Below are 72,089 nucleotides of genomic sequence, written 5' to 3'. Positions count from 1 at the left end.
AAGTGAGGTTTATAATCCAGCAGGAGAAATAAGACGAGCATCCAAATACATACCCTCAGTAGATAAAATATGGCATGAGCCCCTGTGAAAGCTCAGCCCTCTGCATTTCATTAAAAAAAAATCATGATTTTTGAGCATTTTTGAACACTGAGCATACCATGGACCTTTCTTATTCCCTGAGCAATGTCCCTGAGGCATAACACAGTGCCCCGCACACAGTAGATACTCAAACAATATTTGTTGAATGATTCGACAAACTAATTTAATAAGAGTATCCACACATGTGGAAACACTTTCAGCCTCTTGGTACGGACAATACTATTTTAGTTTCTTAAGCTTTCAGACACAAATAAAATGATTCTTTACTTATTCATGGAGCCAATTCATTGAATGTTTAACCAGGTCACTGAGATTCTTGGTAACTCATGACAAAGAATCTCTTTAAAACGCTAGAGTAGTTATAAGGACATATCAGCTGCCTTCTGAAAGAGGGTGGCAAGGTTTCTTGTGAAATATATCCTAATTATACCCCATGGTCCCTAGCACTGGTGTCCCCATCTGGTTTGCTTTGTTTGAGGCCAAGATCCATAGAACAAAAGGACAGCAGAGGCCATCAGAGGTCACTCTGGCCAACTCTCACACACAGCATACTTCTATTGTGAGACACATCAATGTGAACGTTAAAAAAAACAAAACTTGTCCTATATAATTTCCCGGCCCTACCCTGGCTAAGGACCATTATTCTTTTTTTTTTTTTTTGAGTTTATTTATTTGTTTTGAGAGAGAGTGTGCATGCGTGAACCGGGCAGGAAAAGAGAAAGACGGAGAGAGAGAATCCTAAGCAGGCTCCACATTGTCAGCACAGAGCCCACTGCAAGCCTTGATTTCACACACCGTGAGATCATGACCTGAGCTGAAATCAGGAGTCTGACACTTAACCCACTGAGCTACCCAGGTGCCCTGTGGACCATTATTGTTAGTCTAGAGACAGAATTGCCATTAGTCTAGATGTGGCTAGTGGCTCCAGGGCACACGATGTCACTAAATCATCCAGTAGACATACTATTCACTTCATTTTTCTTTTGGTCAGGAGGAACTGCTGGGGGCCTAACTATCCAGCAATGAGAGGCAGAATATAGGGGTTTGTGGAACTGAGGGTGAGTATGTCTTAGGTACTCACATCACTGGGAGAAAAGTTCTTCCCAAGCTGGGGGGAAAATGTGGACAGTAGTGAAGGAGGAGACCAACCCAGCAAAGTCAGCATCAGAGTTGCTAGGAAACAAGAATATCTTGACATGGTGGGATCCTGGGAATTAAGGTTAGGTGAAATAGGAGAAAGGCAGGAGAGGAGAGAAAACATTAATGATTTCAGGAAGATACAAGGGAAATGCTTAAATCATTAAGGTACCAAGCTCATTTCTAAAAGCGATACCAAACAATGAAAGGAATGGCACATTTGCAGAGAGATGAGAAACATGAACAACAGAAATGGATGAAAGGTCAAGCTGAGCTAGTGGAAGGGTCTCCCACTGTTCAAAGGTGCCAACAGCTGCCCTCACTGTCCCCTGAGTAGCCTCCCCCCTTCCACTTCTAAGCTAGAGGTCCTGATAATACTGCCATAAAAATCCTTGTGATAAGCTTTCGAGTCTTGTGAATCTCTGAGATTTGTGTTCAGGAAAAAAAAAAAGATACTATAACTTGCTGCAGAAGCTGAGCTCTAGAGCAAAAGACCAGCCTGAACCTGAAATCTTTCCCACAACACTCCCTGAATTTTCTACTCTGTGAAATAGCTGCTTATACTGCCTGAAATTATACTGGTTAAAGGTGCATATGTATCACTGTATACCTTCTTTTCAAAAGACAAAAAAACTTTCAGATGTTATTAGTGGTGCTGGCTAGTCATTTGCACATTAGTATAAATTAGCCTACCCACTTTTCTTTCTAATATCTAGCTGAGATCATTTGCTATAAGGGAAAGGAGGAGTCTCAAAAGTTCATAAATGACTCTTTATATTTATTCATATTTTGTTCTACTTTATGTTACTGCTACTTCTAAAAAGGTTTTGAGACAGAAAACATTTTTAATTTTGTGGAATGATTTTATGGAATAAGATACACTTATTCTGCTCTCCCATACACACATACAATAGTGATGGTGTCTAGCAGAAGGTATGGTTGGAACGTGGTAGGGAAGAGGTTGGAAACATTAAGTTGAAGTGATCCCTGATAACATAGAAAGTCAATGGTTTCCTGCTAGTTAAACTACAAAATCCATACATGTTATATCAGAACAGAGCAAGTGATACTACATCAATTTTAAAGGATCAGAATGGCTCCCATGCCTACAAATGTTGGCTCTAATCTAATTGACAATATCACCATAGTTAGAGCAAGAAGGTGTTGTAGCAAAGAACCAGATGGTCTAGAAAAGGGAGAATGAAAGAAGCAAGCCCTGAGCCTTGATTTTGCATGCTGTAGCTAGAGGAGAGAATAGTGAGGCCTTAAGATGTTTTTGCCCAGTCCTACAGCAGTTGATGCCCGGATCTACATGAAGCTTACCACATAGCTTTCTGATTGCTCTCTTAACTTCCTTTGAAGATTTGCTTCAAAGGAGGAAATGCATTGGTAGCAACATGCTTATGCAGGGGCTTTGATAGCCAGCAATGTTGTTGTATAACCTGACGTTCCTTTAACATGGGTCAGACCCCAAACTTTAACTATTTCTTTTGGTCTAAGACCATGAGAGGCTCTGTACATAGGACCTGATTATTATGAACTGGGCCCTGCCCAGAACTTCATTAACAAAGACAGAGAGGAAAATCTCCCTTCTTCTCCCATTTCTTCTCTTCCTTTCCCTCCTATTTTTGTCTGTACCACATGGATATTCTTTTTGTTTCTAGATCCCTCACTTACATTATAACTCATCTTTTATTATAGATAAAATGGCTTCAGAGGGATATCCTGAACACCCTCCACCACCATTGTTTCTAGGAGAAAAAACATTGTTAATTCCAATAGCTGATTCTGAATTTTGGACCATGACCCAGTGATAACTTGGGGACACTTTGTTCCTGTAAATCGGTCTTTCTAGCCAGTGGAGCTGGCTGGGAAATGCACTTAGTAAATCACTCCCAGTGTTTTGGGAAGGAAAGAGAAGGTTCTAGAAGAGATGAGTCAGGGTAGGGGGTGGGTAGTGGAGGGGAAAGGAACAAAGAGCCTAGGAGTATACTGAAAATGGACTTTATACCCAGCCAGAAATAAGGCTCTGACCAGGCCTAGCTAACGATTGTCTGAAATGACGAAGCAAAAATTAACAGAGAAATTTTTAAAAGCCTCTCTCAGTGAAGACTACATTCTCATCAGTGATAAGCTAGTTGGGTTTATAAATAACACGCTCTGCCAGGCGATCTTGATAAGGCCTGATTCTCCCCTCCAGAGTTGGAAATTGAAGTTTTAAATCTCTGTAAGAATATAGCATCTGATACAGTGTCGCACCTAACTGCTTTGGCCCGGTGGCTTGATATAAACATGATGATAATGACTCTAACCAAACAAAAGGACAAATGTTAGCTTACTTCCAAGTACTTAAATGGAAATAGTGAGCTGGGGTGGGAAGAGCCCTATATTCATCAAGCTACATCTTACCTACTTAGTGTGTGGGCTTCTGTTTGGCATGCATGGGAGGCAGCCCAGAGAAGTCTGGGATGAACTAGAAGCTATCAAAAGAGACAAAAGTCAGTATAATATAGTTGCCACCATCCTTCTGTCCTGAAATTAAGAACATGGCTCCTTTCCAAGGGGATCATAACAGCAGTTCTGTCGGAATACCATAATTCTACATATTGAAAGATTCAAATATTCATTCACTCATTCAACAAGGATTTATTGGCTCTTCACTAAGTTTCAAGCACTGTTTGTCTACTGGAGGCACAAAGTTGCAATCTTGTATGGAGATGGAGTGTGCCCGAGGGGCTCCAGAAGTACAGAAGACCAGCATATCAGGGGAGTGGAAACCAGAGATTACCCCAACCACGTTCAGCCCCAACTGGTTGATCACTTCTAGGAAAAGAAGACCAGTGCCTCCAAAAAGGGATGGGATAGAAGGGCTAAGGATATGATTCTGTCTGGGGCTAAAAAGAAACGAAACATTCAAAAGTGAACCCAAACAGGCCACACCAGATAGACTCACAGGATAACCATCTTGCACTGTGTACATTCTGGGAGACGAGACAGTGTCCCAGAGTGACAGGGAGCTGGAGCTTTCTCGTGGAGAAGAGGGATTTGCCTGACAGGCCAGAATGTACTGCCATTTTGACTGTGCCTGTCAACGTTGATTTACTCAAAGTGTCCCTTCCTCTTGAGAGCACTGATGCAGCTTCCCAAATAATGTGACAACTAGGAAGACACTGGCAGGGCAGTCCCAGAACAGGAGTGACTGGTTTCAGCTTGGGGCTAGGACAAGTGTTCCAGTTCTGGGGTCAGAGTTGGGTTTCTAGCACAGCTCTGCCACTTCTTGGGCCTCCATGACCTCATCTGTAAAACAGGACCTACCTTTCAGAACTTCTTCAGGGCAAGGATTCAATAAAATAATTGCTGTCCTGAGCTTAGCACATAACAAGCAGTCCACATATGTCAGCCATTATGGTTACCAACCATAAAGAAGGGCTTTTTCTGTCTGGGGTCTGGAAATGAAAGAACACTTCAGCTACCTCCATTTTGACCTCAAACTTTGTAATTGAGTAAGTTCTTCTTCCCAGCTTATCTCTTAACTCAGGCAAAGGATCCTGTAGGCAAAGCCTTCCCTAAGGGGAACTGACACTACCCCTTCAAGCAGTAAGGACTGCCCTGAGCCAGCAAGACCCCCCTGAGTGATTGACCCCAAGACCCGTGATCAACCTAACCTTCACTGCCCACCCACATGTACCCACCCACCTTTGTTCCACATATTCCTTATATAAACCTGAAAGTATGCTTGACACTTTGGAGACAGTCTATGAAATGCCAGTCCGCTGTCTTCCCAGTGTTGGCCTCACTGCATTACTTCCTTTCTTGTTTCTCCACCACTGGTCTCTCTCTCTTTGGATTTTGTCAGCAGCAAGTGGCTGAACCTGGTCTGTTTGGGACCCCCAGGGCCAGGTGCTCTTGGACCCCTGTGGCCCAGCTATAGGAAGACAGTGCTGCCCTGGGTGTCAGTGGGAGGCAGAGCTGTAGTCTTTAGACAAGGCAGAAACAAGCCAGGACAGAGGATTGTGTTCCCTCCTCTGGGCCTCTTCACCTGCCCAAGCCCCAAAGTCCACTTCTCCCCAGACCCACATGCACACTTGCAGAAAAGCTTCAAGGATGCTGCAGACAGCAACTAAGGTAAGGGAGGAAGGAAGGAAAAGCATTCAGGAGGCCTTTTTCTGAAGAAAAAAGGGTTCTTGCTAATACGGGGAAAAGAGGTGGGATTTAGCAAGAAAATGCCTTTACAGATCTAACACATCATCACAGAACAAGGGCAAAGAGACTTCCTAAGGTCTCTGAGAGGAGGGGAAACTGAGGCTTAAGAAGGAAAAGGCCTTCAGACATATTAAGGGGTCTGCCAGCTTGTTGGCCGACAGGAGCTGAGGTCCTGTATCCTGGCAAGGACACATCCAGCATTCCCGCAAAGAGCCAACAGCAGCAGGTCAGGAATTATCTGGAATGCAGAATTAGGAACGTCAGAAGTGTCATGCAAAGAAATTCAGAGGACCTGAAAGCATTCAGAGATGTAAGCCCAAAATAAGTAGAAGGGAGAATGGGTAGTAAATGGCAGGACGGGATTATTGCCCTGCACTAGTCGAGGCGGACAGGGACAAGGCAGTGAGAGCATCAACTCAGAGTTAAAGGAACAGTAAAACAATCCACACTAATTAATCTGGGGATATTCTTTAGAATTAACTCATTTGAGTAAGGATCTCCCTGAGAGTCTGGAAATTAATGTCAAACAAAAGATTGCAGTGGAAATGTAAGGACTAACTCAGATGGAGCATCTCAGTCCATTATCTTGCTAACAGCTTCTGGTCCCCACCCCTTTCCAGGGAGCAGACAAGACGTGCCCAGACAGAGCCCTCTTCAGTATTGCCTGGCTGTTCCAACCCCCTGAAGGGAAGGAAGATGGGGTTTATTTGGATTTACAAGGCCTTACCAGGTGTACCTGAAGGTTAGGACTAAGAACTTTTGCCCCCCTTCTTATATCTTCTAGTAATCTAAAGACCCTGTTAGAATCAACCGACCCAAATGATTCTGGCCAAAATGACAAAAAGTTAGATGCCCACAGATGATGGTAGGGTTATAAAATGAAAATAAATAAATGCTATGGGTGGCCCCAATTAAGGTTTTTAATCATCTCTCTCAAATTCCTAGTTTCTACCTTAATTCAAAGGATGTCAGTCAAGGTAACCATCTTGGCATAGAGATTCCTAGAGTCAAAACCTCTATATCAAGATAGAATTGTCAAAGATAAACCAAATATAACCCTCCTTTTCTGCCCCCCACACCCCCACTTCCCTACATCCATCTCAAATCCTAGGTTTAGGCTATTTCTTACAGCCAGGGCTCTGTAGATTTGGGGAAATTTGATGTAAAATATGATAAATGTATTGGATTCTTCTAGAATCTATCCTGAACATCTGACCTTTGCTGGGACCCCATAATCATTTGTCCTGGGGGAAGCAGAGCAAGGATGGGAATCTGGAATGCTTGAGACATTAGTGACAACTAATTTGCACAGGACTTTTATGCCTCTGATTCTCCTTTTATGATAAAGATGAGAAAGAATCCCAGATGAGTCAAATCAAAATTCTCTTCATAGCTGTTCATAAATATTCTCCCCCTTCTCTTTTTGTGTGCAGTTTGGTCTCAGGGGAACTTCTCAGTCCCCTCCCATAATACTGGCATCTGGCTCCAGAGATGTGTGGGGCATGCCACAACAGCTGCTTAACTTTAATCGACACACTAGAGCACATGGCCACATGTGGACCATTGGGCACTCCAAAGCACCAGGAGATGATCCAAGTAGAAGAAGTGGTAAAGACCTTCCCAGCATCATTGTTACCATTACATCAAGATTTTCAGGCATGGTAGACAGTTGATTGTACATTCAAAACTGACATGTTCCTTGGAAACATCTCTTCCATCTCATGCACTGTACAATAAAAGCTACAATCAGCAACCTGAAAGAAGATATTGCTAACAGCAGAATCTTTGTGACAGAGAATTCAAGAAACCGATTATTTTAAATGAATGAGACGTCTCAGGATTTCTTAGGGATATGCACTATCAGAAAATATTCTGGGCCAAGAACACTTTGCAGAATCCCCCAGCAGAAGATGAGGCATGTCAAACACCCACAGACTAAGAGCAATAAAGTGTAAATAATTTAGAACTCCTTGATATTATCCTGCCTACTCATCACATACATCTTCAATAATTAATTCAGCTCAGTCTTTAAAGAAATTCTCTCTACGTAACAAATCATTCTTTCTGTGTTGCCTGTTAACAACAGGAGATCATTTCCTGTTTGGGATTTGTCCTTCCCAAGTAAGGTACATTTATTTGTACTGGAGGCATTTTCTTGCTGTTGCTGGTTTCCATGGACATATTCTGCACATGCTCAGTGAGCAACATGGTTCTGATCAGAATTCTCCTTAAGGTACTCACCATTATCAGGATCTGTTTTAATGCTTTATATATGTTGACCTAAGTCCCAAAGAAATTCTATTACCTATTACTTCTCTATTTTACAGGTGAAGAAAATGTTTAAATGATTGGAATAGAATGCTTCTGTCATACCTGTCTACCCCCAACACTGATAGATCAGTGCCTAGCATATTCACCATGGGAACAAGACTGTATATAACTCATACACAGGGTTAACTGGGTTAATTTGGTACAGAAAAAAAATTGTCTTATTTCACAAGAAGCTGGTCCCTTTAGGTATCTGATTACTGAATCCTGCTAAATCATTCACACACAGAAAGCCTTGGAGGATGGGGAAGGAAAGTGACAGGGTAATTGAAAATAGCTGAGAAACAGTGACATCAAATGCTTCCAATATAAAAGAGGGACATCAGCTGCAGGAGAAGATTTACAGGTGTAGGGAAGGAAACTGGAGCATGTTTATATTTTGTAGGATGCAGTTTGCTCCAGAGATGGAAATTATTCCAGGAAAGAGAGAGAAGGCGCTGCTATAGATGGGAAGGACAGTTGAGCAGAAACCCCAAGACCCAAAGAAGAATCAGATCAGGTAAATTCAGGACACAGTGACTCTAAGTAATGTAGCAATAGCAAAGTGGGATTTACATAGTATTTATGCCTTAAGGATTTGCCTCCTAAAAGAACAGAGAAGGTCAAAGCAGAGGTGTCATATATTAAGGAACGACATGTCTTTTTTTTTGTATGTTTTCATTTTTTGTTTCACTTGCATATGCTATTTATTTGAGGTTTTTAAAATTGAGATATAAAATAGAAGAAAGTGAAATGTGTAAAGTATACGAATCTTATGTGTATTAGCTTCATGAATTTTTACATATAAATATACATTGATGTAATCAAATTCCAGATCTAGATACAACATATTTCTACCACCCCAGAAAGCTCCCAGGCAATACCCACCAACCTCTACCAGAAGTAAAACTATTCTTACTTCAAATGCCGTGAGTTAGTTTTGCCTGTCCTTGGTAAATCATACAGATGAAATCAGACAGTATATGCTCTTTGGGCTCCAGCTCTTTCACTCAACATAATGTCTGTAAGATTCATCCACATTATTGTATATATCATCAGTTTGTTCTTTTATATTATGGTTTTGTATTCCATTGTATGACTACACTCCTAATTTATGTAGCTCTTCTCTTGATGGACGTATATGCTGTTTCCAGCTTGGGACTATTATGAAGAAAGCTGCTATGGATTTTTTATCATTTTTTGTTGTTACTGGACAAATGCACTCATTTCTTTTCCATCTATACCTAAGAGTGGAATGTCTGGGTGATAGGGTAGATATATGTTTAGCTTTAGTTGATGCTTTTGGTGGACATTATAATAATTCCCTCAGATTCCTCCTAGCTGCTGGGACTTCTGCCAGCTGTCAGCCCTCTTTGGGAATTGCTTCAGCTAAAGAGTACTTACTCTTCAGCTCACACCTATGACCACATGGGAGATCCCTTAAGACCAGATGACAGAGGACAAAAAAAGCCTGAGTTCAGTTCATAGATGGGTTGGTTTGTCAAAACCAGATGACAGTTGATACTCATTGATGAACCCAAAGACAATGGTGAGGGGGACCCTCTCAATGAGCAGAGCTTTGGACATTGAATCTGGTCATCCTCTTTGTGCGATGAGAGTAGTAGTCAGGGGGTAAAATATACACAGATTCATGGACAACAGCAAATGACTTAACCAGCTGATAATGGTTTGCAAGGAAACAGGAAGGTCAGAGACAAAGAAATCTGGGGTAGAAAGATGTGGATGGACATACGGGAATGAGCTTGTCATACGGAGATCTTAGTATTTCATGTTAACACTCCACCCTGGGGAAAACCATTAAAAATCCAGACAGACCATCATTAAAACAGTTGACATCAGCCCCTCTCATTGGCCATGCCAGTGCCAGCATAATGGACATATGAATGGAGTAATCGTGGTAGGAATGGAGACTATCTGTGGTACCAGCAGCATGCCTCCCAGTTACAAAGGTTGATCTTGCCCATGCTGCTGTTGAATGTCCAACCTGCTAGCAACAGTGACCAATCAGTGGTAAGTCTCTGATACAGTCCCATCCCTCAAGTAGGTCAACTAACTCCCTGGTGGCAGGTTGATTACTTAAACGTGTGTCATCCTAGAGGGACAGTGCTTCATTTTGACAATACTAGAGACATACTTAGATATGGGTTTGTCTCTCCTGCCCACAGAGTTAAAGCCAACTCTACTATCTGAAGTTTACAGGGTGATCCACCACTTTACAGCCAAACATCTCTGTGACTGGGCACATGACTATGGGATTCACTAGTTACATCAAATGCCATATAACCCAGAAGCAGCTAGCCTGATAGAGTGATGGAATAACCAGTTGAAGGAACAGCTCACATGCCAATTTGGAGATGGTACCTTGCAGGACTGGGTGCCATCCTCCAGGACACAACCTACACTCTAAATCAGTGACCTTTATGTGGCTCTTTGTCCCCAGTAGATTGAGTACATTGGTCTAAGAACCAAGAGATAGAAGGAGGAAAGGCTTGACAATAACATGACTCCCAATGACGGAGAGATTTTGTGCATCATATCCCTGCAAGTCTGGGCTCTGTGGGTTTAGAGGTTCTGGTTCCAAGAACCCTTCCACTAGAGGACTCAGCAAGGATACCACTGAAATATGACTGCTGCCCACACATTTTTCTCTCTTTCTGCCAAGAGACTTAATGGTAAGAAAAGGAACCACTATTCTGGCAGAAATAATAGACCCAGATGATCAAGAGGATGATATATATTACATCAATATAATTGATATCTAGGTGACTTATCTGGTTGACTCTTGATACTCCTGTGCCCAGTTTTGGTGGTAAAAGAAATCCTGGCCTGAGAAGAGCATTGTAACCAGAGACTCAGCTCTCAGGAATGAAGGTCTGGTTCACACCATCAGGTAAGCCTGTGAGACCAGTAGAGTTGGTAACTGAGGGTAAAGGAAGGTCAGCCTGGGTCACAGGAGATGTGGATGCTATCAGTCCCACCTGAGATGGCAGAGACTACAGTTTGTCCAAAAAGAACCCATAGGAAATTTTAGAGGAGCTATTCTTGAACCTTTATGAGGAAGCAAACCTGGGTAGTATAACAGATGGACTGTGGTGGAGCTCCGATGTACCACTCTGACCCCCTGTTGGGAATGATGGGCCATTTCCCTTGCTCCTGAGAGTACAACTGGAGGACAGCCCAGGGATTGCCTTGGCTGGGGAGAGGTGCCTTACCCAAGATCACAACTCTGTCCAAGGCCAGTCCACATCCAATGATTGATCAGTCTTCAGTGACTGGTCTGAGGCATAAAACTGAGCTCCCTATCTATCCCCAACCCAGAACAACTCTGAATGGCCACCCCAGCTTTAGTGCCCCTCATGAGGTCTTTCCTGAGACTACCTTGTAGCCCAGCTCTGCCCTCAGCCCCAACCTCCTTCCTGTGCTTCCTTTTCCTTTCCTTTCCCAGGTGCCAGTCCCAACAGTACCCCCTAATGAACTTATCTTCATCACAGAGCTTGCTTCCTGTTTTCTAAAGTGTCTGGTCCAACTTACATCCTCATCTGTGATATATGAAGATTCTAATTGTTCCCTATCCTCACCAAACTCGGTACTGTCAGTTTTTTAAATTCTAGCCATTGTAATGGGTATGTGTGGTGGTATCTCACTGTGGTGTTAATTTGCCTTTTCCTAATGAATAATGATGTTGGATACCTTTTTAAGTGGTCACCAGGTATTTAGATACTGTCTTTTGCCCATTTTTATGGAATTCTTTGACCTTAATGACTTACAGGAATCCATTACAAATTTGTATTTGAGCCCTTTGTCACATAAATGTATTGCAAAAAATTTTTCCAAAATGGTGGCCTGGTCTTTTCACTTTTTTTTCTAAAATATTTATGTTTCATGCATGCACACAAGCAGGGGAGGGACAGAGAGAGGGAGGGAGACAGAGAATCCCAAGCGGGCTCCACACTGTCAGTGCAGAGCTTGATCCCATGACCCTAGGATCATGACCTGGGCTGAAATCAAGAGTCAGACACTTAACTGACTGAGCCACCCAGGCATCTCACATCTTTTTACTTTCTTAATCATGGTATTCTGGTTTTATAAAAACAAACAACCAAACAAAAATTCTTTTTACTTTGAGATAATTATAGATTTATAGATTCACAGGATATAGCAAAACAGCACAGAGAGGTCACTTGGTTTCCCCCAATGGTTACACCTCACATAGCTGTAGCACAGCAATAAAACCAGCAAATTGACATTGGCACAATGTGTTTATATATCTATGCCATTTTGTCCCATGCTTAGGGCTCTGTAAATGCCACTGCAATCAAGACACAGAGCTACTCATCACTCCAAAGATCTCCTTCATGCTACCTCCTCATACTCACATTCATCCCCTTCCCCAGCCCCCCATCTGTAACATCCAGCAATCACTAATCTGTTCTCCATCTCTGTAATTTAGTCATATCCGGAACATTATATAAATGAAATCATACGGTAAACAATGCATACGACCTTTTGAGACTGGCTTTTTTTTCATTTGGCATAATACCCTTGAGGTCTCTCCAAGCCCTTTTTGGTATTTAGAAAATTATGTTACTTTACTACTGTCTATTATTTGAGCAATTTATTATGTTTGATAAGGGAATTAACTACTTTTTGTTATTACAAAGAGATTCTCATCTTACATATAAAACAGTGGAGTGATAAGTCCCTGGGTTTTAAATGTCCAGGCCTAGATGGAGAGGTCCCATCCACTGCCCATGTGTGATGGACCAGGAGGAGAACACCACATACTCCTGTCCTACAGGTCATGGTTATGGCCTCCAGTGTTGGCTGCAGTGCATAAGGCCCCCGACTTCACGTCAGGTGTATAGAACAAGGACATATAAGGGAACTACTTGAAACTTCTCTGTTTATTGTTCAGAGGTGGTGAGAAAAACAAAGGACTCATTTTGCTTTTAAGAATGACGAAACAGTTTTTCAAAATGGAGCCTATTGGTAACCACATTTGTTCTTATCACTTTCAGAAGAAGTTAGATAGCCTCTCCAAATGATAAAGTGTTGGTGGTGCTCGTTTTACTGCACAAGGCATTATTTCCCTGAGCATCGTGTCCCTTTATGCTCCCTGTGCCTTGCAGCTTCCTCCTTGAGGCCACCAGGTCCTCGCACCTTCTGTATCCTATCTGCCATGAGCACCCAATATTTAGGTTGGTTCTGTGGCTACACATGGTAATCAAGAGCCTGCAAATCATCTCCACCCTTCACTTTGAAAGGGACACACTTGGTGGTGTTTTATTTCAATTGATTCTGTTTGCATTTTCAACTGTATAGTCAAGATCACAGAAGGTCATCAAAACAACACAAGACATATCTGCTGCCTTTCCTCTCTCAGAACCATGAAGGTGGCGGGGAAGAAGAATGGAGGGATGTTCTAGGGTTCCTTGCTAAGTGTGCAAGGAACATGGCATTTCTAGGTTAGTTTGGGGCTCAGCTAGAGATTGTGTATTGAGCGGTAATGGAAAGATACCTCAGGAACTTCATATCAGTACTGCCTGGGGGCCAGGCTTTACAAACAGTGAAGCTGGAGGGCAATTCTGGATGCAGGATACATGGGGAGCCCTGCAGAAGGGCTTCATGGGTCTTCACTCTACAACTGTCTAGTCATGCCTTAAGGAGACTGTGCCTCTCCTCTGTTTCTGCCCCATTTTTCTCTGCATCTCTACTTACACAACCTTCTAAGTTTCTGTACTCCCTAATTCAAATTGTGGATGGATTTGATTGACTGAGCTAATCACTTTTTTCAAGACAGCCTATGAGTCAGCTGCTCTCGGGTCACCCTGGCTCTAGTCCAATCAGAGGTAGCTGGGAGAGTCTGGGTCACATCTATGTGACTTCACACATGGCTGTCTAAGTCTGCCCCTTCACCAGAGACCACCATGCAGTTTCTCCTAAATGGTGCTACAGGTGTGGCAGTCATCGTGGTTAACATGTCTAATATAAAAGAAACAAAGAGAGACATGTACAAGCAGTTCATTTTCTCTTCTTCAAAGATTAGTTCCAAAGTAGGGCCTCTGGGGAAAGACAGTGGCTGTTAACTGGGACTGCTGTGAACTGATCTGTTTCTAACTCACAGATAGTTATTGCCTTTCAATTTATTATTATAAGATGGTAACTAAATTTTCAAACTACACTATGAATTGTCAGTCTACATTTCCCATGTGGATTAATCAACTACTTTATAATAATGCTGCACAGCAACTCCAACGACCTGAATGACTTAAACAACAACTATTTATTTCTCACTCATAGATCTGAGTTGCAGCTCTATTGAGCTCAGCTGAGTTCAACAGGACTCAGCTAGGCATGGCCCTAGGCTGCAGACCAGAGTCCGGTTTGCTCCTTGGGTCTCTCATTCTGGGACTCAGACTGAAGGAGCTACGGGGACATGTTCCTCTCCTGGTGGATGGAGGAACCTCAAGAGACCAAGCCACACTCCACAAGCACAACTAACGTCTCTGTTCATTCTGTATCGGCCAATACCGTAATGGCCAAAGCAGGTCAAATGGCCAAGCCCAAGATGGATAGGGAAGTACACCTGTTCTATGTGTTGAAAAAAGGTGTAGGGGAGAGTGGGTATTTCCTGAACAGTAACAATTGACTAGACCCACCGCCCTGAATCACAGAACTGCCACACAAGACAGTTGATGGCACACTGGCTGCCACTGCAACCTCCTTAAAAGAAGAAATCACATCTCCACTTCTTTTGTGCCTAACTTCAAAATATCTAACACTACACATCACTGTCAGAAGGTTTTCAATAAAATTCCCTTTTACTGATCAAACTTATCAGAGTTCTGGACTAGGATCAGCATTAGTCAACATGTGACTCTGGTCAAGTGAGTTGCTATTATCTGTGCTTGAAGGGCTGGGTATGTAGAAGATAAAATGGCAAAATGTAGTTAAGAGCCTGAGTTCTAAAGTCAAAACACCTGGGTTCTAATCCTAACTCACACTTTCTTAGCTGTGTGACTTTGGGCAAGTTGCTGAGCTTCTCTGTTTCAATTTCCTCATCTATAAAGTGAGGGTAATAATAGTGACTGTCTCATGGGGTTGTTCTGAGGAGTACATGGTATATTCACAGAAAGCCCATCAAGAAAGGCCTAACGCCACTATCAACAATAGCGAAAGTATGAAAGAGCCCAAATGTCCATCGGTGGATGAATGGATAAAGAAAATGTGGTATATATACGCAATGGAGTATTACTCAGCAATCAAAAAGAATCAAATCTTGCCATTTGCAACTACGTGGATGGAACTGGAGGGTATTATGTTAAATGAAATTAGAGAAAGACAAGAATCATATGAATTCACTCATATGAGGACTTAAAGAGACAAAACAGAGGAACATAAGGGAAGGGAAACAAAAATAATATAAAAACAGGGAGGGGGACAAAACAAAAGAGAGTCATAAATATGGAGAACAAACTGAGGGTTGCTGGAGGGGTGGTGGGAGGGGGAATGGGCTAAATGGGTAAGGGGCATTAAGGAATCTACTGAAATCATTGCTTCACTATATACTAATTTGGATGTAAATTTTAAAAACTAAAAAATAAAGTTAAATTAAAAAAAAAAAGGCCTAACCCAAGGTAAGTATTTCACTGTTGTAAACAAACTTTAAATAACAAAAAAGCAATGCCTGCCTTTTAACAGAGGCAGGATGATAGAGTGGAAAGAGCTGGGATTTGGAGTCAAAAACCTTGAGTCCTAGCTCCTCTATTCATACCATCTCTGACCTTGACCAAGTCCCCATTTTCTCAACTGTGAAATAATGGCTCCCTCCCCTGCTGGGTGAGGATCAGGTGACATGTGTGAAGGCACTTTTGCAAAGTGAAAACCATCAGAAAAATGTGAGCTGCTTTTATCAAATTATTCCATTTTTGCCTTACTTCTCTGATGACAACTAATGGATGGTAAAGGAATTCTCTGCTGGACATTCCTGTTTCATCTTTAGAGATGTGCCTATAAAATATGCATTTCTCTGAAGTTTTTTTTTTCCATAAATCATCACCCCTCCTAATGTAACAGACACCTAGCAAGCTGGTCCTCACAGATGACTGTAGACAAATTGTCTCCCTCTTTTCTGAGTGAATATTTGGGCTTCTCATAATTCCACATTGACAATGAATGTCGAGATTTTTGTTGAATATTTACTTTGTGCTACTGTTTGGCCAGAACCTGTTGTCTCCACTTTCTGTCTTCCATTCCCCTCGTGAACCCCTGTACTTCCAATATTCCACTGCAGCTGCTCTCGTCAAGGTCACTGATGACTTACTTCAGCATTGCCAAATCCAATGGTCATTGCTCAGCAAAGCTTACTGAACCTATCAGCAGTTTTCACTTAGTAGTTGATTACTGCCTCCTTCTTGAAAGCCTTTCTTCAACTGACCTCTGGAACACCAGCCTCTTGGTTCTCCTCCTCCCCACCCGACTGTTCCTTCTTGAGCTCCTTTGTCATCCTCTAAATGTTAGAGGCTCAGTCCCCAGATCTCTTCTCGTCTCCATGTACACTCACTCCCTGGGTGATCTCATTCAGTCTACTGGCCTCAGATACCATCTCCATGTTGACAACTCCAAAATCTAATTCTATAGCCCAGACATCACCCCTAAACTCCAGGGTTATAAATCCACTTGTCACCTCCACTTGGATGTCTTGTGACATCTCAAATGTGATGTGTCCACAGCTAAGTTCCTGTTGTCCTGACTTTAATCTGCCCCTGCTCAGTAAATGGCAGCTCTGTTCTTGTGCCTAACACAAAAATATAGGAACCATCCTTCCCCTTCTCTTACACTCCACATGCAATTTATTGGTGATCCTGTAGGCTCCACTTTCAAATTACATCCAGAATCTAACCTGTTTGTTTGTTTGTTTGTTTGTTTGTTTTTGTGGTTTTTTACCACCTCTGCCAGTTTCATCTTTGTCTGAGCCAGCATCATCTCTTGCCTGAATTGCTGAAATGGCTTGATGTTTCTGTCCTTGTACTATCCTCCTCTCTCCCAAGAAGATAGAGCCTTTGAGAAGATCATTCATATTATATCACTCCCTTGATGCATACCTCTCATTGGCCTCCTACCTCACTTAGGATAAAACCCTAAATTGTTACTCTGACTACATGAGCCTGTAAGTTCCAGTCCCCATTTATCTGACCTCTTCTAACTTTCTCCCTGTTACAGTTCGCTTATTCTTCTCCAGCCACACTAGCCTCCTTGCTCTCCTTGGACACACCAATCTGCTCTCATTACAGGGCCTTTGCGCTTCCCAGCAAGCACTGTCCCTCTTTGAAAACACTGTAGGTATAAACACATCAGACAAAAGGAGATGTTACCAGCGTGTGTCTCCAGTGCATCTTTAAAAGCTACTATTTTCTCTTTTATGCTTTTGAAAAATTTTCCAAATATTTTCAATGAATGCTATCTATTTTATAATCAGAAAATAAATGTGGTATAAATTGAAGTCAAGATCACAAAGGACAGTGCTATTGCTTAAATACATTGTAAAAAGGCTGCCTTGTCCCCAGTGCAGGCTCCTCAGGCAGCCCAGAGTGGATCCACAGACAGGCCTATACAAAGCCCGTGGGTCTCCTGTGGGTCTGGTCCCCCCCCATCCTCTTTGCCTCTTTCACGTCTCCCCCAGTTAATGAGCTTCATACTAGGATGGTGATAACTGATCTCTGGGTGCAGATTCTGACTCACCAGATTAAATTGCAATGAAATGCTTTGTAATAAGTAATCTACGATGATAAGTAAATTGTTATTTTCCCCTTGTGAGTGGCATTCCCTGTCATTCTAAAAATTAATCTTATTTAAGAGATGCTTAAAATATGGAGCAATATGATGGTTCTTCAGACCAAGCAGTTAATGAGTGATTTAATCTGTTTGAATTACAAGTCTTGATTCTTTCAATGCTATTCTCCTTTAAGTCTATTACTCTCTTGCTTTCTCTTGCTACTGGGATTTACCTTCTGATTTTACAGAGTAGGAGAAAATACTTTTAGCCTACCTAAACTTAATATAAACAACAAAACATTCTTTAGGTATAGTAAATGATAAAGGTCAGGGCAACATGGTTGAGGAACCTCCCTAACGTTTGGTTGGCAATTGTCAGGAGCGTACAAAATAAATGACCTCTACTTGGTCTGGATGGCTTGGTGTACCAGCCATCATAGAATTGCTGGAAGTACTAGTTTCACCTCAATTTTGAAACTTTAGATGTTCCCAGAAGGTAAGTGGACAAAGAATTGTGGTATAAGGTGAGAGATGGAGTGGGGAGATGTATCATGGATTTTATTATGTGTTTCAAACATTTTGCGTATGTCTTTGAGGCCCTTCAGAAATATTAAATTGAAATGTGTCTTTAAATACCAATCATCTTTGGGGCGCCTGGGTGGCGCAGTCGGTTAAGTGTCCGACTGCAGCTCAGGTCACGATCTCGCGGTCCGTGAGTTCGAGCCCCGCGTCGGGCTCTGGGCTGATGGCTCTGGGCTGATGGCTCGGAGCCTGGAGCCTGTTTCCGATTCTGTGTCTCCCTCTCTCTCTGCCCCTCCCCCATTCATGCTCTGTCTCTCTCTGTCCCAAAAATAAATAAACGTTAAATACCAATCATCTTTATACTGCTCTGCAGTCTCTTTTCCTTGGGGAGATCTCTGGAGTGGAAGAGACTTCCTAGCCTTTGTTCAGCTCCAGGTTCTGGCCTGTATTTGCACCTGTGGCTGCCAGTATGTTGCTCTGTCCAAGGCCCGAGAGTCTATGACAGATAAAAGGCAAAGCTTTTGCCGGAGTCAGCATAACTCAGCTTGTCTTGTGTTTAGAAATGGGATAGAATGGGACTAGCCCTATGGTTTAAAGAACTCTGTGAGATTTCACCAAAATTGACTGATTCTGCATAAGATAAACACCAAATCTGAATTGTTTGTCTCCTTTTCTATGGAGAGATTGACCTCTCACCCCTGTAGGTAGCTCAGGATCTCTATTTCTCTTCAGAAGTGGTCTGTGCGCCCACCTCTGCTGCCATGATGCCTACCAACAATACTACAACAGCCTGTCACCAGCCCAGGGACACGTCTGTCTTGTGCATTCTTGTAATTCAGAGCCCAGTACAGAGTTTGGCATATGAAAATATTCAATAAATATTTGTTGAATAAATGGGTAGGTGACTCAACAGATTAAAATGCTTCCCATCAGTTCCATATTGTGTTCATACACAATCTACTTGGAGGAAGAGGCCAGAGACTGAACTGGACTGCCCACACTGGCTCCCCATCACTCCAAGCTTGGTCTCCACATTTGCAAAAAGCACTGATCCTATCACTCCTACCCAGGCCTTGGAACTTTTGCATTGTAGTTCTTGATGAAACAGAAAAAGCAAGGGCTTCATAATTGTATAGACAATAGGCTGACTGATGACTCAAAACCTACTAGACGTGTACCCCAATCCTGCCACTCAAGTCCTCACAGTTGTTCCTTTTGATCAGCACAAGAGATTGCATGAGGATGGGGACATCCCTTGGCTGGCACGGAGTAGAGCTGCCCAAGAAGCTTCATATCCTACTTTTTCTTCTTTGACCCTATTCACTGCTGAGCTCTACTATCATCATCTGTTCCTGAATTTTTGTCGCATCCCAGACACTGGTGTTTCTCCTCTGGTATTCATTTTGCAACCAAGATTTCACTTTGAACACGACGTAAATGGGATGACTATCCCAGCTCCCACTGCATCAGCATAGCGGTACGTGCAGACTGCTCATTTCAGCAACGCCCTTTATTCCTACCTGGGCCCCTCAGGCACTTGGTCGTGACTTGTGGCTGCTCATGGATTACTTTGTCAGCCAAACACTCTTGGGTTGGATTCTTTGTGTTTATAATTAAAAGCCAGTACAGGTTTTTATTTAGTTCTAAGTAGGAAACACTTTCACTACTTCTGTACAAAACAACAACCTGACAATAATATCAATAATAATAGCCAGCACTATCTAGCACATGCACTGTTTTACATATTAACTCATTTATTTCCCACAACAATCCCAAGTGATAGGTATCACTGTAATCATGTCCGTTTACAAATGAACAAACTTGGCACAAAGAGGCAAATAACTTGCCCAACACAGGTAGTAGGAGACACGAAGACTTGACTGAAAACACCTAGCATTCTTCTCTCCAAACTTGAGTGAAACACAGCAGTCACAGCTACTCTTCTTCAAAAAGCAAAGTCCTAGAAAGCAGCCCTAAGCTCCAGGTATGCAGAAGAAAGCCAAATTCCACCAGTGCCCCCACCTCCCCCCCGCTAATAAGGACAGAACCAAGCATTACACTCCCAAACAAATGGTAACGGTGGAGCATCCACCAGAGACCTCCGTGGCAGCAGCATTTCCAGACGACCCAAAGCCAACCCCTTTAGGAAACTTCCTATTGCAGACATCCCAGGCTAGACACATGGCTGGTTTTCAAGCACGTCCACGTACATAAGTTTGATTTCCTTCTACTGATGCTGCCATTACTGTGCACAAAGCCAGGTATATATGAGGGTCAAACTGATTTTATACTGGACTTTGATCTTCAGTTCATTTAGACAGTTTGATAAACTCGTCAAGTCTCACAGTCTCGTGTTTTCATTCTGGAACACATCCTATCGTCTCCCTGTAAATCAGCCTTTCAAGTGATCTGTGGTTCATATTTTCCTATGTTGCTTGTTTAGGGATGTGTATCTGCTATGTTTTTAAGATACTCTCAATCTGAGCTACTCTTACTGAAATACCGTAAAAATAAAGTCATACAGGGGTGCCTGGGTGGCTCAGTAGGGTAAGCGTACAGCTCTTGATTTCAGCTCCTGTCATGATCTAGCGGTTTGTGAGATCAAACCCCACATGGGGCTCCATGCCGACAGAGCAGAACCTGCTTGGGATTCTCTATCTCTTCCTTTCTCCCTGCCCAACAACCTCCCCCACCAAATAAACATTTAAAAAATAAAATAAAGTCACACTCCATGTCCTTCCTCATGACATCTATCTTACAAAGATTTTGCTGTTGTGGGCGAAGCAAGGTGCACTGGCTGATATTCTGCGTGGCTTGTGTATGTCATCACACTGAGGACGGTGACTGTCTGGAGCATTTAGAAGAAGAATCATTACCCTAGACTGTCTACTTATCTCAGCTTTAAAAATAAATATTTGCCCACTAATACGGCAGGTTTATGAGCTGCATTTAATACTGTAATGAGATAGTCTATCACTGTGGGTGTGTGTAAGAGAGAGAGAGAGAGAAAAAGAGAAGAGTTAAGGTTGCCATGGGAGCCCTTGGCACTTCTGAACCTTTATGATTATGAACAATAATTAGATGTAGCGTTTTATGGTGGTGAAGCACCTCATGGGCTCCTCATAATTGTAAAGTGTTTGGCAATTAACTCACCCTCCCTGAGATTCAGGTTGGGGTAATTAACCCCACAAGGAGAAGCAGCCCTAAAGAAGGGGAGTCACGTGGGGGGGAGCCGCCCTGTTTTGCAAGCAGCATAGACAAAGGGAGGCCTCCCCAGTCCCTGCCCTGAGCCATCTCCATCACAGATCTCTGCCCGACACCCCTTTTCGGCCTGAGGCGCTTTGCTCAGTTGGGTGCACGGGAATGCTGGCCCACACTGTGGAGAGGCGGGTGGGACCACAGCCCACGCCACGTGTCAGGCACTCGGTGTTCCACAGCTGTAGCAAGAAGAATTCAGAACGCCACCTGGGGAAAAGTTGGAAGAACACTGCTCAGCTGTAATCAGCTCAACCTCCATGAAATCAATACTGCTGTCCTCTTCCCCAAGCAACTGCAATTTGGGCTTGATCCTTAGCCTGCCAACTTCTCTATTTTTTGTCCCACGACACGAACACGTTCTTAAGGACCTATAGAAAGCTGAGGAGAGGGTGGATGTTTCTTAACACCAAGTGTCATTGACATTTGATATGTATGTATTAGGCAGGGGTCTCTGTGTGTATTAGATTTACGGGCCCATATATTATAGAGACACGTCATAACATTTTAGATGTATTATACAAACATATAGAATTATAGTACAAATGTATGTATCTCCAGTAAATCCCTGAAATAAGTGGAGCATGTGCTTTGGCCCTGTCACGTTGATGAGAAACTGGATCCGCAGTTTCTCCAAAGGAAAACAAAATAGAACTCTTGAAAATTTCAGCCAACACCCCCTTTTGTTTCAACTTGAATTTCCATGGACTACTTCAAGCATTTCACATTCAGAGCGCACTGCGAATTGCTGACAGATCCCCGTGCGGGAATGTCGTTGGCAAACTTTACCCCACGTCTCACACCCCTGCCCAAACTACCCGCACAGCTCTGAGAGGGTTTGGGAATGGATCGCAGCATCACCTCAAGACATGAGGGTGACAGGTACATAGGGCTCTCATGGAGGATTGTCTTTGCTGGTGCTGAGTGGGAAGGCATGCGTGTTTTCCCTTGATGTGGTGGTCTCATTAATACCTGCCTCCGGCAAGATTAATACCTGATTCCCTTAGTGCTGCGCCAGTCACTGAGCCAGGCACAGAGGGAACAGACTAGGTAAGTCATGTCTTTTGCTTCACTCCAAGGGAGAATCTGTACAGCACAAGGCCTCTAGCACATTTTGAAAGAATGTTTTGTACCAGAAAAGCTAATTTGCTATGATTAGTTCCATTACATTTGTGAGACTGTCACTCTATTTATTTGGAAGGCAGATTAGAGTCCCTTTTGGTGATTTTCATCTGTGTGCCGAAGGGACGACTCTCCAAAATTTCTAACAAAAAATAAATCCAAATGCAACCATGAATACTACCTTCTGGGTCCTAGGAAGTAGAAATGTTCATGTGCATTGAAAAGAAGAGAGTCCTGAGTCATTCATAAGTCACCCTGACAGGAATCCAGAAAGTGGGGGAGGGAACTGGAGGGCCACAGAGAAAGCCGGAATAGGACTGAGGTCTGGGAGAAAGGTTTAGTGGGATCTGTGCTGTTTCTCATTTCCTTTTGTTGGTGACGAGAAACGTTGGTTATTTGTGGGCCCCACTGCTTTTGAGCTACTCGGGGTCAGTGTGGGGGACTTGCTGAGCTCAGGATGAGGGAGTAGACCAGAGCTGAAGGAACAGGGCCCGAGCCAAGCACCCAAACCAGACAGAGGAAACAGAGAAGTTGTCCGGAAGTTCTCAGAGCAGCAGAAAGGACTGAGGGGAAAATTCACAGCTTTGTGTAAAAGGAATGGAGAAGGAGAGCAGTCCTGTGGCCAAACACTGGGAAGTAAGACTTGGGAAAAGCAAAACTTGAATGGAGGTTTCTTGCCCTCTCTCCTTCCCTCCCTTCCCCCTCTTTCCTCCTGTCTCTCTCTTTCATGACATTCTGTTTGCTACACAACGGAGACCCTCTACGGCCCACTATAAATCACTGGTTAAGTCTACATTTCCCACTAACACCTTGTGGAGTGATTTTCTTTTTTAAGAGATGCAAGAAAACGCTCAATCTCGCTTTGAAGCGGGATGAAGGAAGAAAGCTAGGGACCAGCCACATGCTTGAGTCTGACAGTCATAACAGGTGGTTGGTGTTCATTGATGGGGGTGAGGAAAGAACACCACACCCCTTTACACCACTCAGCTGCCCTGGCCTCTGTCCCGCACACTCTGCAGGGCCCCCCACCCACCTCTCCACCTCCACTCTGCCAAAGGAAGGCCACCCACATGGTCATGCTGAGGGGCAGTGTTCAGGAATGGGGGAGACCGCCAGGCCCGGCACGTGAGCCCAGGCCACCATGGATCCAGACGTCATCAGGCCCGTCTGGCCACTGCTCATTGGCACGTGCTCCTCTGCTTCCGAGAAGGCCAGTGAGGCCTGTCCTCTCTGATTTCGCACCAACTCCTTAGGCCCAGGCTCAGGTGGGAGCAGGAAGTAGGAAAGCTATTCTCAGTGGAAGCAACAGTCGCTGGGGCCATCTGGGAGCCACGAACAGAAGACAAAACGCTCTGAAGCTCCCTCCCAGGGTGTGCAGGGGCAGGTGTCAAAGGAGGCGGCACCTCCTGCATATTCTTCACACATCTTTGCAAGACTCGAGACCTTGCACATCTACTCATGGTGCTGATCAAAAGAGCTTTTTTGAGAGATTAGAAAAAAGAAAAGCCAAGCGTTTGCGCATGCAGTCTTCCTAATTAACACTGCAGGCCCAGAGCGAGAGAGAAAGCACACCGGAGTTTTCTGAAGCAGCTGTTCTCTCAACAGCAGGCTCTTCTCAGGGAGGCTGTGGGCTAATGCTCTCCGATTCTGTGAATTCAGAGAGGGGCCTCTGACAGCTTCAGACGGAGGGCCGGCTGCCATCTGGGGCAAAGTCATCATTCCTACCTCCAGCCACATCGTCAGCTGGAATCGCATCACCTGGAATTCACATGGGCCAAGGGTAACACAAAGCCTGTGATGACTGTTTACTGTGTGCCCCATGCTAAATGCATTTCCTACATTCTCTCATTGCGTTCTCCCAGCCAGTCAATGCGGTCCTTGGCTCCCCCTCACCAAGGAGGAAATGTAACCTCCGAGGTCACCCAGACAGGACGTGGTGGAGACGGAGTTCAAACACAGGTGTGTCTGAATCAAAGCCCATCCATCATGGTCTCCACCAGTGGGCCAGATGCCCCCTCCTAGCTTCCCCTTCCTTGGAAGTTGGACTATTTCTAGTGCTTGGCATACATGAGATTGGATGTAAGCTTGATAATTATGAAAATGACATGTCATTTAATGTCATTCATTTATAATGACATGTCATTATAAAATGACATTTTATCGGTCCTTCTCCATAAAGCCATCCCTCACCTCAGGTCCTTCCTCTTTACTCACAGCACACAAACAACTGACCCCAGTACTCTGACACTGCATTTACTTGCAACTATTTATTCTATCTGCCTTTCCTTTGACACCGTGGACAACTTGGGGTGGGGAGAGGAGGGTTCCTAGCACAATGTCCGATACATGGTTGACCTTTATCAACGTTTATTTATTTTTGGGACAGAGAGAGACAGAGCATGAACGGGGGAGGGGCAGAGAGAGAGGGAAACACAGAATCGGAAACAGGCTCCAGGCTCTGAGCCATCAGCCCAGAGCCTGACGCGGGGCTCGAACTCCCGGACCGCGAGATCGTGACCTGGCTGAAGTCGGACGCTTAACCGACTGCGCCACCCAGGCGCCCCCATGGTTGACCTTTATAAGAATAAGCCAATGACCTAAAACATTTCCTGAATAAATAATACAACAAAGTAACAATGAAGCAGCTTTCGGCAATGGAGAGAGCCCCAGAGGCAGAACTGGAAAACCTGCCTTCGAGTCTGACTCCCTTACTTGTCAGCTATGTGCCTTGCACACATCACTTAGCTCTTCTTGGCTTCTGTTGCTTTATCTTCCAATCAGGGCTATTGCACTTGAGCTCCCCAAGATCATAGCCAATGCTGACATTATATGAGCTCAGACTGAGCAGAGTCCATGGGACTCCTTCATGAAACAACCTGCTCAGGTAAGATGCTTCATGCTCAGCATGAAGAAATGCCCTTCCTCAGACCCAGAGTTCAAGGACTTATTTCCCGGGCTGGGAAGCCCCACAGCTCCGTGCCTCCTCCACCACCACCACCCTGCCCCCCAGGCTCCTGGCTGCTTCTCTGACCAGGTACCCACATCCTACCACATCAAGCCCTTCCACTTGATCCTTACTTTGGGCTCTTTCTAATTCAATTTTCTCCTTAACTACCCACCCATCTCTTCCAGTAGACCTGATCCTCAGGGTAACTCTCTTCCCACCCAGTCAGAAGCTTCCATGCCTCCAATTAGAACGTCACTCCCCATCTTAAAATGATTCCCTAGACCTGTATCATGCAGGAGAAATTCACGAAGCGTTAACATTTGATCAGCGGCTGTGAGGTGTTGTTAACGTATTTGAGCAAACAGATTGGGGGAGGGCATGCTGCAATACTCAAATGACTAATTAACACCATTCCTGCTTGCACACTATTAATCGGGCACTTCCTACTCTTGAATCCACTCCCTCCACCAAGTGGCCTCGCTAAGAGAATGTGAGGGCAGTCTGTGAATTAGATCAGCGGGCGTCTCCATCACTGGCCAGCACACACAGACAGGCAGCTGCAAAGGCAGGTTGAAGTGCTTTGGACAGAAAAATGCCCTTTCTGTTCCACAGTGCTGGTGAATCTCCCTAGGCCAGAGGCAGATGATGGCAGGGATAACTGCTGAGCCAGCAATAATGTGGGAATTCTGGTTTCTTTTTTTTTTATATATATATATATATATATAAATTTTTATTTAATTTTTTTTTAATGTTTATTTTACAGAGAGAGAGACAGACAGACAGACAGACCGTGAGCAGGGGAGGGGCAGAGAAAGAGGGAGACACAGAACGCAAAACAGGCTCCAAGCTCTGAGCTGTCAGCACAGGGCCGAATGGGTGGCTTGAACCCATGAACCATGAGATGGTGACTTGAGCCGAAGTCAGAAGCTGACCTCCAACTGAGCCACCCAAGCACCCTGGGGATTCTGGTTTTGGAACCTGACACACTCTGGAGGAAATTAGTGAAATTTACCTTTTATATGGGGGGAGGGGTGGGAAGCCACGCTGAAGCTTCTTTTGCAAAGGGCTTGGTATTGCAGGAGTAAGAGGAAACCACAGACACTGAGGATGCAGAACCCCCTCGGCAGGGGATGCCAGGCCTTCCCGTATGTGAGTGGTGGCATGACGACAAGGGACCTGTGTGTGCCCCCACGCAGGGCAGAGCGGAGCAGGGGGAATATTTGAGCTCTATGTGAGAAAGCATTCTTTAACAAGGCCAGCCCTGGAGTAGTGAGCTTCCTGTCCCTCTAAGTTTCAAATTGAGTTTGCATGGCCACATAGCAGGACTGTCACAAGTGGGCTTCAATAACGTGGATGGGCTCAGAGCAGGTGAACTTTAAGTTCTGACCCTGCTGCCTGACCAGATTTTCCAGGCCTCCCAATCATAAGAGGGCAGCGCTGAGCCACGGCAGCTGGCCCTCGGGAGACTATCTTGGGCCTGGATGTCTTTGTTTGCTTTTAAAGTTCTTTCCGCATTTTAATTGTTTGTGGCAGATATTTTGGTTCCCAACATTCTTCTTCTTTGCTGTCTTCCCTTATAGAGGTTTCGAGGGAACTTTGAAGCAAGGATTCCCGGCCTCCTGCTTTCCCGGCCTCCCTTGCAGCTGGAGGTGACCACGTGACCCAGCCCTGGCCCATGAACATAAATGAACGTTTCGAGGGAAGGAGGAGGCTTGTGAGGCCTGAAGGACTTAGGCCCCATAAGGACACGAGGGAATACTCAGATTAGGCTAACTCGAGGAGGGTATCACAAAGGAATGATTTACAAAGGTGTGGGCAGGGCTAGGGAGACCACAGGGGCAGTGCAGTACCCCAGGCTGGTAGCCGCAGAGCCGTTTCATCCCTAGACTCATGTGGCTGAGGAGAAGGAGCACTTAGCTGACCCAGAAGGAAAGAGCTGTGTGGAACAGGTGGCCTGGACAGGAGCTGTGACCTTTGCCAGCCCCGGGCAACTCCTGGACCCTGACAGCAAGGATGTCTCAGAGGCCCTGACAGAATCCTCTCCCTGGCTGGGGACACTCACTGAGTGTTGGACGGCTCCACGGGGACCAGAAGGAAGGCAGAGGACAAGGCCCTTCCAATGAGAGAATCCTGCGGGGTCTGTAGCTGTGCACAGCTGTCTGCTACAGTTCATCATTTGTGTCCTTTGTTCACAGATACCTTTCCACCAATCATTGTCCAGCTACACAATGTGTAGGAAATAATCTTGCCCTCAAGTGGCTTAGGAGATAAACAAGCACGCATGCGGAGAAGGATTTGGGGATGTTCAAACATTAAACTTAAGGGCAACAGCCTTAAGTGCTGTAGAAATTAAAGATAGGTATTGGTCAGTAGGGCTAGGCAGACCAGAGTCGAAATTCCAGTCCCACGACATAGGAGCTGAGTGACACTGAACAGTTCCTTAATCTTTCTGAGCCTCACGTTCCTTATCTGTAAAATGGGAAGAAGAACACTCATCTTCATGGACTGTTTGAAAGATTACAGATAATATACATGAATTGCTATATAGGGATAACATTCTGATAATGTTTATTATATACCATGTACAGTTACATAGATTAACTGTGAGGAAGGTACTATTATCCCCAATATGTAAGTGGGAAACCAAGTCACTAAGCTATAATTTACCCAAGGTCAGCAGCTAATAGGCGACAGAACCAGAATGTGTATCCAGATAGACTGACTAGAAGCAATCTTACCCAGAACGCTATACTGGCTGACACAGTCGGTCCTTAACAATCTGTCACCCCCATCTCCACCCCCATCCCCACCAGTACCGCCCTCACTAGTGTGGGCTAGACTATTTGGCAAAGTTTCCAACAAGAGTAGCATCTGGGCCTGAAGGCCAGAGTAAGATTGTTAGTTAAGTGGGACGAAGAAGAAAGGACATCCTAGGTGAAGCGACAGCAGGAGCAAAGGTGGGAGTGGCCCTGCCCCCAAGAGGAACCAGCAGGCCCACCTGATCGAAGAAGGGCACAGGCTGGGGGGGGGGGGGGGATAAAAAATGCCCAGATCGGCGGGGTCCGGGCCAGACACTGGAAGCAAAAGAATGCCGTGCCGAAGAGTCTGGGCTCATTTGCAACAACCCGGATGGAACTGGAGGGTCTTCTGCTAAATGAAATAAGTCAGTCAGAGAAAGACGGGTATCCTATGATGTCACTCATCTGTGGAATTTGAGAAGCCTAACAGAAGACCATAGTGGAAGAGAAGGAAAAATAAGTTACAAACAGGGAGGCAAACCTTAAGGGTCTCTTAAATACAGAGAACAAAGTGAGGGTTGATGGGGGTGGAGGGTTGGGGCAGTGGGGGAAATGGGTGAGGGGCATTGAGAAGGGCACTTGTTGGGATGAGCACTGGGTGTTGTATGTAAGCGATGAATCTTGGGAATCTACTCCTGAAGCCAAGACGACACTGTATGTTAGCTAACTTGACAATAAAAAAACAAATAAAATGGAAAAAAATAAAAGGACTCTGGGCTCAATGATGGCCATGGGATGCCAGGCCAGCACTTAGGCCAGGCAACGTGACCTCCTGGAACAGAAGTCCTGTTTTAGAACATTAGCGAGAGAGCAGAGAGCCCAACCTCGGGAGGAAGGCCAGCAAGGACACTGTTGGTAATAACGAGGTCCAAAGGGACAAGGCCATGACTTAGGGCAGGTGTGTTATGTTAGGGTGCAAATATGGTAAAGGAGGCAGAGGGGTAAAGGAGACGGAAAGAGGAAGGAAAAATTAAAAGCTGCCCCCTGCTTTACCAGGGATACCCTGAGAAGACCTATAGCAGATTCCTCAACTTTCACTTCCTCGACTGGTCTCCCTTGGCTGCGCATGGCACAGTAAGCATTCATATAGCACGTGCAGTGTGTCAGTCCCACCCAGGAGGGGCACCTGCCAGACATGCCCTATCTGGGCTTCAGGTCCTAGGACACCGGAGTAGAGGATTCTTTCCTCCTCCTGGAAAGCAGACTGAAGCAGCCCCCTCTGCCCAGGACTCTCGGAAGCCCTCCCCAGAGCTGGGCAGCTTATCTAACCCAACACACACATACTCTGGGAAGATCTGTAGTTCACGATCCCTTTGCTTAGAAATCAGGAGAGCTTGCTCTTTTGATACAACCCACACACCCACGTATTTAAAATGAAACATGAGGGGAAACCTTGTCCATTTGCATCCAAATGAGGTAAAAGATGATGGAAAGTAGATGTCACCGTGGCTCTTGATTTCTGCCCTTGGTGAAACAAAAAATGGGTCAGAACATTCCCTCCCCTCGGAACCCGACTGCAGGGTCAACTGTTGCCAACTTGGAGCTCCTGGGCAGACCATTTTGTTGCAAAACCCTCTGCAGTCTGTCCCTGTCACCAGCTGAGACACCAGCTTGAGGGTTTTGAGACTATGTGAAGGATTGACTGATCCTACCTCAAAGGAGAGGGCTGAAATGATGTGGGAAATACCTGGCATTAAACAAAAGCCAGTCAAAAGCACCTGAAACCCTTTGTTCAGACACAACTTCTTGATACGCTCTACCGTCATTTCCCTGTGGCCATATCCCCCTTGCACAGAACCCCGCTCCTAGGATGGCAAAGGCTGACGGAACCTCCAACCTGGCAGCAGGTTCCAGAGATACCCAGGCCGGAGATGACAAGAGGTCTCCACCCGCGGTGGAGAGAGTGCCCTGCCCGGTGGAGAACCCCCCCCACCCCAGCAGTCTGTTCCCCCCTAACCAACCAAGCCCAGCTCCCAGGGCAAGGAGAAATTAGATTAGTCTGACAAGATTTGTACTGTCAGAAAGCAAGTTTTATTTTTACTCTCAAGCCTGTGATCTCCTAGGTGTCTGCACATGGAGGGATTATTTTTACCCAGATGTAGAAATCAAGTTATGCCACTTTGCCTTCCTGCCTGTGCTTCCCACACGGTATTGGCTCTGGTGGTTGGAGCTGGCTGACCTCGGCGGCGTCCGAACTGAGATGGGAGCTTGCCTGTACCGCTTTCAAAGCGTGTTCATCTGGGTGAGAGTTCTGGGGGCATTTTTGTTTGTTTTTTTTTACCCTTTTTGGACCTCAATTTCCTTATCTGTAAAACACACAGGGCTAAACGAGATGGTCTCTATGGTAGGAAAGAAAAAAAAGGACAACGGTTGATAAGAACATCTACTTTAATGCAACCTGTTTTGTCTTTTCTCCTCCCTGTTTGTGAAAAGGGCAACATCTTATTTCTGTACATCAAGAGCGTGTGCCACATTTTGGAAAGGTGTGGTCTTTACCGAATGGAGGGAATGAGTAATGGAAGGAAAAATAGAGAGTACAAGAAATGAAACAGTCTGGTTTGCAGAGACTGAAACATCCGGCCTTTAGCTTCTAAGAGCCAGCTTTGCAGACCCTCAGCTCGGCTCCCTAACTAACTCTCAGCCATTAGTCTCTGCAGGAAGCACCCAACTGAAGCCTTCTCTTTCTGGCTCTGTGTCCCCCGTGATTGGACACCTTCAGGGTTTTGAGCGTGTGCTGCAGAGCATACGGTCGTCTGAGATGATCTTGCTGGGCTTTCTGAGGGACCCAGGGAGTGGCAGGACAAGAATTCTTCCCTCCTGACTGGCACACATGTCAAGAGTGTGACAGAGGGACTTGCAGTAAGTTCTGATCACCAGCCGTCTAACAGTTCAGAGGAGGGAGGCCAGAGATGTGGGACAGGGAACACCCACCATACAGAACACTCCGGGAGCCAAGACAAAAAGAGTGTGTTACCTCTAGTGACCACACTAGTGGTCTCGTTGTTCATGCATGCCTTCCTTCTAACAAGACTCACTGAGACATAGCACTTCCCAGAAGGGAGGATAAGGAGATGAATAAAACAAGACTCTGCCCTCCTAGACACTCCTTCTGACAGAAGAGCTGACAGTTTAATATATGACTACAGTTCAAGTACTCTAGAGAAGTCTACAGAGATGTGTAGCCATCGCTAACTTCGAGTTGTAGAACAGCTTCATCATCACCATAAAATCCCTCCTTCTCATCTGCAGTTAATCCCTGTTTCCATCCGCAGCCAACCGCATGTCCCCTTTCTATCCCCATATTTGCCTCGACTAGATATTACCTGTAAACGCACTCAGAGTACACAAATGTAGTCTTTTGTGTCTGGCCTCTTTGACTTAGTATAATGATTGTGAGGCTCATCCATGTGGTATCAGTACTTCTTTCCTTTTTGTGACCGAATAATATTCCATTGTATGGATATAGCACATTTTATATATGTATCCACCAACTGGTGGACATACGGACTGTCTCCATTTTGGGGCTGTTTGAATAATGCTGCTGTGAACATTTGTCTGCAAGTCTTTGTGTGGACATATGCTTTCATTTCTCTTGGGTAGAGACCTACTAGTAGAATTGCTACTTTGTATGGCAAATTTATGTTTAACTTTTAAAGAAATCGTCAAATTGTTTTCCAAAATCGCTGTTCCATTTTACATGTTCACAGCAACGTAGGAGGGTTCCGATTTTTCAACATCTTAACCAATATTTGTTATCATCTGTCTTCTTGATTATAACCATTCTGACGGGTGTGAAATGGCATCTCGTGGTGATTTGAATGAGCATTTCCCTCATGACTGATGACGTTGAGCATCTTTTCAGGTCCTTAGTGATAATTGATGTATCTTCTTTCCCCAATGAATTGCCTTATGACTTTATTAAAATCAGCTGACTTTAAGTATAAAGGTTTATTAATGGACTCTCAGTTCTACTCTGTTGATCTATATGCCTATCCATATGCCAGTATCACATAGTCTTAATAATTGTCACTTTATAGTAAGTTTTGAAATTGGGACGTGGAAGTCCTCCAACTTTTCTCTTTTTTTTTTTCTTCACAAAATTGGTTTTCTAGGTTTTTGCTTTCCGTATAAATTTTAGGAATAGCCTGCCACTTTCTGTATTGAAAGAAAAAAAGGCTGGAATTTTTATAAGAACGGTAGATCAACTTGGAGAAAACTGACATTTTAACAATATTGAGTCTTCCAAAGCATAAACATGAAATGTATTTCCATTTATTTGGACCTCTAATTTCCCTCAGAAGTGCTTTGTAATTTTCAGGGTACAATCTTGCCCTTCTTCTGTTAAATTTCTTCCTAAGCATTTCATTCCTTTTAATGATATTGTGAATGGAATTGGTTTTTTCTACTGCTCATTGCTTATGTATACAAATACGGTTGATTTTTGTCTCCTGACTTGGCTGAACTTTTTAATTAATTCTCATAGTTGTGTATGTGTGCATTCCTTATAATTGTTATCTACTCATTTTTATGACATAAAGCCTAGCAGTAAGTAAGACAGAAGGGAAAAAGTAGGAAAAAAAATACAAGAACTCCAGAGGCTCAGTAGGCTATGATCATTCAGGGAAGGGATGAACAGCACCACACATCTCAAAATAAATCATGGTATTAGCAGCCTGTGATACTTAGCCTCCCAAAAAAGAATAAATAAATTAGGTTCAATGGCTGCTATTCAAGAAAAATAGAGATATGTGTCTATCCACCTAAAAATACTGTCTGTGGTATTTTTACAGTTTGGCATTTGTTAGAATACATTTGTTCTAGAAGGTTCGCAAAGAGATGCTCTCTGAGGTATTGCTAGGTTCTCTTTCCCCTTAATTTAGGATCACCCTGGCTGCCACCAGGGCCATCAGACATTTTCCCAGTGCTTCCCGGGGTCTCCTGTATCTTGGAAACTTCCAAAGTTAATTTGCCTTTGGAAATCATCTCCTGCCAGCGTGAAGGAGTTTGGTAAATCTGAGTGGAAGTCTGACACTCCCTGTCTGTGTTTTCAGGACAAGGGCCTGTGAACCAGACCCAGGGAGAAAATAATACAAAGGAAATGAACACTATGGAATGACCTCCTAACTGAGGAGAGAAGGAAGCTGGTCTGGAGCCATTAAAGTGAGTTAAGGACTCAGACGCACAGCACTGCCCCTGTCCCTGGGGCAGGCTTGCTCTGTATGCTGGCCTCTCATCAGCTCAGACAAAACAGATGGGCAGGGCCTGAGGGACAAGGAGGCCTGGGGTGTGCGAGAAGCAAATGCAGACCAGTCCTTTGCAGAGCTCCTGAGAGACTGCCCGGGAAACAGCCCCTGGGGTGGGCATGGAGAGGGCCAGTGGTTCCACAAGGTCCAGGGATAGTTCAGCTATGTGCCTCAGAGGGGCAGGTAAGAGTTGATGGAGTCCCTCCTGTTTCCATCAGTGACTTTCAGGGTATGAATAGGGCACTGCTCTCTATCACTCTGCATTACAGACCTCTGAGACAGAGAAACAGGAGTGTGTGCACAGACATGAGAACAAAGATGCCACGTCATTGCTGATCCTCTGGGCAGGACTCTCATCTCCTGCTGGCTGCAAGGTCCTGGGAAGATACTCATGCCTCCTCCCGTCTCCTAGTCCCGCCTGACCCCTGTCTCCCTAGGCCCATTCTTACTCTCAGCTCCCCCTCTGCCTCCTTGGAAAATGTGCTTTAGCTTCTCACAGGCATCCCTAGAGCCAACAGCCAAAGTAAATACCAGGTCGCAGTTCACAGCAACCCGTGTGAATCTGAGCTGCCTACCCGCAAGGAGCCCCTCTGCCCTCCTGGTTCCCTGTAAGCTGCTGAGCCAGGTTCAGGCAGATCAAACAATAATAGTCGACTCTGGGCTGCAGGCTCTGGCGGGAGACAGTCCAGCAAGAGGAGAAAGCCACTGTCTGGGCGCTGGCAGCCCCGGCTGCACACTTCCCCAGCAAGCCAAGCACCCCCCACCCCGCACCCCATCCAACCACCCCAGGGTGCTGGCTGAGCATTTGCTTATTGACAGCCTGCCCTCCTAATATCAAAGCAGGGTAAGGAGAGGGCAAGAGGAGGTGTCAGTGTCTGGGAGAACAATCAGAAACAAGCAGAAACAGAGACCGTCTAGATTCCTACCCAGAAGGCCTTAGAGATACCCAGAAGCTCAAAACAGGCTTGCCAATAAGGAACCAAGCCGACAGGTGGACAGGCTTCCCGAGTTGGAAAACTACGACCACAGTCCCTGGGTTCCGCGAGCACTGAAGGAGTGGACTGGTGAAAGCACAAAACGTTTGTTCGGATGTGTCTGACAGCGAATGGGTAAGCGGGAGTGAGGCAGTGGGACCAGGCCTGTTGGGGGCAGGGCAGATAAAGCAGTAGCCTCAGGCATCTGTGGGAGAGCTAAATATGGGAACCCCAAACAAGAGCACAGCTTGTCCCCTGCCAGGCAACCAATCAGAGTTCTCTGAACAGCAGCTGTCTCAGTAACAGTGTAGGAACCTTTCCTGCTTCCAGCATGGCAAAGGACCGAGTTGTTCTACATGAGTGCATCTCCCCACAAGTAGCAAAACTTTATTCTAATAACCTTATGATTTTTTAAGTTTAGTTATTTTGAGGGAGAGAGAGAGAGAAGCATGCCCAAGTTGGGGAGGGGTGGCGAACGGGTCGGGGAGAGGAAGAGAGAGAATCCCAAGCTAGCTCCGTGTGGTCATGGAACCCTATGCAGGGCTCAGTCTCACAGACCATGAGATCATGACCTGGGCGGAAACCAAGAGCCGGATGCTTAACCGACCGAGCCATCCAAGCACGCCTATTTTAATAACTTTTTTTTTTAACGTTTTTTATTTATTTTTGGGACAGAGAGAGACAGAGCATGAACAGGGAGGGGCAGAGAGAGAGGGAGACACAGAATTGGAAGCAGGCTCCAGGCTCTGAGCCATCAGCCCAGAGCCCGACGCAGGGCTTGAACTCACGGACTGCGAGATCGTGACCTGAGCTGAAGTCGGACGCTTAACCGACTGAGCCACCCAGGCGCCCCTAAATAACAACACTCAAATCAATATCTGTGGCTCCTGCCGTTAAAAAAAAAAAAAAAAAAAAAAAAAAAAAAGATAAGGGGCACCTGGTGGTTCAGTCAGTTAAGTGTCTGCCTTCAGCTCAGGTCATGATCTCACAGTCTGTGAGTTCCATCCCCACATCGGGCTCTGTGCTGACGGCTTAGAGCCTGGAACCTGCTTCCGATTCTGTGTCTCCCTCTCTCTCTGCCCCTCCCCCAATCATGCTCTCTCAAAGAAAAATAAACAAACGTTAAAAATTTTTTTAAAAAGATTAGCATAAAGGCTGTGATCACAACAACTCATTTACTCAAACAATGAACACACGACAGGTTCCAATTATGTGCTAGGCACCAGAGTGGATATATAAATGCCTCAGGCATGAACTCTGCTCTGTAAAAGTTTATGAGGTGGTAGAGAATGTAAGCTGTGTACACAACTATAAAGCAAGGTAGATGATGGCACCTCACAGGAGATTTCTTTTAGGAGAGATCTAAACCAACTGCTATAAGGATACATTGGTTAGTATACATCTATGTGTTTCCTAGCTCCGTCTGCTGGGAGAGCCGATAAAGTGTGACATCTCAGTAGCCACAAGCATACCCAGGGCCCAGATACTGGTTTCTAAGCAGGATCCATTGATAAACACTAAAATTAGTGTAACAAATTTATTTTTTTTAATGTTTATTTATTTTTGAGAGAGAGACAGGGTGTGAGCAGGGAAGGGTCAGAGAGAGAGGGAGACTCAGAATCCAAAGCAGGCTCCAGGCTCTGAGCTGTCAGCACAGAGCCTGACGTGGGGGCTCGAACCCATGGGAGGTGAGATTATGACCTGAGCTGAAATTGGAAGCCCAATCAACTGAGCCACCCAGGCATACCTAGTGGAACAAATTTAAGAGGAAACATACCTTCAACATATTTATCCCCAAATTTTCTAATTATTATGATGGTTTTTTAACATATGATCACAAATACTTTGATACTCTGACCTCCAGAAAGGGGTGCTTAATCCCCTTTGGTATGGGCTAGAAGTACAGACTCAGTTCTCATGAATTATATGTGTAAGCAGAAATATAGTAACATTACTATGGAGAAACCTGGAAAATATCTCCTTAAAATAATGATCAAGTGATAAATCATGTTGATGTCGTGTACCCACTGATATCGCAGGATGAGAAGAGTACTTCCTGTGATATTTTTCTGAAAGTCCATAACCTCAGCCTACTAATGAAAATACACCAGATAAACCTAAATTGAGGGACATTTTATAAAATATCTGACCACTACTCTTCAAAAGTATTAAAGTCGTGAAAGCCAAAGAAAGATTGAGGAACTATTAACGTTTGGGGGAGACTAAGATGACATGATGACTAAATGTAATGTGGTACCCTGGATCTTGAAGCAGAAATAAAGACATTAATGGAAAAACTGGGAAATTAGAATAAAGTGTGCACTTTAGTTAGGAGTATTTTATCAATGTCAATTTCTTAGTCTTGATTAATGTGCCATGGTTATGTAAAATGTTAACATAAACAGAAGCTAGGTAAGGATATACATTTTTTTGTTTTTAATGTTTCATTTAGAGAGTGTGCGTGCATGCACGAGAGAGAGCGAAAACACCCACACATGAACAGGGGAGGGGCAAAGAGAGGGAGACAGATGATGCCAAGCAGGCTCCACACTGACAGCAGAGAACCTGATATGAGGTTCGAACTCACGGAACTGTGAGATCATGACCTGAGCCAAAGTCAGACACTTAATCAATTGAGCCACTCAGGTGCCCCAGGATATACATTTCTATGTGTGAGTCAACACAAATCCTGAGCTCACAGACAAGTGTGCATGTGTGGAACACATCCCAAGAAGCATAGAAAAGTCTTTGAGAATTGAACCATATATATCACTGCTCAAGTCCCAGACTACCCCGAGTGTCATAGGCAAGGGGCAGCCCACAAAAGCAGAGCAAAGTCTTTGAAAACTGTATGGGCAATGGAACCACCACTCTCAGAAGATGAGACAGAACTTGTAGTCTAAACCTAACTGGCATGATTGTCTGCTAAAACAAAAAGCTCCACACTCTTTGGAGGATTTAACATGACCCAGAGTCTCACTACTTAATATACAAACTGTGCTGGGTATCATCTAAAATTACCCAGCACATCAAGAACAAGGAAAATCTGACCAATTCTCAAAAGAGACAATCAACACATTCCAACTCCAAGATGACCTAGATATTGGAATTAGCAAATAAAGACCTTAAAGCATCTATTATTATCACTGAGGTAAAAGTGAACACTCTTGAAATGAATGAAAAGTTCACAACAAAGAAACAGAAACCAAACAAGAGAACTACATGGGATTTGAGAATGATAAATACATTATCCAAAATAAAAAGTTCACTACAGAGACTCAACTAATTGGAGGTGGTCTTCAAAAACAAGTAGAAAAAAAACATAAAAAACATTCCTTAACGTGAGAGTACATCAACCAAAATTCTATGATATAAGTAATAAACAAAAATGCTACTGGGGCGCCTGGGTGGCGCAGTCGGTTAAGCGACCGACTTCAGCCAGGTCACGATCTCGCGGTCCGTGAGTTCAAGCCCCGCGTCAGGCTCTGGGCTGATGGCTCAGAGCCTGGAGCCTGCTTCCGATTCTGTGTCTCCTTCTCTCTCTGCCCCTCCCCCGTTCATGCTCTGTCTCTCTCTGTCCCAAAAATAAATAAACGTTGAAAAAAAAAAATTAAAAAAAAAAAATGCTACCAATTTCTGGGTATTAATTTTGAATCCTGCAGCTTAACTGAATTCATCTATTACTTCTAGTAGTTTTTAGATGGAGTCTTTAGAGGTTTCTATGTATAGTATCAGGTCATCTGCAAATAGTGACAGTTTAACTTCTTTTTTACCAATATGGATGCCTCATTTGTTTTTCTTATCTAATTGCTATGGCTATGACTTCCATAACTATGTTGAATAAAAGTGGTGAGAGTAGACATCTTTGTCTTGTTCCTGATCTTAAAGGAAAAACTGTTTTTAACCATTGAGATGATATAAGCTGTGGGTTTTTCATATTTGGCCTTTATTATGATGAGGTGTGTTCCTTCTAAACCTACTTTGTTGAGAACTTTATCATGAACAGATGTTGAATTTTGTCAAATGCTTTTACTGCATCTATTGAAATGATCATGTGATTTTTATCCTTTGTTTTGTTGATATGGTGTATCATGTTGATTGATGTGTGAATACTGAACTATCCTTTCAACTCTGAAATAAATCCTACTTAACCTTGGTGAATTATCCTTTCAGTGTATTGTTGAATGCAATTTACTAATATTTTGTTCAGGATTTATGTTCCTCAGGGATACTGGCCTGTAGTCTTCTGTCCTTTTTTTTTTTTGGTGTCTTTGTCTGGTTTGGGGATCAGGGTAATTCTGGCCTCATAGAATGTATCTGACAGCTTTCCTTCCTCTTCTATTTTTTGGTGTAATTTGAGAAGAATAGGGATTAGTTCTTCTTTAAATGTTTGATAGAATTCACCTGTGAATCTATCTGGTCCTGAACGTTTACTTTTTGGTATTTTTTTTATTACTGATTCAATTTTGTTACTAGTAATTGGTCTGTTCAGATTTTCTATTTCTTCCTAATTTGGTTTTGGAAGATTTTATGTTTTTAGGCATCTATCCATTTCTTCTAGGTTGTCCAATTTGTTGACATATAAATTTTCATTGTATTCTCTTATAATCGTTTGTATTCCTGTGTTGTCAGTTGCTACTGCTCCTCTTTCATTTCTTATTTTATTTATTTGGGTCCTCCTTCTTTTTCCCTTGATGCATCTAACTAAATTTTGTTTATCCTTTCAAAGAAGCAGCTCTTGGTTTCACTGACTTTTCTACCGTTATTTTAGCCTCTATGTCATTTATCTCTGCTGTGATCTGTATTATTTCCTTCCTTCTACTCACCTTGTACTTTATTCTTTTTTCTAGTTCATGTAGGTGTAAAGTTAGGTTGTTTATTTGAGTTTTTTCTTGTTTCTTTAAATATACCTGTATTGCTATATATTTTTCTCTTAGAACAGCTTTCACTGCATCCCAAAGATTTTGGACCATTGTGTTTTCATTTTCACTTGTCTCCATGTATTTTCTGATTTCTTTCTTTCTTTTTTAAATATTTATTTTGAAAGCAAGAGAGTGAGCACAAGTAGGGGGAGTGGGCATAGGGGGAGACAGAGAATCCCAAGTAGCTCCACACTCAGTATGGAGGCTAACATGGGGTTTGACCCTATGAAATGTAAGATCATGACCTGAGTCAAGATCAAGATTCAGATGTTTGACTGAGCCATCCAAGCAACGCTTGATTTCTTTTTTTGATTGCATTCTTGACCTTTTGGCTGTTTAGCATCATTTTGTTTAACCTCCACATGTTTATGGGGTTTTTCCATTATTTTCTTGTCACTGATTTCTAGCTTAATACCATCGTGGTTGGAAAAGATGCATAAAAAACTTACATAACTCAACACCAAAAATAAGAAACAAAAAAACACAAAAAAACACAAAACACAAACAATCCAATTAAAAAATGACCAAAGGACCAGAATAGACATGTTTCCATGACAGATACATGGCAAGAGGCTTATGAAAACATGCTCAACATCATCAGGGAAATGCAAATCAAAACCACAATGAGATATCACCTTATACCTGTTAGAATGGCTAAAATCAAAAAGGCAAGAAATAACAAGTGTTGGTAAGGATATGGAGAAAAAATAATACTGGTGAGAGTGTAAATTGGTACAGTCACTTGGAAAACAGAATGGAGGTCCTTCAAAAAATTAAAAATGGAAATATCATATGAGCCAATAATTCTATTAGTGGGTAGTAACTCAAAGAAATCAAAAACACTAATGTGAAAAGATATATGCACCTTTATGTTTATTGCAACATTATTTACAACAGCCAAGGTATGGAAACAACCTACGTTTCTGTCAATAGACAAGTGGATAAAGAAGATGTGGTACATATACGATGGAATATTATGCAACCACTAAAAAGCGGTCATGGTATTTGCAATAACATGAATGGACCTAGAGGGTATTACGCTAAGTGAAATAAGTCAGACTGAGAAAGATAAATACCATATGATTTCACTTCTATGTGTAATTTAAAAAGCAACACCAGTGAATAAACAAACAAAAAGCAGAATGAGACCTGTAAATACAGAGAACAGACTGATGGTTGCCAAGGAGGGAGGTGGAACCATGGACAAAATGGATGATGCATACTGGGTGATAACAGGCTTGCAGTTATGAAATGAGTAAGTCATGGGAATAAAAGGCACAGCATAGGGAACACAGTGAATGATGTTTTAATAGCAATGTATCATGACAGATGGTAAATACACTTGTGGTGAGCATTGTATAACATAGAGAGACTGAATAACTACGTAGTACCCTGAAACTAATGGAACCTTGTATGTCACCTTTCAGATAAAATAAAAGTTGGAAAAGACAAAAATAAAGCAAAAAGGACAGAAAATAGGTTGAAAAATAAACAGAGCCTGAGGACCTATGGGACAATCTAAAAAGGTCTTTATGTACATGTGATTGGAGTCCCTGAGAAGAAAAAGATATTGGTATGGAAGAAACTTTTTGAAGAAGTAATGACAACAAATTTCCCAGATTTGGTGAAAGACATAAATTTACAGATGCAAGAAGCTCAGGGAACATCAAACAGGATAAATTCAAATAAAACCATCATAATCAAACTGTAAAAACCAAAGGATATAAAGAAATCTCGAAAGCAGCCAGAGAAAAATGGCATGCTACAAGTAGGAGAATAAAAATTTGATTGCAGATTTCTGACAGCAACTATACAGACCAGAAACAAAAGAACTGTCAACTCAGAATTCTACATCCCATGAAAATATCCTTCAGAAATGAAATAAAGACATTCTCAGATAAAGCAAAACTAAGAGCTTTCATTGCCAACGGACCTGCTCTAAAATAAATGTTAAAGGAAGTTCTTCGGATAGAAGAAAATGATCCCAGAGGGAAAATCAGAACTTCAGAGAAGAAGAAAGAGCAACAGAAATGGTAAACTGCTAAATAAACATAATAAAAGACTTTTCTCCTCTTAGGTTTTCCAAATACGTATGACTATTAAAACCCAAAATTATAACATCATTGGGGATTAGGGGGGTCTTAATATATGCAGATGTAACATTTATGATCTATATATATCATAAAGGAGGAAGGGTAAAGGAACATCCGTAGTAAAGGAGATCTAGCTGTGAGCAGCGCTGCCTGACCCCTTACCAGGTCTGACTAGACAGTCCCCTCATCTGAGGTTTTGGGGAGTGACTGTCCCCACAGCTCCCCCAAACCATCATTCTGGGGCTCAACCAGAAGCCCTCTCACTGCCACATTTTGTAACGTCCTCCATAATTGTGTGACAGAGGCGATTCATGACTCAATCCACGTCCCTATGTTCTAAGGCAAGGAAGAATCTGAGTAAATTCAGTCCCTTCTAGTCCTGTCCTCTGATCTTGCAGATGCAGAGACTGAGGGCAGACAAGGAAAGTTACTACTTGTTCAAGATCCCACAGCAAGCCACTGTTAGAACCAGGCCTGGAACCAGATCTCCAAACATCAGACACACCACTGAGAAACTGGAGGTCCGGCCAGAGTTCCTCCCAAAGCTACCTGAGAGTAAGTTTTTACATCTGGCTCTCCTCCAAGACGATTAATAACTGACAAATATGCAGTCTTTCTATGGATGAGGCCCTATTCTAAGTTTGCTGTGTGTCTATCTGTCTCCTATCCATTTATCTATCCACACTAAATCCTCATCTTGCCTCAATTGAGATAGACACCATTATTCTCCCTGTTTCATAGATGGGGAAAATAAAACATTGAGGAATTAATAAACTTGCCCAAGATTACACATCTAATAGGTCCTGGCTCTGAATTTGAACCCAGATCTGGCCGTAGCATGTGACTTCTGAACCATGCCTGTCCTCCCCTCCAGAAAATCAACCCAGAGCTGAACTCTCTAAGCCTTTCCATGATGCAGAAGAGAATGTGCCCTGGCTGCCCCTTACCCACAACACACAACCCCAGGAGCAATTTTAGCCAGGTGAGATCTGATGAAAAGGCATATGGAGGGCAGCTCTGAAGGGGGGAAAAAAAAAACGAGAAGAGGGAGCTAACCAGAGGCCCCAGCAGCCTGAAAGGTGTGTGAAGAGAGGTGCTGCTACTGTTTCTAGGCAACCTGCCTCCTGCCTCCCATCCTCTCAGGACTGGGCAGTTTCCCTCCAGGCTCCTTTGTTCTTTCCTAACAACAGCTGATGACACCAGCTCCTTCTTCCCTCCCAGCTGAGTCACTGCTGTCCCCAGTCACATGGTAAGGGCAGCCTGGCTTCACCCCAAGACCTCTGGCTGGGGCCAGATAAGGAGTGATACTGGAATCTAACCTCACTCCCAGGTAAAATCCAGCCCCTTGTGACCACCAGTGAAGGGGGGCCCCATCCAAGAAGGGCACTTTGCCAAGCATCAGCAAACCCCTTCACGGCTCAGGCTCAGGCTGACTAGGAAGCAGTCCGGGACTGACAGCTTGCTGGTGAGGCCTCACAAATTTGTCCCTCAAACTCCCTGGGAAGTCCGAAAGGAGGCAGCTGACTCACACTGCTCTCTGTACTGCTTGTCTGGTTTAGATGATTCTTTGGAGGTGAAAGGCTATTTTCACAGCCAACTATGAAGAGCCAAAAAAAAAAAAAAAAAAAAAATGAGATCATCATGACCCAGCAAGGAGGGGCAGACTACTTCCTCCCCCAGGAAAGCCACTGAACACCACTGAACACTGAGTACTTTCTCTGCCAACAAGCCCACTCATGTTGGTGTGATTCATGGTCCAGCCTCCCTGAAGTGGCCTCCCTTAGCACATCTTCCTCCCCCCATGACACAATAGAGAGGCCACTCTTTCCCGCTGCACCGCTCCATTCAGCTCACAAACCATTCAGCCACCTTTTAAAATATCAGATCATTCCACTTTCAGTAAACAGCCTTGTATAGGCTAGAGTCTTGACTTTTATAACCCCATGTGTGACAGCCAGCAACATGCTAGAAATCACTCCCCAGTGAGTTGATATCATTAGGAAACATGCCAAAGTTTTTACACAGGAAGAACTAAGAAAGGGAGACAAGGAATAAGCTCCCCTTAAAGTGCCTCTTGATTACAAATTGCTCAAATACCACTTTGTAGAGGTAAATGTGTGAGGCTGAGTCTTCATTACCAACCGTGCCTAGAAAGGCACGGAGAAGCCCACGGTTGCTTTCTGTTGAAAATAACAGCACCCTTCAGCCACACTGTTAACATTTTCTCCTAACCACTTCCAAAGTAGGGCTCCAATGCCAGGGTTAATGGAAAATACTAATGAGGTCTCAAGTCCACTTGCCACTGATTTCTTTTGAGTACATCTTAGAGTCGAACCCAGAGCTCTTCCGAGGGTCCTTCAAGGAAGGAGACAGAGAACAAGGCACGGGAGGCTTTCAGAACTGTAAACTTCTCCCACTTGATGCACGAGGAAGTTGTGTTTCTAACACAACGTCAATTTTCCAGAAACTGACAAATAACTGTCTGCTCTTCTCCCAACCTGGGATCCCAGGTTTGGAGACCTGCCCCAAGAAAGCTGGGGTCATTTCTACCAGTACATCAGTGCAGTTCCTCTGGGGGGAGCAGACAGCTCATTATTATTCCATCCTTCTGGCAAAACACAAAAAGGCCTAGTTTGTCTTAGTGAATGAAGCAGAGAGTTCTCACCTGGCCCTCACCCCTCAAGAAGGTATCTTGATGGGTCACGTAGTCCCGAGGCTCTGAATGGTCATGCTGGGGAACTTTCCACTGGGGTAAAAGAGGGAATTCCCAACAACTCCTGTGCTCAGGAAAAATGGCAGGCAAGTTCTTGAACTTCTAATGTCAAAAGCACTCCCCCCCGCCCTTGCATCTCACACACACGTACACACCATAGTTGATATCATATATTGGTTTGCTTTCCTAAGAAGGACATAGATCTTCCTCAGTTCATCATCAGACACTGTCTTCTGTCTTCACCTCACATCCTTCAAAACCATAACTGAGGCAGGGAGGACTGAAGAGACTCAAATGGGGGAAAGGTCACTCCTGACTCCCACACTCATGGCAGAAACCAAGGCAGACAGAAGGAAAAAACAAAATGAGTAGACGCTCTTGGGAACCCTTGTCTACAAGCTATACGATGACGCTCAGGCCCTGGAATTCATCTGTTCCCAAAAGAGATTTGTCACATTGTGTCCCCAGATAAACCCGCAGGTTCATCTCTCATGGTCACAATGGGTGGTGGCACGTGATCATCTTCTCCAGATGCCCTGAAGAATCACCGACTTGGGAAGTAGCAGCAACATTTCCTGCTACATCTAGTTTTCTTCCCGGCGTTGACGCTGAGGCTGAGAAGGTGAGATGAGCAGAAGGAAAATTTCTTTTTTGGAGATTAATAACAATAACACTGTTCCAGTTACTATTGCTGAATAAGAAGCTTTCCCCCGGGTGCCTGGGTGGTTCAGTCAGTGCAGCGTTCAACTCTTGGTTTCAGCTCAGGTCGTGATCTCTCAGTTTCATGAGTTTGAGCCCCACATCTGGCTCTGCACTGGTAGAGCAGGGCCTGCTTGGGATTCTCTGTCTCCCTCTCTCTCTGCCCCTCCCCAACTCGCGCTGTCTCCGTCTGTCTCAAGATAAATAAATACGTTAAAAAAATTTTTTTTAATTAAAAAAAAGCTGTCCCCAAATTTGGTGGTTTAAAATGATGACAATCATTTATTTTGCTCATGAATCTGTAATTGGGGCAGGGTTCAGTGAAGCCGGCTCATTTCTCTCCATTCAGTGTCAACGGGGAAGCTTCACTGGAACTGGAGGTTCCACTCGTACAACGACTCATTCATATGTCTGACAAGTTTCACTAGGTCTGTCAGGTCATCCTCAAACAGCCCTTTCCATGGTGTCACCTGGGCTTCCTGGCTGCATAGCAGCTGGGTTTCCAGTGTGAGCATCCCAAGAGAAGCAAGCAGAAGCTGTATCACTTTCCTATGGCCTTGCCTGACAAGTCACAAGGTATCACTCCCCTCCAGAGCCATGTGTCAACCCACATTCATGAAAAGACAGACCCGCCTCTTGTGGAAGGGGAATTGCTATGGCACTGGGGGAAGAGCACGGTGAATGAGAGACAGTGTGGCAGCCATTTGGGGGAAATACAACCTGTCAGAAAAATTAGCTACAACTAATATATGATGACTCCTTACGATATTCTACTCTCTGGGGGTAGAATCTCACAACAAGCCTAACAAGCAGGTGTTAGCATTGTCCCATTTTATAGATTTGGAAACTGAGCTGGCTTAGAGGGAGACGAAGTAATTTATCAGCTTGAAAGTGGCAGAGCTCAGCTTTGAATCCAGGCCCACTTTGGCCAAGCACCAGGGCTCACAACCACTACAGACCTCTCAGAACTGAGGACGAGCCCTGGTTGGGACTCATCCAAGCGATAACAATGAAAGGAGAACAGGACTTGGGCATGAGAGCCAAGATTTTAGCGCTAACTCTGCAACTCATAATTAGAGGTGCCATTTATTATATGCCACATGCTATGTTAAGTACTTTACAAGCGTTATCTCACATATTCCTTGAAATGAAGCTATAAGGGAGTTGTTATGTGATGTCCATTTCATAAGTGAAAAAATGAAGGCTCTAAGCGGTGAAGCAACTTGCCCAAGTTGCACGGATATTAGCTTCCTCAGCTGGGATTTAAAACTATTCTGTCTTACTCCAAAGCTCTTGCTCATTTCAGTCCAAGGCCAGAGGCCCTGGACAAGCCTCTCTACTCTCTGAGACTCAAACCCCTCACCTATAAGGGCAGAAAGCTATGAAAACCTTTGGGTTCCAATGGGGGGCCCTCGGCACCAGGCACGGAGGCCTCCAGTGTTAAATCGCTTTAATGCATGTTTTCCCAGCCTCAGCACCACTGATATTTGGGGCTGGACAATTTTTTGTTATGGGGGCTGTTCTGTACGTTATGGAAATTTTAGCAGCATCCCTGGCCTCTGCCCAGTGGATGCCAGACACACCTCTTTCCTCATGATGTGACAACTAACAATGTCTCCAGACATTGCCAAATATCCCAGGGGGACAACCTTGCTCCCCACCCCTCACTTCCCCCTCATTAAGAACCTCTGCGTTAAGGTAATACTATAGTGGCCCAGAAGTAAATCTTTACAGAGGTCCTGGTGGTCGGCATCTCCTTCCTTGAGGTCCCTGTCCTCTTACTGGTAAATCATCAGCTGGGGAGATCAAGGAGGGATTTGGATGCTATAACAAATCCACTTTTATCCTTCTGTTGGGATATTCCTTCCCTTTCGACTCTTATCGACTCAGCAATTGGTGGCACTCGGATGCCAGCAGGTGCGAAATGCCAGAATAAAGCACAGCCTTTGGCCTTTTTTCCCCCTCCCTCCTTCCTTTTTCTCTCCATCCCTTCTGTCACCCGACTCTCTTTCTTTCTCCTATTCTCCCCACACACCACATCCCTTTTTCATCAGACATTGGCAGAGCGAGAGAGATGCTGTTGCCAGGAAATTGTTTGCATTCTCGGGCACACTGCTTCCTAGCAGGCTCTTCCTCTGCGTGGAGCCTGAGGAGAGCCAACTACCCATCCCCCAGCTCCTGGCAGCCAGGCACCAAGGGTCCAGGCTAAAAATGGACCTTGCTAGGCATTGCCTTCGGTAGGTACTCAAGCCTGCAGACACCCAACTCCTTTCCCCACGCCTGCGGGCTCTGATCACAGAAGCACTCCCGCTGTAAACATAGCACCCCAAGGGAAATACCTGCAGTAATTCGCCATATGCTTCCGTACCTCTTCCCTCCAAAGCATAGAGCATGGAGTGGGGTGACATAAGGAGGGAACCCCCTCACCAGCAGCCCAAGGCCTTGGCCCAAATTCTTACCAGCTCACAAGGCATTTGGGATGCAACTACAGGTCAGAGGCGTTTGTGTTTGGAGCCGGACAGCTTCTGCCCTTGGGTCCCACATCTACCCGTGAGAATGAGACTAAGTCTCCTTCTGCATGAGAGCCCATCAAAACATCTGATGCATTATCACATCTCTCAATTCTTTACTTCCCTGGGCTAAATGGCTGAGTATCACACAGGCTGAATATCCACCCTGGGATATGACTTGCAAACAGCGCACTAGCCTGGATGTGTTTCTTTGCCAGTGACGCCCTCAAAAGAAATATACTCAGAATTAAATCCACACACATTATTTCTTTACCATTTCTCTATTGCAATTGATTCCAGCAGCCTGTAGGATAAAAAGCCTAGAATGGCATTTTTTGCAAGCATCAGCTCATTCTATGACATAACTGCCCTGACATAATTACTTAAGGTTTGTGTCATCATTGGGACATTAGGATTTCTCCCCAAGTCCTTAACAGGTAGGATAATTACTTCTTTTAATACTGAGTCTATATTTTTGTTAACACAGCTGAGAAAGACATTAGCTTCCTGGTAGGCACATCACATCAGTGACCCACAGTGAGCCTATAGTTAACAAAAGCTTTAAGGTGATTTTCACATTTACTCCTGTTAACACGGTCAATGGCCCCAAAGCCAGGTATGTGTAGTTAATTTTTTTTAACCTAAGGATTAGACTTTACATTTGTCTCTAAGTGTTACCTTCTTAGCTATCTATATATTTGAATCTGTTTTCCCTTCCAATATATTCTCATCCAAGATCTATATGATCAGTATATTTGAAATTCCAAGCTTTGGTGTTTTCATCTATAATTAATATTAATATTTACAAATATTGGCTTAGGATGGCAGTAGTTTTTGAATTATCTACCAGATATCTGCCCATAAAAGAGTAGTCATGTGCATATTCATCTGGGCAGCTATGCATTCTTCTTAGCATAGGACCAGGGAGCCACTGTTTCAATCTTTGATACAGGATCACCAGAGGAAGTTTGCTAGGAGTTTGTTGGTGCATGGAGTGGGAGTCTGGAAGTTACTATGGTAAGAACTGACCTGAGAAAGGTGGCTGAGACATCATGGATAGGCAGAGGCATGCTGTTTGAAAAAGTGGAGTCATATAGGAAACTGAAGTTAGAGAGACAGGGAGCTGAACACCCAGTACAAACTAAGGAGACAGAATAGATCTCAGCGCCAGGATCTGAAGCCAGATGGAACCTTGTCCCCATGGCAACTTCCATGGAATACACAAGAAATGATGTGAATCTAAATGATGTAAAAGACGGAGGGAGAACATGAGAAACCACCTGGGTCCAGAGGCCGATCTAAGTGGTTGGGTTTCTGAAAACGCCTCTTTCCAAGGGTGGGGTCCTTTTTCCTTAAAAGTGGCTTCCTGAGCAGATGCTCAGGATATAGAATCTGACGTACAGAGTGTATTTCCGCAGAGCCTGTACTGGCCCCTGGTGACCACCACTCTTTTTTCTGAGTTTTGCCAAATTGTCTGATTTGTTACCTCTCCTGAGATTTTGCAGGGGATTAACATCTGCAGTTTCTAGAAACAAACTTCAGGAAAAAAACCAGGAGATTTTCTTGCCTCTGGTCATTCGGCATCTCTTTCTCTTTATACTTTAAAGGTAAACAATAACAGGCTTATTACTCTAATGCCAATTTGGGGTACCCTGTGATAGCTCTCATCTGGTCTTGAAAGTTGCCCTCACTCCGCCCCCTAGGTCTTCCTTCCCACCCCCTCTCCGATCTTTGGATGATGTTTTCTCTCAGTCATGTTTATTCTGCAAATTTTCACTTTAGAGATCCTTCTCCCTGATGGAGGAGGGAAGAAAAACAGGAAATGAACACTGCTGCCCTGTCATCTGTCAACATTACATCATTTGCTCCTGGCCTTTATTTCTTCATTGTTTTTGATCCCTGTGTAGCTTCCAAAAAGCCCTTGCTTTGCCCCTTAGCATTTTCTGCGAGCCTCAGCTTGTTCTGGGATCTCACATTTCTGGCATGATCCCTTCAGGTCTGTGTCACTCCTTCAAGTTTGTCTTTGACTACATGCCCATTTTCAACAGAATAATACGTCACCACTAATATTTTATTTAGCAGCCTCTTCCATCTCCTGACTGAGGTATTTTTGCTCTTAGAGCTTCTGGCTATGAGATCTTACCTCTGCTTTTCCTGGCTTTATTGTTTGCCAAGCCTTCCTAAGCCCAGATCATCCACTAGCAGTTCAGTTCTAGAAGGGCCGAGAAGAGCCAAGTCTGAAGCAGGTTCCAGGCTCTAAGCTGTCAGCACAGAACCTGACACGGGGCTTGAACTCACGAACTGTGAGATCATGACCTGAGCCGAAGTTGGACACTTAACGGAGCCACCCAGGCGCCCGAAAAATGGAGATTCTTGACGTCACCTCAGAACCCCTGAATCACTATTGTGGAAGCCAGGAGATTTATTTTTAAACAAGTACGAATTGAACTATGAGTTGAAACTACTAATTTCAGAGGGATATTTCAGTCTGTGTCAGAGGGTGTTGAGCATTAGAAGAAATAAGACCCTTACTTGAATATTAAAGGAGAAAGTTGTAGGGCTCAATTATAGAACTAGAATTTCAGGCTGATATTAGAATAGCCATTGTTGCATTATTTGCCTTTTTTTTTAAGTTTATTTATTTTGAGAGAGAGAGAGAGAGAGAGAGAGAGATAGAAAGAGACTGTGAGCAGGGGAGGGGCCTAGAGGGAGAGAGAGAAAGGGATCCCCAGTCTTCACACTATTAGCATAGAGCCCAATATGGAGCTCTAACTCACAAGCCATGAGAGCATGACCTGAGCCAAAACCAGGAGCCAGACACTTAACTGAATGAGCGATGCAGGTGCCCCACATTATTTATCTTCTTAAATCATCCCCATTCAGATGGACAAGAACTTGGTATGTACAAACTCTAATAAATATCAGGTCACTGGACAGTGGAAACACATGAGTTTTGGAGCCTGGGAGTCCTGCATTGGAGTACCGTCTTCCACTTAATAGTTGAGTTATTCAATTTGCTCACCTACAGATACAAAATGGGGCTAATAAAACTAACCCTAAGTTTTGAGACTGTATAGCTGTAAAGCACCTAATGCATATTAATTATTCAACCCATATTCCTTTCTCTTCTGCCCTTAAGGATATATATATCCAGATATGAACTATTTTTCCCATTCCATGGAGAGTTCTTAAAAACACAAAAAACAAAAAACTTCACATCCAATTTAGTGCAATACAAACGACTGCAAACAATCAAAAGTTCCAGAACAAAATGGAATGAATATGTCTTAAGTGGCGTTCTAATTTAAGACTTGTCTTCAATTAATTATTCATTACCTGTTCAGATTTGTTGTTGCTATATCATAATTTCAGAGTGAGTTTTCCTAATAAGGATCAAAAATTAAAAACCTCTCTGTTTTACAACATATCTTGGAATTCTCTTCATGAGAAAATATTTGTGGAATATGAAGGCTATGGGATTTTGGAATTCTCCCTCATACAAATTCCTTTCTTTTGAATAATATTTAATCTTTGAGACTACAGTGGGAGGTATCCTGGGAGAGTATGTATCTATGATTATGGTTCTGTTCTTTTTAACTAACAATGCTGACCCACTGACAACCCAGGGCTTTACTTGTCCATCTACACATGTATTTACGAGCTACACAGCATCTAGTTTGACTTGATGGATCATTCCCCTAAACTCCAATAACCCCTTAGCATCCCTCCTCATACCTGTTTGCAGATTGCCAGAACTTTTCTTGGATCCCTTAGGGGGAAGCCTTCCTGCATTTAGGGGACCCGATAAGGAGTTTTGGTTTGTGGTCTCATATTTACAGAGTGCCTTCTTTGATGGTAAGCCCTTAGAATAGAATCTGAGAATGGAGCTTGCAGCCAAGCCCTTTTGTACGAAAAACAAGGCCTGGAAAATAACTTTTTCAGTGCCTGTTGCTGGAGCAATGACCAATGAAGTGATACATATTTAAGGAAGCATCAAGGTGCTGTCCAAGTGTGGAACTTTTTTGAAGACTCCAGGCAAGAGGTGACATTCTCTTCCAGACCGGAGACTTAAAACTTTATTCTTATCACTGCTGCACTGAGAGAGCGGCCAGAGGGCTCTGGTAAGTGAGTCATTTTCATCAATAGCCAGCCTTTTATCAACAGGTAAAGGAAGAAGCCAACATTTGCTTCTTGGATACACTGGAGAAAAGGAGAGCTGTCTGGAAATATCCTTTTTTTAAAATGTTTTTCTTTTTTTTTTTTTAACGTTTTATTTTTTTATTTTTGAGACAGAGAGAGACAGAGCATGAACGGGGGAGGGGCAGAGAGAGAGGGAGACACAGAATCGGAAACAGGCTCCAGGCTCTGAGCCATCAGCCCAGAGCCTGATGCGGGGCTCGAACTCACGGACCGCGAGATCGTGACCTGGCTGAAGTCGGACGCTTAACCGACTGCACCACCCAGGTGCCCCTGTTTTTCTTTTTTTAATTTCTGAGAGAGAGACAGAGTGTAAGTGGGGGAGAGGTAAAGAGAGCGGGAGACACAGAATCAGAAGCAGGCTCCAGGCTGTGAGCACAGAGCCCGATGCAGGGCTCACAAGCTGTGAGATTATGAACTGAACCGAAGTTACACACTAAACCAATTGGCCCACCCAGGCGCCCCTGTCTGGAAACATTCTTCAGCAAGATTCAATATATAAAGCAAGTACATGAAAAGAGAGAGAAGCCAGGGGAGGGGGGAGAGAAGGAGGAAGGAAGGGAGACAGAGAAAGGGAGGGAGATAGGAAGAAGGAAGGATGGTTAGTTCGGCACCAAGTGACCTGGGGATAATAGTAACAGGGGACCCACAGAAGAAGATGCAGATTACCCCAGAGCAGAGACTCATTCCTCTGTGCTGACAGCTCAGAGCCTGGAGCCTGCTTCAGATTCTGTGTCTCCCTCTCTCTCTGCCCCTCCCCAGCTCGCACCCTGTCTCTGTCTCTCTCAAAAATAAAATAAAAAACGTTAAAAAAAAAAAAAAGAGTAGTAAAATCCAGGGGCACCTGGGTGGCTCAGTTGGTTAACGTCCCAACTTCAGCTCAGGTCATGATCTCGCGGTTCATGAGTTCGAGTCCCACATCAGGATCTGTGCTGACAGCCCAGAGCCTGGAGCCTGTCTTTGGATTCTGTGTCTCCCTCTCTCTCTGCCCCTCCCCTAACTGCACTGTCTGTCTGTCTGTCTCTCTCTCTCTCAAAAACAAGTAAAACATTAAATTTTTTTTTTGATAATAAAATAAACATAAAAAAAGAATAGTAAAATTCAGGTAATCTGAGCCCTCCCACATCCGCTTTCAAAATTGGGTCTTAATGCGGTTTACTTCCCAAGATTCCTGGGCCTTAGAAAATAAAAAGCAGAAGTGATCCATAAAATTAGTAGGAGCTCCCGGACATACATTTCAGGCAGTGAGGTCCCTCAAGAAGGTTTATACTGTAACTCTCTTTCACTTAATTCAGCAATTTTAAATAGGAAATAAGAAGCAAGAAAGGAGTACCTCTTAAGGAAGGAGGAGATCAAGATGGTGCTAGGCTTTTGGAACCAGCTGCTGTAACAAATACCAAAATACAAAATGGTTCAAACACCACAGGAGTGTATTTACCTGAGTCCAAGGTGGACATTCCTCCTCAGTGGGGGCTGGCTTAGCTCCATTACCCAGCCATTCAGTCTCAGACCAACAGGGACTCTGCCACCTTCAATATATAGTTTCTAAGGTCATCCTAATCATCTCCATCCCAAGGTAAAGAGCATGGAGGGGTGTTTATGGGAAATTTCTATGGACCAGGCCTAGAAAATGGGACACATGACTTCTGTTCACATTCAGTTGGCTAGAACTCAGTCACACGGCATCCCCTAACTGTAAGAGAGGCTGAAGAATGTGGTCTTAGCTGAATGCCCAGGAACACGAGAAAAAACAAATTAATCCATACTTAGCAGTGTCTGACACAGAAAGTAGGTATATTTACTCCCCTGTCCCCAGCAAATCTAGAATAACAATGCTTCATTTCCAGGACCATTACAAAAAGTCAAAAGATGGTTATGTTTACTATAGTAAGAGTAGGGTAAGGGCTACTGTTCAGTAAACAGGACCCATGTTCAGTTCCAGGACCCATGTTAAATTCACACATTATCTCCCTGACTTCTCATATCAACCCTGATCTTGCAGACAAGGAGACAGTCTGGAAAAGGATAAGTCACCTGCCCAATGTCTCACAGACACTCAGTGACAGCTGGGATTTGAACCCAGGCTGTCTAACTCTGATGGCCAAGCCCTTTACTGCCTCATTACACATTCATCACATCACAGAAGGACCAAAATGTAAATTGCAATCTGCTCCAAAGTTAAGCCAGGGTTCTTCTATTTTCAACATTAGGAAAAGGAAGAAATGATCTTCAGATTTTGAAAACCCTCACGTGGATGAACTTGAAATAGAAAATCAGGAAAGCCTTTGGCCAAGTTTAGAAATCCCTTAAACTCCTTGGATTCTGCCATTGAAACCTTGCTTGAGCCTTTCTGCTTTATTTTTAGTATTCACCAGCCACCATTTCCTGGATCCGTGAAGTAGGTTTAAATATTCTCATAAGTGTTTTGGACATAAATGAGATTTTTTTTTTAATTGAACAGGAAAGAAATACAGGTAACTATGGGATGAGTATATCTAAGATACATAAGAGCCGAACTCTTAAGCAGTAAGAGACATATCTACCAAAGCCTGTTGGACCTTGTTGTGTCTGCCCCTCCTGAAACCTCTCTTATTCCTCCAGTCTGTTGTCCTTGGCCTGAGCCTGGAACCTGAAGGCCCTATTATTTACTTTCTCAAAACATCTGAAACCCTAACAAGGACAACGCAGATCCCTAAACTCTGCGAGCATTCTTGTAATCTTTGTGGTGCAACCTTAACTACCTATATGGAATTCAACACCTAGCTGACCACTTAGGCCCAAATCAGGAGGTAGAGATCTACATCACAAAGCCCAAGAAAGTTGGATTAGTAAATTCTGCTCACCGCTTCCCACAGGTGGCAAATTTTGGTACCTGTGGGCTAAGCCTACCCTCGGGTTTATGTTCCACATGTCGTCACAGATGGTGGTCCTAATGCAAGACCATTTGTCCTCCAACTACACACCTACTGGTGAGCACCTTGCCCACCTTTTGAGGCCATTTGGGGAAAACTATCACCCTTCGCCGCTCTTGTGAGTTTTCTAGGCTTGGCCTCTCCAGCTACACGCGTTAACACGCATCATGCCATGGATACCGCTGTGAATGGAATCTGTGCCTCCCATTATAACTGTAGAAAGAAAAGAGGTAAAGATGAACAAACTTGCCCTGTTACCTATGCTGACAAGATCATCCTTTTCTGCCACATAATTTTTTCTGCATGAAAATAAGTAAGAGTGAAGTAAAACATTCATGGAATGTGGAAAACTGTTTATAAAGCTGGGTGGTATACAAGGGTGATCATTATACTATTCTATGTAATCGTTTCATGATTTTTAAGTATTTCATAATAAATATTAAAGAGAAATAACCTGGATTGAGTTTCTTGTTTTTGTTTCCAGTTCTACTACTCATCACTGGGTCCTAGGCCACAGGACCTAAATCCTGCCAGCAACCGTGTGAGCTTGGAAGTGGATCTCTCCCCACTCAAGCTTTTGGATGAAACCTCAGTTCTGATTGATACACTGATTACAGCCTCATGAGAGATCTTAAGGCAGAGCCCCCCAATTAAGTCATGCCTGCATTCCTGACCCACAGAAACTGTGAGGTAACAAATGTGTGCTATTTAAGCCACTAAGTTATTATGGACAATAATAATATAATTATGATAATGTTATTGTGATAATATTATTATGCAGTGATAACTGACACAGGGCTTATACCTGGAAATGGCAAGCCTCTTCTCCTTTTTGGTCATCAGTGTAAGGGAGCTGGGCAGTTTTAAAGAATACTTTTACTTGAGTGCCACCCTCAGAGATTCTGATTTAAATGCTCTGAGCTGTGGCTTAGATATTAGAATTTTTTGAAACTACTTCCATTATTTGAGGTACTGCAAAATCTGAAAACCACTGCAAAGCTAGTTATTTCATGTTTGCCTTCTTCGTCAACTGTCACTTTCTGGCATTCTGAGATTTCCGCCTACAAACGACCTTACTTCATACTCACTTCATACTCTTTGGTTTGTCTGGGTATGTACAATCATTCCTTCTCTTGTACATACTTGCTCGTCAGCACTTTGTTCCAGTCAAATATCAATGACAAACCCAGATAGTTGTAGAGTATCCAGAGAGAGTGGCTCTCAGAAAAGGATAAGTAGGTCTCTGTGACTCCTGAACCTTGACCTAATGTTAAAGGTACCCGCTGGGGAAGGGTAAGATGGTGGCATCTGTCAGGAGGAAAGGAAAAGGAGGCAATCCAGGATGGAGTATACCATTTTTGACCCATTGGTGACACATCTTGGCATTGTTTAAGAAGTTGCAATAAACCATCAAATATTCTAGCTTCTAAGTGGAATAAGTAATGGAGTAAGAACCACCATAATAAGAATCTATGGTAAATGGTGGGTCTGAATTTTTTTTTTTTTTTGAAACAACCGTAGCCTTGCTCCTTCCTTTGTTCAAACACCACAGAATGACTGTCACTTCCTGAGTGCCTGTATTTGAGGGTTTATCTCTGTGCACGTCTGAGTGTAATATACAGAAATATCAATCGTTAAGTTATTTTTACTAGTTAAAATGACTGGTGGCTGACTCGTTCTGACTGATGAATGTGTTTCTGATTTGTCTTTGCAATATAACACAGAGGACACTGGGCAGAAATCTGCCCAGAGCAATGTGATTATTACGTTAATGGTTTGGGACCTTGAGGCCCCCAAAGCACAAGGGCACAATAACCTGACTGGAGGGAGAAAATTCTGCCCTGGCTAGAGGCCAGGGGGACAGCTGACAAGGAACATAGCTTGCATGTGTGCAACTGGCTTCATGCTCTCTTCCATCACATCATACTCTACTGATCTCCCCCCACAAACAGACACCCCAGAACACCAGCCTCACTGCTGGTCTCCAGACACTGCTGCTGACTGTGAATGATCATTGCCTCCTCTCCCTGCCCCTAGCTGCTAAACTATGCTAGAGGTTAGACGTTGATTTATTACTTGTTTGCTGTTAAAGTTGGCCTTTATAAAAAGGAAAGCAATTTTAACAGTGCCTTGCTGTGAGAGTTTTTATCCCTTCTTAACCCTTCCCTTGGACAAAGGAACCTCGAAATTAAGGCAGCAGTATACCTCACTCCCCAAGAGCTAAAATGCTCTGTGCCTACCCAAAGTGCCACCTATCAGAGGCACTAAAGCAGAGTAGATAGGAACATGCACTTTGGCATTCATAGAATAAGTTTTCCCAGCTTTGTCTTTTACTATCTTCATGACCCTTGGGCAAGATACTTAACCTCTCCAGGCCTCTGCTTTCTCATCTGCTCACCACAGTACCAGGCACAGGTTAAGTCCTCAAGGAATAGGAGCTATTATCATTGTTATTTACACCTTTCCTGTCATACGTGTGAGGAGTCCAGATGCATATTCACAAACTGAATTACAATCCACTCAGGTTGGAAAATTATTATCTCTATCCCCAACCATTCCCTCAAAGAGGAAGTCAAGCCCAGGATAGTGGCTTCACTCATTCTTAGTTATCCATTCATGTATTTCCATGTATGGAAGTCAAAATCTCCATTTTTCTTAACAACTACCTATTGCATATACAAAGCATAGTACTAGGTGATAGAGGGGACAAAAACACAGAAGACTTGTGAGCTTACAAGTGGATTCTTCCCCATTCAAGCTTTCAGATGAGACCTCAGCTCTGATAGTGTATTAATTGCAGTCTCATGAGAAGCCTTGAAGCAGAGCCCCCAATTAAGTCATGCCTGGATTCCTGACCCACAGAAACTGTGAAATAAAAAATATGTGTTGTTAGGCCACTAAGTTGGTGGTAATACTGTTACTAGAGACACCTGCCTTAGTAGCTTATAATCTAGCTGGGGAAACACGGTATGCCTACTGTGTGTTAACCGGGAGTAGGAAGTAGCATTTGACTAATGTTATAAAAACAAGTTTAATACCCAAAGTGATCTATGATTAATCTACATGTAGAATTCTCACCCTTAAATGATAAGTAATAAACCCTAAAATGCAGTATTGTGTGTGCTTAAATTTGGGTAATGATTGTTAAAATTTTCTTTTTAATTTTAAAATATTCTTTTTAATTTTAATTATTTCTAATTAATTTAAAATTAATTTTAATTTTAATGTGCTATTTTTAGGTAGGCATTGTGCTTATCTTTTTTGTTAATTTTTTTTAACATTTACTCATTTTTGAGAGATAGGGAGAGACAGAGTATGAGCAGGGGAGGGACAGAGAGAGAGGGAGACACAGACTCCAAAGAAGGCTCCAGGCTCTGAGCTGTCAGCACAGAGCTTGACAGGGGGCTCAAACTCATGAACCATGAGATCATGACCTGAGCTGAAATCAGATGCTTAACCGACTGAGCCACCCAGGTATCCCAACATTGTGTTTATTTTTAACCATTAAACATAGAAAAGAAATAGATGCATAAAGTTAGATTTAAAAATTCTATGCCTGGACAAAATGTACTATTATCATAGTGTTCACTTTGGCTACCCACAATCTAGGGAACAGTACTGTTTGCATTTGTCTGGACTCCTCAACCAGTTTTTAGACTAAGTAGATGCCTGGGTGGATTGAACCATGGTGCTATGGATTCCACACTGAGGAATGATGAGGGAAGAAGCCCTCTAATACTAAGCAGCTAGAAAGGTTTTTCTGGCCTCTCATAATGCTCTGCTAACTGTATTATGGAAATGATGATAATTATTTCAAAGTCCCTGGTGATTCCTGTGTCTTTGGGGCTGTTCACTGTCACTTCACCTCGGCCAACCAGCTGTCTCATGGACTTGCCTTTTGTACCAAACCTTTAATGAAACTGGCATTTGTGTCAATAAACTTTAAGCCCATCTTGCTGAGATAATTATCTGGGTCACTCAAATTTCTGCTACTTCAAGTAATTATAGCCTTTTAGCCTTGAATATAAGGTGACGATTAAAGGAGAAGGAATCGGGGTCCCCATGCCTAAGTCAATTAGATGGAAATGTGGGCAGGTCTCGGCTCAGGACTGATTTGAATGCACAAGCCTCTGGGCCATGTCAGGGCCTCACAGAGAGTAAGCCACTCATAAAATACATATTTGTCTGGCCGCACCACGATCTCAAATGTGGACACAACAATTTTATACAGTTTAACACATTAGCGGCTAAGGGGAAAGGCTAGCTCCTGAACACCATCCTAAAGACTGCTGTGTGGTCACTAGGCATCACTAGGCATCAACAACCAGAGTGCAATTCCATTCTCCCTAAGAACAAAGATTATAGCAGAAGCCACTATATAGATTCCAAAGCTATCCACATCCAGGGGCTAAAGACTAATTTTACAGTATCACTAGATTTCTTTACCGCGGCTCGGTAAAACTCCAAGGGACTGACTTTCAGTTATTTCATGTTCTTCCCTATAATATTAAGGTGACAAAATTCACTAATTACAAAGAGTCTCGTGTTCTCATTTTGGTCAAAAGCTTGAGATGTTCTGGGGAAAAAAAAAAATATCTCTGGAGCCCGGGAAATTGTAACACTTAAATCCCTTTCCTTCTGCGGACTAGAAAGACAAAGCCCTTTATTAATCACCCCCACCCCCACTTCCATCTCCACCTGTCAACGTTTAAAACTGGAGACTAATGGTAGACAGGCTTCTCCTGCAGATAGTAATTGCCTTTCCAACAGAGAAGCTATCTCCAAAGCAACCAAGATATGAGCTATGAATTCAAGCTGTGACTCTCTATGTAAATTGCTTGCAGTGAAATTGAAATTTCCCAAAAGAAAGCTGTAGTGATTCAGTCTATTAAATGCACTCCTACCTCAGATGCAGGGAATGTACTCTAGCAGCGAGGAAATTGCCTGTACCTCGTACCCTGGACTCAGAGATAAGACCCAAGCACTTTATAACCTGATCTTAAATTTTAAAAAGAAATCCTGTCATTATTGATAATGTAATTCAAAAATTGCTATTCATTATTTAAAGCAGCCCAACTGTCCACAGCTGCCCACATTAGCTCCAGAATGAAATCATGAGGTTTCATACACCCTCATCTCACATTAGCTTTTTCTCCCCCCACATTAGCTTTGTCATGCTTTTGTACTATGTATTTTTGGTCTTTGGCATGCCTTGACTACTCAGTATTAAATGTTCCCATAAATCTTCCTGTTCTGTTTGGTTTGATTTTGTTATTTTTTGCCATAAACTCCTCTACCCCCAAAAGAGGATTCAGGGTCAGATAATGTTATATCGTACTAAGCAACATTATTATTGCTCAATTAATAGACAATTTGCCTAACCAAGCTTGCCTAGGGGATGGGATAGGTGAACCCTCAGGGACACAAAATTTGGTGAGCACTTGACAGAGACTTCCAGATCACTTAACCACTCACACTTCATTTGACCCACATCTGCCTCCATCAGCCATTACCAATCAGCCCCTCCCTTTCTGGAGTCCACCCTACTTCCCCCACCCCCACACTTCCTACACACTCAATACCTACAGGCTCCCTCAAAATCTGTTTAGCAAAATCGAAGAATAGGGAAAAATAAACACGAGAAGTTCACTTTGTGGCAGAGTGTCCCCCAATATTCATTGTCCCCATCACCTTTTACAGTACAATCCTTGATATTTAGCTGGGCACAGGGCTGCCTAGAATATACTTAGGAATGATGTATGACTACTTCAAGCCAGTGCATATCAACTGAGGTTACTTTCTGGCAATGTTTGGGAAATTCCACTAACATGTAACAGGCCTGGGCCCTTTGCCCCCTTTCTTCTCTGTTCTTTTCTCCATGCAGCTGTCTGGTAGATGTGGCCAGAGCTCTAGCCACCATCTTGGTACAGGAAGTCTAGAACCATGCCCTAGATATTGCAGAGAACTCTACGGAACAGAGCCACCATACTAGCTCTGAACTGTCCACCTCCAGACCTGACTATGAGAAAGAAACACACTTCCAGCTTGTTTAAGCCGTAATTACTCGGGATGCCTGCTACTTATAATGAAATCTGATCTTAACTATAGGCACTCTCTGATTCTGATTACCACCAGAGGCTGGTTTTGTTTGTCTGCATTCAAATCATGAATTCTTAAGCACCTAGTAAGATCACATGCATGACAAATGTTTGACAAACTAATCAAAAGACTAGCCCCTTAGTAAGGAAAAATTCATTTTATTCACTCATTTAATGTCCAAAATATCAGAATTTTAACATAAGAAAACAAAAAAGCAATTTGTTTTTTCTTTTTCCTTTTTCTTTTTCCTTTTTCTAAGCAATTTGTCATGGAATTCTAGAATCTAGGTTCAGAAGGCTACTAACCAACTATGAGACTTCACTTTCTGGGACTCACTTTGCCCCTTATCTCAGAGGGATGAGAAGTAGGGATGGAGCCTGGAAAGAGGGAAGCCTAGTGGGTGTGCCTCTAGCCCCGCAGCATGCTTCATCCCAAGCCCTTCTACCTTTAGAATTCCACAGAAGATTTTGTCTTCAAGACTTTTACTAAGGAAAGGAGAATGTTAAAAATCACTGAACCAGGTCATATGTACGATCCCTTCTAGTTCTGACATTTTATGATGAGAAAGGCTCCCACATGGCCCCAGTGAAGCAGATGGAGGCAGTGCTGTGAAGGGAGGCAAATCAGGAGTGGCATTGCCCCGGACACATTGCCAAAGGCAAAGCCTGAGTCACGGAAGGCAGAAGCTGGAGAGGAAGATGTCAGATCCAGCGGAAAAGTGACAGTACAGGACTGTTTTCTCTGTCTGGCTCCAGTTAAGCATTAAATATAAGGACAAGCACATGTAGAGAATAGACATTTCCTTCACAGACACACAATAAAGCCCATATATTGGTAAATAGTTATGCACGTTACAAATGAACAGAGCAGGTGCTGCCTAGATGCAGTGCAACTCATTTGTTTGTGAATAAAATCACAGAGTCCTAACTTGGAACTCAGGACTTTAAAAAAAAGCTCAACATATTCTTACAGTAATAAATCAGAACGAGTATATATGTGTGCACATGCATGTGTGTTATAGTTACAGAGTGGAAAACACATGTACAAACAGCTTACCCAATTCCTTACATAAATCTTATGAAGTAGATACTCTCACCCAGCTGAGAGATCTTGGGCAAGTTAAACTCAGAGCCTCAAATGCCTTATCCTTAAATTGGGGAAAATAGGGGCGTCTGGTGGCTCAGTCAGTTAGGCATCTGACTTTACCTCGGGTCATGATCTAATAGTCCGTGAGTTTGAGCCCCGCGTCGGGCTCTGTGCTGACAGCTCAGAGCCTGGAGCCTGCTTCGGATTCTGTGTCTCCCTCTCTCCCTGCCCCTTCCCCATTTGTTTGTTCTCTCTCTCACTCTCTCAAAAATAAATAGCACATCCCTCACAAGATTGATGAGAAGATTAAACTAAATAACCCTAGCACTTAGCCCACTGCCTGGCTCACAGCAAGGGTTTAAGAATGCTAGCAATTATTATTACCACTCTCGTCTCCTCATGTTACAGAGAGTGAACTGAGTCTCAAACAGGGAAAGTGACTTTGCCCAAGATCCCACAGGGTTAGGTCTAAAACCAAGACCTGCTGGCTCCCGATCTTGGGTTGTTTCATATCCCAAGTTGAGAACGTTTCTTTGAGACAGGAAGAAGCAGGCAGTATCAGCCTCGTTTTCCAGACGGGAACACTCAAGACCAAGAGAGCTGACTTGCCTTGAAGCCATACAATTGATGGATCAGAACCAGAGGGAAGGGCCCAGGATGAAGGGTCAGAGTAACCCTCCCTGCTCCTGTACAGGCCATCCGCAGACGTTCAGCAGGCTGCGGATTCTCCCTGTGCCTCAGTTTCTGCCCCGAGACTGGGGGACCGACAAGTGGCTGCGAGATCTTCCGCAGCCCCAGGGGGCAGCACAGTGTGTGTGCACCCTGCCCTGCCCTCGTGCAGGATGGCCTCCTGTCTCCCTGGCGTCCACGCCGAGCCCAAGCACTAGAGAGACAGTAAGTTGGCCCACTCTCCCCAGAATGCCTGGTTCCCCAAGGAGCCATGGAAAGATGAGGCCACCCTGGGGACCCCCCAACACCTGCTCTGCCCAGGCTGCCCACGTTCATTATGCGCATCCTGAGCTAGGAAGCTCTGGGGAGCCTGTTCCAGGAGATCACGGTCTCCAGTTCTTCCTCTGGAGCATTCTGCAAGGTGGTCAATAGCCACTAACAAGTCTCGGGCTTGTGTGTGATGTGCCCATGTGTCTCTCTCACTGGTTTTGCTGGTCACAGAGCTTCATTCTCCCAGGAAGAGCGGCCCTGGCTGTCCTCTAAGCCCAAGAACAAAAGGAAACTAGGTAGAACACATATTAAAAACGAGGCAGGAGGGATGCCTGGGTGGCTGAGTGGCTTAAGGGTCATGATCTTGAGGTTTGTGGGTTTGAGTCCCACGTGAGGCTTTGTGCTGACAGCTCAGAGCCTGGAGCCTGCTTTGGATTCTGTGTCTCCCTCTCTCTTTGCCCTCCTTCTCTCTCCCTCTCTCTCTCAAAAATTAAAAAAATAAATAAATAAATAAATAATTTTTTTAATTAAAAAAATAAAATACATACATACATACATACATACTAGGGAGAAAAACAAAAAAGACCCTGGAACCACATCAAAATATTTCTAGTAATTATTTCCGAGTGATTTTTTTTCTTTGTGCTGGCCTGCAATTTTTTTTTTTTTTAATAGTAAATAGGTAGGTCCTAGTTTTCCAAAGAGAAAAAGTCCATGACTATGTTTTATGTTTATCCAGGCAGGAAGGAATTCATGAAGAGGTGAACCACCTCAGTTCTTGCTTTTATCTTCGCGGCTGCCCAGTGAATCTCGGCTGTGGGCAAGGACGGATAGACAGAGAAGCCCGGCACCCATGGACAGGTGGGCGCTGAGAAGCTGGGCAGAGCCAGGAGCCACTCAGATGAGATGGCCGGGCAAGCCCATCCCCCTGACCAGAGGCCACTTGTGGGTAGACAGTTGCTTCTTCACACCCTCCTGCTACCTGAACACTACTGTCCGAGGCCTGGTCTGGCCAGGTCTCAGCTGCTCTCCAGGGCATCCCTCCCGCCCCCACTTTAGCCATTCATACTTGTCAAGAGTGTCAGGACAGGACATCCACCCTGTGGCTTACTGCCAATGAGAGGCTTGAGCATTTTGCTTGTTTCCTATGACCTCATCCTCACAAATCTAGGGACAGATCTACACTGGCCCCAGAGCAGTGCTGAATGGGCCACCGTTTAGAGCACACTCCCAGTATGCCAGGATCTTTATGTACACTCAGTCACTGGTTCGTACAGCAAATATCTACTGACTTCCTGTGATGGACCAGGCATTATGCTAAACTTGGTGCTGAGGATACCGTAGTGAGTAACACAGAGGAAACTGCTACCCATGAGGAATTACAGACTTGGGCTCCAATCCTCTCAAGGAATCTGCACGGTTCATTATTATTTTTATTTTACAGATGAGAAAACTGAGGCTTACAGAGATTAAACAACTAGCCCAACGTCACACAGCCAAAAAAGAACAGAATTAGGATTTGAACCCAGATCCATTTCAACTCCAAACTGCACTTACTACTACCCACAACACTTCTTAGCAAAGAGGAGAACAGCTCCCGCGGCTTTGCATTTCTGAGGCTTCACCAACTAAACTGTATACACTGGACAGAATGCCTTACATCTCTTTGTACCTGCCTGATGCCTAACATAACATCGGCTACATAAGAGATGACTACTAAATAGATGAATGATTTAATTTAATGAATTTTCTCACTTTGAGCCCCTGGACTCGCCTACCCTTTCCATCTTCTCCCTAGTCACCTCTCTCTCTCCCTCACAGCCAATATCTTTTCCAGCTTTATTGACATATATTTCATATATATGAAAGAGAGAGTGTGAGCAGGGGAGAGGGGCAGAGAGAGAGAGAGAGAGAGAGACGAAGAATCTTAAGCAGGCCCCATGCTCAGAAAGGAGCCCATGACCCTGGCATTATGACCTGAGCAGAAACCAAGAGCTGGATGCTTAACTAAGCCACCCAGGCACCCCTAGCTTTATTGACATATAATACAGTGTAAGTTTAAGGTATGTAAGGTAATAATTTGATATATGTATATATTACAATATTATTAACCACAGTAAGGTTACTTAACACCTCTAGTACCTCGCACAATTACCATTTTGTTTTGCTTGTAGTAAGAACATTTAAGATCTACTCTCTTGGCAACTTTCAAATAGTCTATAATACCGTATTGTTTTAAGCATCGGCACCGTGTTGTACGTTGCATCCCCCAGACTTACTCATCTTATAGCAATTAGCCTATCTTTTTTTTAACTTGAGTTGACACACAATGTTACATTACTTTCAGGTGTACAACTTAGTGAATTGATGAGTTTACACATTATGCCATCCTCACCATAAGGATAGCTACTATCTGTCCTATTGCATCACTATTAGATTATCATTGACTACATTCCTTAGGCTGTGCTTTTTATTCCCATGACTTACTCATTCCATAACTGGAGGCCTGTATCTCCCTCCCTCCCTCACCCATTTTGCCCACTTCGCCACCTCTGGCAACCATCAGTGTGTTCTCTGTATTTATAGTTCTGATTCTGCTTTTGATTTATTCATTTCTTTAGATTCCATTTATGAGTGAAATCATATGACATTTGTCTTTCTCAGCCTGACTTACTTCACTGAGCATAATATCCTCTAGGTCCATCCATGATGTCTCAAATGGCACCTTCTCATTGTTTATAGCTGTGTAATATTCCATTGTGTATATATACCACATTATCCATTCATCTACCAATAGACATTTAGGTTGCTTCCATATCCTGACTATTGTAAATAATGCTGCAATGAACATAAAGGTGCATATATCTTTTCAAGCTAGTGTTTTCATTTTCCCTGGGAAAATACTCTGTAGTAGAATTATTGGATCATATGGTATTTCTATTTTTAATTTTTGAGGAAACACCATACTGTTTTCTACAGCAGCTGTACCAATTTATATTCCCATCAGCAGTGCACAAGGTTTCCTTTTTCTCCACATTCTCACCAACACTTCTTTCTTTCTCACAGGCAAAATTTTAAATAATAACCTATCACTCTCTATGTCAGCTTCCTCACATGCCATTCACCCTCCTGGTCCTGGCTCCACTCCCTACAAAAAGTGCTCTCCACAACAGTTGTCCACAACTTTGCCATTTGACCCACTGGGCACCTTTCTACACCCATATGACCTGCTCCTTCATCAGCATGTAACTCCTTGAAATGCCATTGCCTTGGCTCCCAAGACTCCAGTTTTCCTCCTTCCTCTCTGGCTATCCCTCCATGGCTCCTTTGTAATTACTCCTCCACGGCTCTTCAGTAAATGTGGGCATCCCCAGGGTTCCAGCCCAACTCCACACTCACACTTAGCACTGTCAAATCTCCATCTCTAGCCCAGACCTTTCACCCAAGAATTAGGCAGTGGCTCTCTCCTCAAACTGGTGCAACCTGCACTCAATGCTCCCTCCCACAAAGCTGTCCTCCTGCCTGTGTTACATGCAAGAATTTATGGCATCTCTCTCATCCTGACATTGAAGCCTCCTCCTTCTCCCTCACCTCCAGCTGGCACCAAACCCTGTTGATTCCACTCCTCAGTAATATCTTTAATTGTCCCTACTTCACTCTCCCATGGCCACAACTTACTTTAAAGACCTCACTACCATCACTTCAACAGCCAGCAACTGATCTCATTTTCCTCCGTGACTCTTGTCTCCCTCAGTTCGTCCTCCACTCTGAGCTGGAAGGAAGTTTCAGAAATTTCAACTCTACTCATCACTGCCCTGCTTTAAATTGTTTTACTGGATTCCTCCTTGACACAAACTCATTATCGTGGCCTACAGCCTGATGATGATGTTTCTAGCATCTTCAGGCACTCTCCATCCCTATCCCATGTTCAATGCTCTATTTTAAAATGTAGTTTTAGAGAGAAGTAGATATAGTTCTGGTACCGTGCCAAATTCTCCACCCCAATATATATACTTTGCTACTAGCTGGTCCTGCTAGTTGGAAAGCCCTCCTTTACTCCTTCTGTCATTAAACGTTTAGTTCAGGGGCACTTGGGTGGCTCAGTCAGTTAAGCATCTGACTCTTGATTTCAGCTCAGGTCATGATCTTATGACTTTTGAGTTCGAGCTCCACATCGGGCTCAATGCTGACAGTGCAGATAGAGCCTGCATGGAATTCTCTCTCTTCCTCTCTCTGTCCCTCCCCGTGTCTGTCTGTCTGTCTGTCTCTCTCTCTCTCTCTCTCTCTCTCTCTCTCTAAATGAATAAAACAAACTTTAAAAAACTAAAAAAATAAAGACTTAGTTAAGGTATAATCCCTTGTAGGAAGACTTCCCTCAAATTTCAGTCCTGGGTTAGAGATTGTCTTTTGGGCTCCCATACATTCCTTTCTCACAGCATCTAGCACACCACTTTGTAATACCACATGCACTATCACCCCTATTAGACTGTAAGGTCCTTAAGGGCCCGGACTGTCTTTTTCATCTTCGTACTTGCAGTGCCTCATACCACCATGGAAGTTGGTATTTGGAGGATGGCCAGTGGAAGCATGAATGGCAAGGTGGGCAGATACAAATGAATAGGTAGATGACTGAGACCCAGATGTAATGGGTTAAGGAGGCTGTCTGTCTATACCCGTCTCTCCATTCCTCATCCCGCGGAAATGGAAAGAGTAACCCTGTAAAATGGCTCCAAAGCCCTGAGCTAAGCAAAGTTCTAAAAGCTATCTAGGAAAACCATATGGCACCCACAAAGCAACAGAGTTTGATCATCAGCCACATTTGTTTAAGGGGTATGTCCGGGTTAGCATGAAAAGAAATTCAGAAAAGGCTATTATGTAAAATTATATCCACATATACCTAATAAAGGGATGCAAAGAGCCGAGTTTTCGCCCAACAAGTAGTCTAAATGTTCCACCAGGTACAACTCATACCACTCCACACCAAGTCACAGGGTCCTTTGACAAAGGGGAATCTCCTAAAAATATCTAAGCACCTGCTTTGACAAGAAAAAAAAAACCCTGCGATTAATTAGTACGCTGGGAAAAGAAAGACTTTGCAAAATCATAACTGAGATCTTGATTAAGGCCTGGAGACTGATAAAACCAACTGCTACCCTAACAGTATTAATAATGACATGGAGTCTGTCTTTCCTGAGTGTGGGACACTGGGCCTCCCTCTCTCAGAACTCACCATTTCACATGACAGCTTTCATCGGATCCTCATGACAACCCTGGGAGGAAGACAAGGCAGGTGTTTTTGTCCTGCGAAAACAGCTAAGGAAAATGAATGAGAGGAAAGTACGGGACTCAGAGCTCAGGGAAAGCTGGTGCCAAGTTCCCTTTCTCAGCTCTAGTCTGAAGCAATCTGAAAGGAAATGGGCCAAGACACAACCACCAAAGAATATGTGATGAAAACAAATGCTACTTTGCCCTCTCTGACAAAGCCATTCCCCCAGCTACACGTGACAGCTGCCCTCCTTCTCCCACCCCCTCCTTTCTTTTCATTCTCTTCTATTCACTCCAGCTTTCCCTCTGCTACTCCTCCCTAGCAGTCATTCAACAAAATAAAGCAAAGGAAGAAGGACACACCTTCTTGGTCAATGAATGAATCCTATGTGACTTCTTCTGCTATTGTCCATCTCAGACCTGGGAAGAGTGAGGTGGGGGGCGTCGTACCAGTCAGGGTTGTCTAGAGAAACAGAACCAATAGGAGAGGTAGGTAGGTAGGTAGGTAGGTAGGTAGGTAGGTAGGTAGATACAGAGAGGGTGAGAGGTAAGCAGGCAGACAGACAGACTGATTATCTACTGATGGCCTGAATAGAACAAAAAGGTGGAGGGAGAGCAAATGTGCTCTCTACCTGAGCTGAGACACTTTTCTCCTGCCCTTGAACACCAGTGCTCCTTGTTCAGGCCTTTGGAACCTGGAGTGGGACTTACACCATCAGCTCAGACATCTACTCCTGCCATCCTGGGTCAGACCCACTACACCACAGCTGGTCTCCTCAGATGTGCCCTTACATGCAGAAGACAGACACCGTCCTATAATGGAGCGACTCAGGAGGCTCAAGGAAACACTTCTATTCCCAAAGCCTTCCCGCTGTGCCCGAAACCCATCATAATGATTCCTTCCCAATAGGCTTCAGTCACTGTCCTCTGCCCACATCACCTCCATCCTTAAAATGTAAACACTCATGAGGATAGTAACACCTGAGAATACAATAGCTCTTGTGCTCACTTCTGCAGCACATATACTAAAACTGAAGAACACAACTGTTCTTAAATGCCAGCGTGAGGGGCACGTGGGTGGCTCAGTCTCCTAAGCATCAGACTCTTGATTTCGAGTCAGGTCATAATCTTATGGTTTGTGAGACTGAGCCCCTGCTTGGGGTTCTCTCTCTCTTTCCTCTCTCTCTGCCTCTCCCCTGATCATGCTCCCCTCTCTACCCTCTCTCAAAATAAATAAATAAACTTAGGAAAAAAAACCTTCTGTGTGATTCAGCAAGTCTCATCATGGGGCCTGGGAATCAGTATGCTTACCCAGCACCCAGAAGAGATATGTAGAGTATGCTTTGAGCAACACTGTCCTTAAGCAACACTGTCTTTAAATGCTTTCCTCCTGGCATGGCTGAGAACACAGACTGCTGGCCAGCCTGGCTTCTCAGGCACTCCTGCTGCAGAATCAGATGCAGGGGCACTGGGAAATAGGGCCTCTGCAAGCCCATGTACACATGCACACATGCACAGAGCTGCTTAATGCAGTGTCCCCACAGGGCCTGTCTGAACCCAAACCACCTGCCAGCCTGCCTCTGGGGCCCCAAATCCAAAATGCTGGGGAGGTCACAGCCATCCTCCTCCCACAGACAAAAACACAGTTCAGAGGCAGGCAGCAAATTCCTGCCTGAGGATACATATCTCTGGGCTGATTAAATAAACACAGCTTAATTAAATTAAAGTAAGATCAGAACCTGCCTAAACTCTGCTGGCAGCATAGGAGAGTCCCTCATGAATCTTTCATTTTCATAAATGAATGATTATTTGTCTGCTTTGGGGCTTGCCCTGAAGGAACGGGTGCCTCTGGGTGAAAATGGCTCCCTCTGGTCATAGGAAAACAGTTATGGGGTAGTTTTGTGTAGCAGACCAGGAGGCTTTGGAACTTTTTGTGCTTTTGGGGGTGGGGAGTAAGCATCATGCCCTATTACTGGGTACAAGACGAGAGGGAACAAGGCTGCATTCCTAAAGCTGGAGAACTGTAAAGAGCTCTGGACCAGTTCAACCAACTGTGTGGTGGAGAAACAGAGAGAATCAAAGAAATGGAAAGAAAGACAGAGAGATGAGCACTGGCAGAGTTACCAACTCACCTGCAGATGAGGCTGTTATAAATATGCTTGGCAAGGAAGGAAAAAAAATCACTTGTTCCAGAAAATTTTCTCATAAGAGGTCAAAATAACAGTGCAAACCTTATGGAGCAGAAAGAATTCCTCCACTCAGCAGGGCAAAGCCCACGTTTGCCTTGGAGAGGCTCTCCTGGGAGGCACACAGGAAAGTGCTCCTTGGGAAGATTGTAGGCCAGCATGGCCAAAGGGTGCCCCGCAAGAGCCTGCTTTGCTGTTGCTGTGTGAGTCACCGGTGCTGGACAAGAGTTGACAGGGGAGGGCACGGACACCACTGGCCCAATGCCAGCGCATCGCTTTTGCCCCATCTAGAAAGCAGAGGGGGAATGGCACTGTGCCAAACAGCCTGTGGTCTCCAGTCAGCCTGCCTGGTCTCCCTCAGCTCCTCCTCTGTCTCCAGGGGCTTGCCTCTTAGGTCCTATTCGTCTCTCCCAACAGGCTGGGAGGACAAGGACAGAGGAAAAATGCACATTTTGCAAGTTCCAGTGGAAAGCCTTTGGGGAAGGAAGTTGAAACTAATGGGCAAACCATGGCTTTCATTCATTCATGCTACTGTCGCTTCCATTAGCCTGGAAATGTGAGAGGGGGACCGTGCAATCTAGCGTTGTCCTTTTTGTGTGTGCCCGTGACACTGCTGACGCTGTTATTTTCTGGCTTCAAAGTCACCCTCATCAGCAGGACTTCTGCTCAAATTTCTTAAAGGACTGAGGGCTCACATCACGTTACAGACTCTTGAAGCTCCACCACCGGCTTCCCACTTGGCACATCTCTCATTTCCCCCTACTACTAACTTAGACTTAGCAACAACTGAGCAGATACGGCTGTTCCTATAATGCTACTCACCTGTTTCCACTTCTGAGCCCGAATCTGAAAGTTATCCCAGCCTGGAATCTCTCTCCATTAGCTTTCTTTGGCCAGTAGCAGAGGTGTCTTCTGGTCATTCTGATCAAGGGCTCCCTACCCATTGAAGCCTTCCAGACCACTTCTCCGCTTCCATTCATTCCAGCCTCTCCAGTGATGCCAGAGGTGTGAGGATCAAATGAGAGAATGCACTACAAACCATGAGGCAGTCTATCAATACACTGCCATGTGTCATGGCTGACCCTAAACTCCGAGCACATTAAAGACACATTTAAAACACAAAGCAGGGGCGCCTGGGTGGTTCAGTTGGTTAACTTTGCGCCCAACTTTGGCTTGGGTCATGATCTCACTGCTCGTGGGTTCTAGCCCCACGTCGGGCTCTGTGCTGACAGCTCAGAGCCTGGAGCCTGCTTCAGATTCTGTCTCTGGTTCTCTCTGCCTCTCTCTCTCTCTCTGTCTCTCAAAAATAAATAAAAAACATTAAAAAAAAAACCATAAAGGACCCAAGGCTTCTAGCTCAAAGTGACAGACTCAACCAATAGGTTCATCTCCTCTCTCTACAAAGAAGCTAAGAGGGATCCATCAGAAGATTAAGATTTCAAAATGTTTCTGTAACTTGGAAAGCATGGAGGAGTGTTGAGTAGGCTGAGCACAGGGGCTGCAGAGTATAGATATAGACAATAGAAGGCAGGAGTGAGAAATGAGGGTAGAAACTAATGGAGAGTCTGTATACAAAATAATACCCTGACGTGTCCCTCCACCACGTGTTGGGACCCTTCAGAGGAACAAGTGGCTGCCTGCCCACCAACTAACACGGAGCCCACCACTGTCAGCGAGATTCCCCCACCAACACAGGGCTCCTGACTACTATCAGTATCAGGATATCAGTATCAGTATCAGGGCTCCTGACTACTATCACAGTAGCCTGGCTACTATCTCATTCCTAAACAGCCATGATCACCAGATGGTTGAAGAAAAGCCTAAAATGTGAAAGAGAAACACCAAGACAAATAAAGGATAAAATGACCGTGGAGGAAAAATAAAGAACAGAAGAGAATTACAGTGAAAACCCTCTAATTTCTGGAGACAGATGAAAAGATGCCACGTCCATAAAATACAAACACAGAAAACAGACCATCAGAGAAAAATTCTTAGAAAATAAGAAATATGGCTGCTAACATTCTTTTAAGTTATGAAGAGGTGAAAGATCTGATTTTTGAAAATAT

The sequence above is a fragment of the Prionailurus bengalensis genome, chromosome A1 (genome assembly GCF_016509475.1).
Source record: "Prionailurus bengalensis isolate Pbe53 chromosome A1, Fcat_Pben_1.1_paternal_pri, whole genome shotgun sequence".
In the NCBI taxonomy this organism is placed as follows: Eukaryota; Metazoa; Chordata; class Mammalia; order Carnivora; family Felidae; genus Prionailurus; species Prionailurus bengalensis.
The sequence above is the reverse complement of the archived record's forward strand: the minus strand, read 5'-3'. Positions refer to the sequence as shown.